Here is a 72089-nt window from a genome sequence, read left to right as displayed (position 1 = left end):
AGAGTTGAGGAATTTTTTCATTGGAGCTAAACCGGCTTCTATGGCTGAAGTCTCCTCCATAAATGGTGATGGTGGTGGAGGAGGTCAGTCTGCTGGTGAAGACCGAAGTGGGAAACTTTTGTCTGCTTTAGGCAATCAGCAAAAGTTCAGGAATTTTGAAAATTTTGGAACTTTTTTGGGGCAGAATGGGATCCCTGGAGTCCCTTTAGAAAATGGTTCTGTTTTAAATGGCAAAGTTTCAGTCATTAATGGTAGACGCACGCGCGCTTTCACTTTTAAGCTGACTCTTGACATTCTAGCTTTGAGAGTGTGTAAGTTGGAGGGCGGGAAACGTATTGTGTCTGTTCTGGGTGCTAAGGATCCTAGGTGGCCCAAGGTTTTTAGTGATAGGCCTGATCTTGTTAAGCATTCTGGTGGGCTTGTCAAAGCCCATCCAATGGACACGGTAACATCACTTAAGGGTATTATGGTCAAACCCAGTTCAGCTTCTTTTGATGGTCAAGCTTCGTGGGCTACTGGGGAGAGCTCGAGAGGTAAGCTGAGGACGGCTTCTGGATCGCCGGTTACAGAAGAGGTGCCAGCGACTGCGACGGTGGGTCCCGAGTCGTCGATGATCACTATGACGCCGGTGAGTGCAACGGAAGGGTCTTTTTTTGGGTTTTCCGGTGCGGTGGGGACCAATCGGAGGATGTGGGATGAGACCCATACTCCGATGGCTGGTGTGTTGAGGGTAGGGGCGACGGCGAGGCCCACTGGACCTGGGTTTGATGTTTCTTCTGCCCAAAACTCTTTTTCTCCTCTGTTGGGTCTGGTTTGCGAGGAAGGTCTTTGTTTCGGTGAGATAGCTGACTCCGTGGTGGTTTCTGGTGAGAAGGGAGTGATATGGAGCAATCCTATTGCTAAGCCAATGTCGTTGAGCCACTTGGATGGGGTTGAGCTGGTACAGGAAGGGCCTGAGCATTCTTTGATTCAGTGGAAGAGTAGAGTAGTTAATCCTAGTGGTTGTTTTCATGGAGAGGATGAGAATGGTCTTTTGGAGTGCTCACCTCTATCTAAATGGGATCCCAATGATCATAAGGGGTTGGAGGTGATCCAGGAAGGTGATGAGGGAGAGGTTCGAGGGTCAGAGGTGGAAAATTCGAAATGAGTTTGTAGCCTTATGAAAATTTTTTGTAGAATTGTGGGTTTTCCTATTGTTAAGCATGAAGCCTTGATCTATTCCGTCTTCTTGAACAAGACTGTGTTGATGTTGGGAGTGTTGAGTCCTCTAAATGTCTTGTGAACTCTAAGCAGAAAGGGCTTAGGGAACTCAAAGGTTTGTTTTCTTCTATTAATTATGATGGGGTAGCTTCTAAGGGGAGGAATAGAGACTTCTTAGTAGGAACGGGGGCGATTACCAGTTTTAAATGAGTTTACGGTTGTTATCTTGGAATGTTAGGGGATTAAATAATCCTTAGAAACGAGAGGTATGTAAAAATCTTCTCAAGGAGTGGAAGTGAGATATAGTTTGCTTTCAAGAAACTAAGATGTCTTCTTTAAACTCTTTTGTTGTTCGTAGCCTTTGGTGTAGTCCGTTCTTAGATTGTGTTGTTCTAGATGCAGTCAATACTACAGGAGGGGTGTTACTGGTTTGGGACAAGAGAGTTTTTGAAAAAGTTGATTGTGCTGTTGGTCTGTTTTCGGTTAATGTTTTACTGAAGGGGGTCGTAGATGATTTTGTTTGGGCTTGTTCTGGAGTGTATGGGCCTAATAAGGATAATCAACAGGGTGCTCTGTGGGAAGAACTTTCAAGTATGCACTCCAGGTGGAATACGGCATGGTGTGTTCTTGGGGATTTTAATACCATTCGATATCTGAGTGAGAGATTTGGTTGTGAGGCTTTTAGTCCGGCTATGTTTGCTTTTTCAGACTTCATTAAGGCTAATTACCTAGTAGACTTACCCCTTGAAGGGGCTTCATTTACTTGGTTTAGAGATTCGGGGACAGATTGTACGTCTAGAATTGATAGAACCCTGGCTTCGGTGGATTGGGTAGATCACTTTGGAAATGTGTCTCAAACGGTACTCCCTCGTGTTATTTCTGATCATTGCCCTCTTTTGGTGGTGGCGGGTAGTGTCAATAAAAGTCGGAGTGCCTTTAAGTTTGAGTATATGTTGTTGAAAGAAGAGGGCTTTGTAGAGATGGCTCGGCAATGGTGGAATAAGTATTACTTTTCGGGTTCTCCTAGCTTTATTCTGGCTCGTAAATTAAAAGCACTTAAAGAGGACTTGAAAAAGTGGAATAAGGAGGAATTTAGGGATCTGGCCTTTAGGAAAAAATGTCTTTTATCCGAATTGTTGGGTTTGGATGCTAGGGAGGACTTGTCAGGTCTTTCTCAAAAGGATCAAACTCGTCATATTCAGATTAAAGGTGAGATTGCTCATCTTGCCTCTTTGGAGGAGATTTCTTGAAGACAAAAATCCCAAATTTTATTTGTGAATGAGGGGGACAATAACACTCGTTTCTTTCATCGGGTTGCAAACTCCCATAGAAGAACTAATCATATTCAGGGTATAGAGGTGGATGGGGTTCTCTATGAGGAGGAGGAAGAGGTGCGGTCTAAGATGGTCCATTTTTATCAGAGTTTGTACACTAAGTCAGATAATTGGTGCCCTTCTATGGATGGTTTAGAGTTTGCTAGTTCTAAGGAGGATGAGCGGTTTGATTTAGAAAGGGATTTTTCTAAGGAGGAAATGGTAAAGGTTCTTCAAGAGATGGAGTGTGACAAAGCTCCAGGTCCTGACGGTTTCACTATGGCTTTTTTTCAAAAATGCTGGAGTGTAGTGGAAATTGATGTCATGGCTTTCTTTGATCACTTCCATAGGAGCTCTAAGTTTGAACGGTCTCTGAATGCTTCTTCCCTATCTCTGATTCCCAAAAATAACAATGCTTTGAATATCAAAGATTTTAGGCCTATTAGCTTAGTGGGCAGTGTGTATAAGCTGTTGTCTAAGGTTTTAGCTAACAGATTGAGGCGGGTGTTGGATAAACTTATTTCGGAGTCACAAAATTCTTTTGTTGGTGGCAGATAGATTTTGGATTCAGTGTTTATTGCTAATGAATGTTTAAATAGTAGATTGAAATGTCGTACTCCGGGGGTGGTGTGTAAGTTAGACATTGAGAAAGCATATGGAGATTTTAATAGCTCTAGAGGTCTTAGACAAGGGGATCCTTTGTCTCCCCTTCTCTTTCTTTTAATTATGGAGATTTTAAGTCGCATCCTGAAGAAAACGGAGGAAGGTGGTTTCATTCAAGGTTTTCAGGTGGGCCCTATTAATTCTACTGGTATCTGTGTTTCTCATCTCTTATTTGCTGATAATACCATCCTTTTCTGTGATGCCTCTAGAGAGCAGATTCTTTCTATTAGGTTGGTTTTGACTTGTTTTCAAGCCTTTACTGGTTTGAAGGTGAATGTGGGGAAAAGTGAAATTGTCTCTATTAGGGAGGTGCATAATATTCAGTCTTTGGCTAATATCCTTCAGTGCAAGGTGCGCAGTCTGCCTATAATTTATTTGGGTATGCTTTTGGGAACTTTGTACAAAACAGCCTCTATTTGGAATCTGATCCTTGAGAGGATGGAAAAGAAGCTTTCAAGCTGGAAGCGGCTTTATTTGTTAAAGGGTGGTAGACTCACCGTGCTGAAGAGTACCCTCTCAAGCCTTCCGACTTATTATCGTTCCTTTTTTACTATCCCTAAAGCTGTGGCAAATAGATTGGAATGCATTCAAAGGAACTTCTTGTGGGGCTCATTAGTTGAGAGTTTCAAATATCCATTGGTGGCTTGGGATAAAGTGTATTTACCGCGTGAGTTGGGTGGTTTAGGTATTCGGAAATTGGCACCTTTTAATCAGGCCTTATTAGGGAAATGGCTTTGGAGGTATGGCCATGAAACCTTGCATCTGTGGTGGAGGGTCATTGCCATGAAATATGGGGAGGGAAAAGGCGGTTGGCGCACTAGAGCTTTTTCTAGGGCTCATGGTTGTGGGTTATAGCGGAGTATTAGTGAAGGGTGAGACACTTTCGCTAAGCATTTCTCTTTTGTGGTGGGGGATGGTTCTCGCATTTTTTTTTTTTTTGGCATGATAAGTGGACTGGGGACGTTCCTCTTAAAACTCTTTATCCTCAGTTATTTTTGTGTTCAACCAATAAGGAGACTAGTATCTCTGATGTGTTAAGCCCTCCAGTGGGTGATAATGATAGAGTGTGAAGTTTAAGATTTCATAGGGAATTCAATAATTGGGAGTTGGCGGCTTCCCTTTCCCTTCTTCATTTCATCCAAACCCGAATTCCTAGGGGTGGAGGGTGTGACAGGCTTTGTTGGAATCCTAATAGCAATGGGAAGTTTGATACTCGGTCTTTTTATCATAAGATTCGAAATACAACTCCTTCCACTTTCCCTTGGAAAGGAATTTGGAAAGTTAAGGTTCCTAAAAGGGTGGCTTTTTTCATGTGGACAGCAGCCCATGGTCAGATTCTTACTTTGGATAATCTTATGCTTCGTGGTCACCCTTTGGTTCCAGGCTATTTAATGTGGACTATTTGGATTGAATGAAATCAGCAGTCTTTTGAGGATGAGGAGAAAACTGTGATTCAGTTATTAGAGTTTTGCCAGCGGACCCTCTTTGATTGGTCTCAATGTTAGGGTTTCACGGATTGTTCTACCCTTTTGGATTTTCTTTCATCTATTAGAATAGATTAGGGGCTACATCTGTCTTTTTGATCCTTTTTCCTTTGTTCACTATCGTGAACTCTTTGTATTTCCCTTGCTATTCTCTTATTTATAATATTCTCTTCTTACTTATCAAAAAAAAAAAGAATATGAGGGTTTACAATCACAAGGGTCACAATTTCCCCACAACATTTATGAGAAGGGAAAAACTTCAATCATACTATCTTAACTCAAGTTGGATTGCTGTTCCTAATATATGTATATGTGATACAAATTTGCTAATAATTAATTTGAGGATGAGATCCATACTCCTGAACTTTTTGGTAGATAGATAAACCCAAAGTTCCAAATAAATAAATAAATATATAAAATATATATATATATATATATATATATATATAAAGATTTGGTGAATTGTTACTCAATTTTTTTTTTTTGTGGCTGAATTACTACTCAAAAGCTACTTATTCACTCGATTAATAAGAACATCCCATCACATTCAATTGTCAATAATGTCAACTGAGGAGGTACTGGAAAAACAATACTACAATACCTGCAGCAAACAATCCAAACTGTGAAGTCATGATCTTCCGAAGAAAATTTAGCACAACTATAGAAATTTAGAAATTTAAAAAAACAGTGAATTTTCTATTGTCCTAATGTAGTTAGAAGTTAGAACTAAGAAAATAGAGCACCATTCTTCAAACCTCAAAATGCCAAGAAGAAATATATCATCAAAATTCAACGTCAATATCAAAAGTACAGGAAATGAGTACAAATGTGGGCCCAAAAATGGGAAAGGTAAAAAAGAATGACAATAAACTAACAGGAACTTTCAAACTCAACAACATTTAAATAAGCCCTAATTTCAATAGGCGACGAAGTTGTTAGCAGTCCCCAATGGGAGAAGGAAATAAACCTCAAACAACTATTTACCTGGGCAGAGAATATCTACTGTCTACATAGTATCAGAGAATATAACTCAAAATTCAAACTTTTCCATCAAACTGCAACAGTACACGCTAAGTGGAAAATCTATGAAAGAATAATGGTAAATCTAATACAAAAGAGATCATAAAGAGAAATTTTAATGAAGAGAGAGACAATTGAAAGAGCCAAAAATCATCTATAACAGGCTTATGCAAGACAAACTGAAATGCATCAAACATAAGATAGCAGTATCAGCAATTCCTAATTCATGTTTCAAAAGAAAAGTAATATGGCACCAAAAAATCTCTCACCTGACATTGTTCCCATCAGTCTGAAAGGAATCTGGCTTTGATCCAAGTTTCATAAACTTCATCTTTGAAAGCAAAAGAAGATCAACTAGCTTCAGCCCCTCTTATACCTTCAAAACTAACCTTCTTCAACACTCAACTGTAGTACTAAATGCCTAAATCAGATACCTCATAGTCACCACCACACGTCCTAATAAGTGAACAAAAATAAAAACAAACCCAATCAAGAAAAAGTCCCAGAAATAGAAAGGAATACTCCCAGGGTGTGGGGACAGGATTTGTGAATGCAACCCAACCCAACCCAAGTAAGTTTCCTGGTCTCCAAAGATGGATCTCAAAGAGGGGTGAGGATATATGCTTGTGGAGGTATGAGTATGACTGAGAGTGTTGAATCTTTGACAACAACCAAGGCAAAAGAAAGAAGTGAGTCTGAGTAAGAAAGAGAAAGAGATAAAGGCAAAGACAAGATGGGGTTTGTAAACAAAAGGTTATCTTCAATGCCAAGAGAGCCAAATAAGTGGCTGTTTCCTTGGTTGGTGGCGAAGCCCAAGGAGCCCGGGCGCACCCAGTTAGCCAAGGAGACATAACCAACAGGCTATTAACACTAAAATATTTTCCAAATCAGTAACACCCACAAGCACAAATCTGACTCCAACTCACTCTTTCTCTATATATTTATATTTTTTTCCCTGCACTTGCTGATCACTTTGTTACATTTGTTTTCCATTTTTTTAAGGATTCATACCACTAGACCCTTTTGTGAGCTTCAAGTTCCAAACACAACAATATACAATTCAACTTTTGTTTATGAATTATTTAACCGTTGAAGTTTGAAAAAAAAAAAAAAAAAAAACCCAACAGAAAACCGCATCTGGGTATCAGTTGAAGAAACCACCAAAATGGTAGACAACAAGCATCTCTCTTTATTTTTGCACAGAATGGGAATAAATATGTAAGGAGAGTGAGAGATCAGAGAAAAAAATTAAAAATAAAAATAAAGTTGATTATTGTAATGAACAACTAAACATTAACTACCAACAACAAAATCACCTACAAAATTTAACTGAAAAATCTGAGGAATCCATCAGAATATATATACACAGAAAATCTATTAAAATATTGAAGCGGAAGATCATGTTTATGTTGTCAATAATGGTAAGACTCTAAAACCCCACAATGAAGAAACATGCCTAATATCAAGATGGAAACACAAAGACAAAGCCCCAAAAGCCACTCTCCGTGTAAAACCCAACAAAACCCAAGACCCACATACATTTGAAAGTATATTCCACACCAATTAGAATAAAAAACCAAGAAAGGCGTTCAAAATTATGCTAAATTTAAAAGTCTAGTTAATAAAAATCAATAAAATTCAAGAACCAGGAAATTGCAAAAAGCAAGAGATCAAAGAAAATCCAAAAAGAATTTTTTTTTTTTTTTTTCATTACAAACAAGAACCAAATCAACAGGTACTTGCAAAAAATCAGAATCCAAAAAAAAAAAAACCCATTAGTCTAAACCATATGAAAGCATAAAAAAAACCCATTAATCTAAACCATATGAAAGCACAAAAAAAACCCCATTAGTCTAAACCATATGAAAGCACAAAAAACACCATTAATCAAAACCATATGAAAACACCAAAAAAAAAAAAAAAAACCCATTAGTCTTCCTCTCTGACATAGGCATCATCGGTCAGCGGCGGCATGGAAAACCCCCTCACCAGAGAAAATATTCAAACCCCTTTTCTTCTTCATCGCCGTCAGTAGTCTGCAAAAACAGGAAAAAAAAAATTTTAATTAAGCATTTCAAAATTAAAAACCCGTTTGAAGAGAGAAAGGATCAGATTTCTGGGGGAAAATCTTTGAACCCGTCCGTTTCTTGAATTTAATCTGTCTGTTTTTGTGGAAAGGAAAACCACTTTCTTGAGGGAAAATTTTCTGGTTTTCAAGACGGGTTGGGTTATCTGGGAAAGTGTGAGAAAAAAGTGAGAATTTTTTCAGAGAAGAAAAGTGAAGAAAGGAAAGTGAGAGAGAAATTGAAACGACTAGCCGTTTTATAATTACTAGCCGTTGCGTCTTGGCACTTTTGCACGTGCGAGTTTATTTGATATAACCAAAATGACGTCTTAAATGAAATTCTGATTTTCAGAAAAAAAAAAAAAAAAAAAAAAAAAAAACTACTGATTTTTCTTTCTTAAAATAAATACTGATTTTCAAATATTTTTTGATAAATAATAAATCAGTGTTCTTTTTTTCACCCCTTTTTCTTTGTGCTTTCAAAATACCAATAGCTGAAAGAACCATTTAAAAGAACCTCTATTTTTATGTTTTAATAAATTAAAAGGGTTGGTTTATTTTTTTGTGTAGTTTTCCTCTCAAAGATATTATCAATTAGTGCAAAAATTTAAAAAAAAAAAATCAATTTATATGATTGTCTCAATATCTCATATTTTGTATTGGTATTTTAAATTTTAATACTATTTGTGGGGGCCAGAGAACTTACGACCTGGCCACTCTCCACTAAGGCTCAGGGCCCGTGCCGAGGAGGGTAGTTGCCGAGGACGAGTAGGGAAATGCCAAATAGCCTAGAGACACAGCCGAGGATGACCCTATCCTCGGCATCCCAAGACTTCAAAGGGAAGAGTGACATCTCGTCGAAAGCTGCCTCCAAAACGCCCCCAGAAGAAGAGGCGAGTAGAATGGGACTCACATGGGGGTACAGAGTGGGGGTGGTTCAAGGTAAATATGTCACCTCCGCATTGAACGCGCCCACAAGCGTCCTAGCCATATTAATGAGAAAAGACGCCTGAACAGTGTGGCTTCGGTTAGTGCAACTAACAAAAAGCAGGGGGAGGCGGCTGATGGGACAGGTATTCGAATAGGAGTCTGCCTGATAAACAGATGGAGGGTCAGGATCAACCGAGAAGGGCTATAAAATGTAAAGACTTGTGCGCCAAAAAAGAGGGGGCTTCCAGACCAAGGAGTCCTAAGAAAGGGAGAAGAATAAAGATATGAAGTTCCTTGAACAAGGTCTTAAGACCGGAGCCATTCATGATGTACCGGAATAGATTATTGTTGGGCACCTCAGGTTTATCCTTGGGCAAATCGCTGTGAATACCACGACTAACCATCGTCCGGTGACCAAGGCCTAGCCTCTAGTGGAACTTTATGTTTGGGCCTTTTAACGTACAAACCTAATATCGTTTTGGGGTCGTTACGAACCGAGTCCTTACAATTGGCGCCGTCTGTGGGAAGGCTTGTGCATTGGCACAGGCGATAGGTCGAGAAAGTCCCCCCATCACTTCCAACAGCCCGTTGTAGTGCCCCAACATAAAGTTCCACTAGAGACTACGTTTTTCCTTTAGGGGCTACGCTTCGAAGCGCCAATAGCGCGGATGGTTCCCACACCCTTGGCCGAGGGGCTAGTCTCCTCAAACCAATGTCTCACACCTTGGCCGAGGGGCTAATCTCCCCAAACTTAATAAAAATATCCAAGTTTTGGACAGAACCAAGGTATTGCATGGTCCTCGAACTCAAACCTATGGGAAACCAACTACTTCAAAAACTAAGTTTTGGACAGAACTAATGTATTGCATGGTCCTCGGACTCAAACCTATGGGGAAACCAACTACTTCAAAAGTTAAGTTTTGGACAGAACCAAGGTATTGCATGGTCCTCGGACTCAAACCTATGGGGAAACCAACTACTTCAAAAACTAAGTTTTGGACAGAACCAAGGTATTGCATGGTCCTCGGACTCAAACCTATGGGGAAACCAACTACTTCAAAAACTAAGTTTTGGACAGAACCAAGGTATTGCATGGTCCTCGGACTCAAACCTATGGGGAAACCAACTACTTCAAAAACTAAGTTTTGGACAGAATCAAGGTATTGCATAGTCCTCGGACTCAAACCTATGGGAAAACCAACTACCTAAAAAGCTAAGTTTTGGACAGAACCAAGGTATTGCATGGTCTTTGGACTCAAACCTATGGAGAAAACAACTACTTCAAAAACTAAGTTGTGGACAGAACCAAGGTATTGCATGGTTCTCGGACTCAAACTTATGGGGAAACCAACTACTTCAAAAGCTAAGTTTTGGACAGAACCAAGGTATTGCATGGACCTCGGACTCAAACCTATGGGGAAACCGACTGCTTAAAGGAAATCTGGATACCAAGTTGAACCTAACAACACACGGGACATCTCGAATGATGCTTATATATATCCACTGAAAGAGGTTCAAACACGAGTTCAATGCCTTATGGGTGCGGGTGAGCTAGTATTCCGAAATATTATTCTAAATATATCGAATGCATAACTATTTATACTTATTAAGATAACTAGTTCGAAAATCATAAGGTCCGTAACAATAGTAAGTATCGACGAGGGCAACTAACATGTAATCAAAAGGAAAGAGGAAGAAAAGAATTTCATGTATGTGTTCAACAAGTTCAACTACAAGCAAACTATAAAGTTTTCAAAATAAAATAGAAACTAGGTAATCATAAAACTAAAAACAAATGCGGAGGCTGGCTGGGACTTCTACTTCTTCAATTCTGTGTCGGCCACATCCTGGGAAGGCAGAACAGGACTAGCTTCGACACCCTGGAGGACAGTCCTTTCTGGGGAAGGCTGAGCAGGATCGGTGTCGGTGCTCTTGGGGACCTCAGCGAGGGGAATTGCCTGCAGGGGCTGGGCAAGGATAGCTGGCTCCTCGGCATCAGGAATCTGAGCACTAACAGTCGGCTTGGCACCTTCCTTGGACATCTTGGGATTCAGACCTCCAGGTACTTTCGTCGCATCAAGAGGCTCTCCTCCATCGGTCGACTCGCCGGAGGGGACGATGATCTGAGTAGCGTCTGACTGAGTAGCATTGGCCTCCTGTGGATCGCGCATAGCCTCGGAGCTGGAGGAGGCAGTCTCGCGGATGGCTGGAGGGTAAAATATGCTCTCCGCCATCCACAAGTCAGATGAAGCATCCACCCCAGCTCGTTTTAAGGCCTCTCCCCAAACCTGGGAGTAGTATAGTCTGCATACTGTAGGAATTTGAGCTTTAAGGGAGGCCTAGGTTTCAACCACCCCTGTCTCGTAACTCTCATCCTCGGCCTTGTCCCTAGTAACTTCGGCCTCGTTTCTGGCAAACTCAGCCTCCTGCTTGGCCCTCACGATTTCGTCCCGGGCATACTCCACCACGCCTTTAGCATTCTCTGCCATGATCAGTTTTTTCTTCAAATCACAGATCTGATCCTTGGCTATCTGCAATTGATCATTGGCTTCGAGTAGACGTTTTGTCTGTTCCTCGGCCTGTTTTTGGGCGCCATTTAAACCCGTTGAGGCACTATCCCTCTCTCGGATGGCCTCCTTAGCCTTTGCGAGGTCGTCCTCGGAAGCTTTGAGGGTCTGCGCGGCGTCTATGCGTTTAGCGCGTTCATTCTCGATGGCCTTACTCTACTTGTTAACTTCCTCCTCCATCCTACAGGTAGTCTGGAGAGCCTGTCAAGTGAGATAAATACATCGTGAGTGAAAGTCCGAGAGCAAAAGTTAATAGAATTTTAGGTTTCCAGAGTCTTACTATGCCCAAGTACCTCTTTGCATTGAGGAAAACCTCTTGCATCCTCATGTTCTTCAATTCTTCCACATCGATGGGCAGCAACATGGTTCTCCCTAATGCGTCGGCCACATAACCGCCTTCGCCCTCTCCAAGGTCCCTCATGGACGCGGTTTCCAGCAATGGCTCCCCGTGGAGCATGGGGGGGGGGAAGCCAGGCACTCGGCGCGGATTGGGCTTCGATCCCTTTCCCTTTGCCTTGGGTAGATTGGGCTTTGATCCCTTTCCCCTTGCCTTGGGTGGATTGGGCCTCGGTTCCTTTCCCCTTACTTTGGTGCCCAATCTTCAGCTATTTTTGGGTTCGCGAGGTCTCATCCCTCTCTTGAGAGGATTGGGACTTTCCCCCTTCCATGGGATCCTTTCCCTTGGGACTCCTCTTTCTCTTTGAGTCGGTGGGTTCCGACCGAGGAGGCAGAGCTGACTAAGGAGGAGAAGGAAGTTGGGGAAGAGGAGATTGTGGTTTTAGCTTAGTAGATGAAGACCTCGTCTGGATGGGTTAAGGCTGAGACGGGGAGGAGGGAACACTGGACTGCGGTTTTCCCTGCGCACCACTCCCCGATTGACCCTTGAGGAGGTCGAGTAAGCTGGTCGGGGGCTTTCTCTTAAGTCCTATCTCAGCCCGGGAGGATGTCCCCACTGACAACAGTTCCGCTTCGGACAAGGCTGGGTCACCTAGATCACCAGAAGGATCCTCGGATTGGTCGGCTAGGTCAAATACCCAAATCCCTCCTTGGACTAACCCAACTCACCTTCGTCCTCCGCTGCTTAGTGAGATGGGGAGAGGTCCACCAGTGGGATGCCCTCTGGGACAGAAGATCCTTCGGAGATTAAAAATCCTGATTCGACTATGGTAATTTTTGGAAGCCGAGGATGGCTAGCGTTGATCACGTGCCTTGGGTCGACAAATGACTTCTGAAGGGGAGCGTACCCTAAGATTTTGTGAGCGGCTCTGACTTGACCATCCTCGTCATTTACGAAAACTGCCGCTTGAAGAACAGTCTCCAAGTCTACCCGGTTAACTAGGTGAAAGTGTCGGTGAAAATCGTTTGGATCTGCAAGAAAAACACATGCACAGGGTTAATAACCGAACCACATCAAATTAAAATGGCGCAAAGGATCGGCACCCTTCCATTCTCTATACCCCACCTGGTTCTCCCTCCACCATGGGCCATGGAACGCCATCATGCCATTCACCGGATACGATAAGGAAGTCCTTGTCTAACCCCTTGTTGGAATCAGGGAGGCATTGGATTAGTCGAACCCTCTCGTCTCTCGTCTTCATGTAATAGGATTTTCCCTTCAAATTTTGGAGATTATAGCACCAATTCACGTCATGGTGGGTCAATCTTAGCCCCATCTTTTCGTTTAAGGCATCCACACAACCCAGAATCCTAAACATGTTACCGGTGCACTGGGTGGGGGCTAATCGGAAGTGCCTAAGGTAACCCTTTGTTACCGACCCCATGGGAATTCTCATACCTCCCTCTACGAAGGCGAAAACAGGAATTACCACCTCGCCCATCCTTCTCAAAATGTGCCACTCCCCCATCTTACAGTGCCTCAGACTCACGTTAGGGGGAATCCTATAATCGGCGATGAACTTTTCCATCGCCTCTTCAGTATCAACCAATTTCCTCAGTCTCAATTTAACCATCTCTAAGATTTACTAAACAAACTCAACCAATGATGGGAGAAGGAAGGGAACAAGAGAAAAATAAACCCAGAAAAGAAAAAGCACAAGTTAATAAAGGCAGAAAACTTATAGAAAAGAGGAAAGGTGCCTCGGATAGGATTTTTGTGCTGGAGATAGACTTGAGTTTGGACGAAAGTTCAGATGAACCCAAGGTATATGCGCTAGAACTCTTAAGTGCAAAACTGAAGAGACAAATCCGTTCCAAAAATCATTTATGCCTCCCATCGAAAGTAATTGCACGAATTTTCCCGCCCATAAAGGCAAGGAAATCTCCACCGTTAGATCTCCATCACGCCGTTAAACGTGGGAAGTACAGAGCCGCCCGCATTTAATGAAGACACATTTCACCTTCCAAAGGCTCCAAGAACGTGTTTCGGGCAGACGAAAAGTCTCAGGAACCGATAGGTGACAAGGATTGACAAGCATTGACGAACGTCTGATGTCATCAAAACCCTCCTATCCGTCCAAGGAGCCGGATAGCAAGATTTTGAAGGGCTATTGTGGGGCCAGGGAACTTATGACCCGGCCACTCTCCATTAAGGCTCAGGGCCCGTGCTGAGGAGGGTAGTTGTCGAGAACGAGTAGGGAAAGGCCAAATAGCCTAGAGACACAACCGAGAATGACCCTGTCCTCGGCATCCCAAGACTTCAAAGGGAAGAGCGATATCTCGTCAAAGGCTGCCTCCAAAACGCCCCCAGAAGAAGAGGCGAGTAGAATGGGACCCACATGGGGGTACAGAGTGAGGGTGGTTCAAGGTAAATACGTCACCTCCGCATTGAACGCGCCCACAAGCGTCCTAGCTATATTAATGAGAAAAGACACTTGAACAGTGTGGTTTCAGTTAGTGCAACTAATAAAAAGCAGGGGGAGGCGGCTGATGGGACAGGTATTTGAATAGGAGCCTGCCTGATAAACAGATGGAGGGTCAGGATCAACCGAGAAGGGCTATATAATGTAAAGACTTGTGCGCCAAAAAAGGGGGGGCTTTCAGACCAAGGAGTCCTAAGAAAGGGAGAAGAATAAGGATATGAAGTTCCTTGAACAAGGTCTTAAGACCGGAGCCACTCATGATGTATCGGAATAGATTATTGTTGGGCACGTCAGGTTTGGGGTCGTTACGAACCGAGTCCTTACACTACTTTTTCCTCTATTTTAAGTTGTGCTGGAATAATTAGTAGCAAAGTCATTCTTGAGATTATAAATTCATATTATGTTATTACATGTATAACATATGAATTACCAATTTACAAATATAAAATCACTTCATTATAATGCTATAGTTACAAATATTGTGTTCAAGCACCTTTAAAAATCATTTTTATCATTTAAGCAAGAGTAAGGCTTCCATACATTCATTTGAATTGTCAATATCAACATGAATATGTTTTATGAGCCAAAATTAGAAAAAAAACATTATTTGAACTTGTTTATAGAAGATCAGACCTAATTTAGTGTTTGTTTATTGTTAGGTTGATTTATCCAAAAAGTGAGCAAATTCACGTCAGTTTTAAGTTACATAATTTATGGTATTGGTAACTCTAAAATCAAATTAAAAAAAAAAATAGAATAATAAAAAAATTGGGGTTTAAAAAGTTTGTATCAACATTAGAAAAAATTATATATATATATATATATATATATATATATTGATTCCCTTATAGTTCATTTTTAATCTCCTTTTAGCATTTAGATTTAGTTTGATTTCTTTAGACTTCAGGCACAGAATTGTTTGTATCTAACACTTGATTTAATGCAAGTAGTTTGCTCATTTACATTCGAACTAGTTTTTATTTTAGCTACTTGTGTTTGAATCATTTATTTTTAATAAGTTCTCTTAATTGAGCCAATACCATACGGTCCATACCCACATGAACTCAAAGATTTGATCTCAAGACAAATTTGATTAGCATGACTTGATTCTGATAAGAATTTCCCAAGTAATATTCAAATTCAACTAGTTTGATTTTAAAAAATTGTTTAAAGAGGTAATGGAGACATAAATTTTCTCAAGTTGTAGTACCATGATTGAAAAAAGACCCCCACTTTAAAATTTTCATGGTGTAGAAAATAATGTAACACAGCAAATTCAATTTTTACTATTTTTACCATAAATAAATTATAAATAGAACACAAGAAAGAATGAAAATAAATAAATCCCTACATATTCCCTCTCTATCCTAAAAAACATTTATACAGAAATAATTACATTATATTAGTGCATCCCTACTTTAAACTTTTCTCGGATGATTTATCATGCCAAATCATGTCCATGTGTATAGATGAAGCTTTAGTAATAGCCACAAGAAGTCAGGTATAGAGTTAAAGAATAAACACTATACTCAATGAGGAACTAATCGGAATGCTCATCACTCTAAACAGTACTAGATTCTGGATTGATTTCATAAAAATCTTGGGTAGATACAGTGGGAGAGGAGAATGTATGGATTGCTGTTGAATTTTGGGTTTGGCTTTTGCTCAAACTATGATTTTCCCTTTGTCGATGAAGGTCTCTCATAGCCTTAAACCTTAGATCATCACTATAGGTACTTGCTTCAGGAATCATGTCTGGAACAGTCATTCGCCCTTCAAGCATACTTACGACTTCAGACATGGTAGGCCTAAGTGATGCGGATGCATTTGTGCACAGAAGAGCTACTTTAACCAAAATTTCTGCTTCTTTTACATTGACCTCTGACCCCAAGCTCTCATCAATTAGCTTCATCAAGTTTCCAGTTTGTTGCAAATGGCAGGCCTGTAATATAAATTATCCAATTACTATCATGGAAATGTTGCTACTTGGTAGTAGCTTCACAATTAGTAAGCAATAATTGATGCATTAATGACGTGTTATGAATAAAATTGGGATATGAAGTTAGAAAGTACCTGATCTAAAAGGCAAACACAATTGTCACTTGGCATAAAATTATTGTTGCTCTTTCCACTGAGAACTTCCAAGGCCACAACTCCAAAACTATAAACATCTGCTTTGTAGGTCAGATAACCCCATAATGCATATTCTGGTGCCATATATCCTCTGCAAATCAAAATCTCAATGTCTTGTGATTCAACTCCAAAATTTATAAAAATTTTCTAAACATCAAATTTAATTATTAAAATCATAACATAAATAACTAGAAGTTATTAATAAGATGGGAACTGACATGGTTCCAGCTACCCTGGTGCTAATGTGGGTCTTCTCCTCTTCATCAAGTTTAGCCAATCCAAAGTCAGATATTTTAGGGTTTAAGTCACCATCCAGCAACACATTAGTAGCTTTGATGTCTCTGTGAACAATCTTGATTCTTGATTCTTCATGGAGAAAAGCTAAGCCTCTTGCTATCCCAATACATATCTTAAGCCTTGTAGGCCAGTCCAGCTTAAGCTGATTGATTTCTGGACCTACAGTAAGAACAAAATATTGATAAGTCATCTCAGATCTTTTCTTTTTCTGTTTCTTTTTCTTTTTCGTATGTAATGAAATTCATTGAAAAGGCATAAATATAAGAAGAAACCAATAACCAGAAAATTCAAATTCAAATCCCATAGAGCTGCCCAACCAGAAAATCATGAAAAAAATAAAATCCAAGGATAATCTGAAAGCCAGATAAGCTCACCTGACTTAATTCTTGCTCAATATAATTAAATTCTAATCATGAAAAAATTTGATAATAGCTCAGTGCTAACCAAGATTACATAATACTCACCAAATAATGCACGGGCAAGGTTATTATTTTCCATGTACTCATAGACCAACAATAATTGCTCCCCTTCAATACAGCATCCATGAAGCTTCACCAGATTTGGGTGTTGCACACAAGAAATCATGCCTATTTCATTTAGAAATTCACGATTTCCTTGCTTTGATTTAGATGAGAGCTGCTTAACTGCTATGACACTACCATCAGGTAATTGACCCTGCACCCAACCTTGTCAGATAAGCAGGAAAATCCGTACTCAAATTGGATTAACCATGTCAGAGTAATACCTTGTATACAGCACCAAAACCACCTTCTCCAATTTTGTTGGCAGAATCGAAGTCATTAGTGGCAGCTTTTATTTGTTTTAAGGTAAAAGTTCCTGTCTGCAAATCTAGTCCTTTAACATCTGTTCAAGGAGGCACATATGAAGCAGTATGATAAGGAATTGTTAGTTTTCTTTGTAATTACTTTCTTGAGTTACACTTAAGGAAAGATGATATGCTCAGATACATTAAAATTAAAAATTTTCATTGTAACTACATAGAAGCTTATCATTAAGGAGCAATAATTTAACCACTTGAACCGGAACTTGTGAATTTGAATTCAGTAAAAATGAAATCCACCCTAACAATTTTGAACAACCAATTTCATAGAAGAAAAAAAAAATCTATTTAACTCATATACTCGTGATAAATTACCAATTTTTGCAAAAGTTTAATCTATTAGGAAATTGTGAATTTAATCACTCAACCATAATTTGAACAATCCCTCTCATGTGTAGTCCCAAACTGCCCCTTACTAAGTGTGGTCCAATACATGGGATTTTTAACATTTTAAATGGGAGGAAGAATGGGAACAGGGATTGAACTCAGGATTTTCTACTCTAATACTATGATAAATTATCAATTGCCCCAAAAACTTAAACTGTTAGGAAATTGTGAATTTAATTACTTGACCATAATTCTAACAACTTCCATTATATTAAACCAATTTTGTGTAATTAAACAGCACAAAACTATACCTTGAGAAAAATGTTGTAGATATTTCATTGCATACTGAAACTATTCTAGAAGCTAAGTATAGTCCAGATGTTGCTATTAAGCAAACAACTTATAATATTATGCATCAAAAATTGATTATGCACACTTGCACAAAATTCTCTAGCAACTGAAACTGCAAAAGTTCAAGAGTCAAGACAGCCTACTCTTTTGGCATAATTACTTGTTAAAGTTGACTAAGTAGAGGCAATTAAATAAATTTTAGAATCAGACATCTACTAAAGCCTGCACCTTCTTTTCTTCCCTTCTTCCTCCACAAACAGCCCTTCCACCAAAGGATTCCCACTATAAAGAGTAACAAGAATAATGCTCCAACTGCAACACCAACACCAGCAATGATATAAACATTTCGCTTGGTTCCACCATTTGAACAAAATTTGGAATCTGCACACAAAAAAATCACCCTCACAAGCAACCAATTAAAATTGAACAAGACTCAAAAACTTGGCCACCCATATGTTCATTGAATAAAGTAGACACAAATATCAAGAAAAAGAAAACATATTATTTGTTAATTAGACAGAAAATGCGCATGGGTGGTTTTTTAAACTGAAGCATTAGTCATAAAATCCAAACTAAAATTCCCACCAAAGACAATCTATAAAATTCTTGATTTATCACAAAATTGAAACTAAAAGGTTCACTCTACCTGAGGTAGAGAAGAGATATACTACAGTACATGGCATATCAAACCACTAACCCCTAGGCAATCATTTCCATGTAAAGCATAACACATCTAACTGAAATCGACCAATAAGGGCCAATAACTAATTATCAGCTACTTCTGCAGTTGAAAGCAAGGGCCTCACATAGAACAATTTTTTTTAAAAAAAAAGGAATTATAGCGCTGCACTGTCTTAATCTCACAAGTAACATATTCTATAATACTTTTGAACTGGAGATAATTATCCTGATTCCAAAAGTGTGTCAGAGCAATAAATGCATTGCAATTTAATTTTTCACCAAAAGATTCCTATGATTACATTTTTTTTGGAAATCATGGGAATTGATTTGAGGACCATCAAGTAGTGGTGTCCTAAGAAGGGCCCTCAGAAACATGGCATCTCTAAAGTGACAAAGGAGAGACATTCACTTAAATAACTCACCAGAAATCACAGAAACAGCTGATATAAGGGGACCATAAACTCCACTATTAGGGATTCTCATCGTTCCTTTACCAGCCCAATAGAATCGGATCTCTAAGACATTGTTTACCACACTAATGTTAGATACATGTTTTATTACTGGCTTCTGAGCAATACTAGCATCATCTTCAATATTGAAATCCTTCCACACTAATTTTTCCTGCAACAAAGTGGTCTGATTAAACCTTAATCTGCAACATCAAGGATACATATTTTCATCATTGTGACCAATTACCTGAATGTAGATATCAAATATACGCTTCCCAAGACTGTTATATGTCTTGTCATTTGTAAACTGTATTTCTGCAAAATGGAGACTTACAGTGTAGTTCCCATTTTCTAAGCAATAATGGAAATAAGTAAGTGATATAGGAGATCTACGTGCTGTTGTATACAATTCAGAGATATTTGATAATGACGGAGACACAGTGTAACGTGTATTTTGGGAATCAAAATCATCCATGAAGTCTCCAGTGCTACTAAATCCCCAATAACTGTTGTCCTTAATAAAGTATTTTGCAGCACCACCTTCAACATCACCATCTCCTTCATAAACAAAATTTGTTTTATTCTCCTTGATGGTTGCATCCTTTCCACCAGAATTAACATGCAAACAATTCGAATCTGCCATGATATGTAGAGAAAAATGAGAAAGCAAGCTTACATGTAAACTATAATGCAACAATATGGAGGTCATCATTTTATACAGCTTCTTTTCTTTTTTTCAGAATGCTAAATTGATTTCACATTGGTATAGTGAGAACTGAGAAATCAATCCAATGGTGCACATCCATGCATAGTACTTCAAAGCAAGCTATCAAAAAAACTATAGATTCACTTTCATTTCAAGGTCTTCTCTCCTCTCTCCAAGAATAAGGTTTTAGAAAATGAATCACACTATTCTAGTCATATTGTCAAGTTTTACAATTTCATTTTTTGGGCATTACAAATCTGATTAAGAGAAATGCTAGATAGAAAGGGTGTAGCCTTATAGAACGAAAGGTATGCAAGAGAAACACCAGAAAAGCAAAGAGTGAAAGGAAAAAATTATACAAATTGACCACTAGTTCGATGTTTCAATTATATCCACAGAAAGTGCCATAATCAGCAAAAGAAGATAGATTGTACTTTTGGAGTTACTGCCTTGAATACCATATTGTTCCTCTCATTCCAAATTCACCACAACAAACAACGAAGAATTACAAACCATGCCATTTGACTTGTACTTCTAAATCCTCATCTCCAAGCTGCCAAAATCTTTATCACTAATGCAGGCATTACCCAATAAACCCAGATAGAGAAAGGAGGACAGAAAAAGAACCATTGTTAGTGACAATACAAAACAAATGATTCTGTCCTCCCTTTCTTTACAAATGACACCAGCTGATATTAAATTGCCTCTTTTTTAACAAATTGTCCCCCATAACAACACAAATAAGAACTGCATTCCCAAAACAAACAATAACTTATAGCCAAATTTGACTCAATCAGATGACTTTTGGCTCAGCTTCTAACATCTATCTTCATCAAAACTGCAGCCTTGAACATCATGAAGCATAAGGACTGAAACCTCAACTGATTCTGATTCCAATTTTACTAACCTCAGATTGGTATGTAAGATCAATCCTATCTAGCCCATATAAGTAGCCATTTTTTCACTTATACAGTTGTACTGAATGACGGAAATAAATCAGAAAACAAGAGCTGAAAAGGCATCTTCCCACACCAAGCATCCTGTGAAATCTTTTCATCCTACAGCTTAAAGTAAAGATGCCATGCACAGACATCCAATCCATTCTGAAAACAGTTCCAAAACCAACACCAAGCTAACTCTGAAAAGTAGAAAATGGTCTAATCTCCCCCATGGTTCAAAACTCACAAAAGGCATCTAGAGTTAAAAGTAATCTAGAAGACCTTGTGGAGTTGAAAGTTTTTAGGCTTTAAAGATTCATTATATTCTCCTGTTGATTTCAAAACTAAAGAAGCAAAAGTTCAAGCTCAATTACTCAAATCATTAATCTCTTTTGTTTTTCTTTGGTTTGAATGAAAGGACTTAATATATGTAGAATTCCTTAAACAATTTTCATTTAATGGGCTGAAATGATTGATACATATATTCTCTTATGAACAAATTCAAAAATTGATTTGGAAAAATTAACATTATTTTCATAGTAATCAATGATTATGGAACTCCAGAAACCTATCCTTACATCGTGGACAGTTGAAATTCTTCGAGCAATGAGGATCTTGCCTTCTACTACTGAATGAGTACAAAAGAATAAATTAGTAGGAAAATGGACACCATTCAGTATACGAAATCTACACCTTACATTAACCTTCTTTCTCATTGGTAAACTTGAAAAATTATAACAAAACTAAAGAAACAAGAAGATAAATCAATGAAAAAGTGTGGGAATGGGCATCTTACACATCATCGTCAATTAAAGAGCTTCGAAACAAGTTAAGGTTTAAATTCCTAACAAAAAAAATATGAGGTGAAAGATCTCAGTCTTAAACCATATCAAACCTAAAAATATATGTAAACAATTATTATACAAGTAGCCTGACATATTTTCGTGACAAGCTGGTTGCTCAGGGCCTTGCCATGTGAAGTTATTGTATGAAAGATCACTGCAGCAATGCATTGAAAAGATAATGTCAATTTTTTAAATAATAAATAAATAAACCAAACCAAACTGAAAAAAAAAAAAAAAAAGGATTATTTGAATTTGAGTAATAGCATTTTGTATCTCATAATTATTTGAACCCAAGAGGCATGTCTTCTCAGGATATAACATTAATATTATTTTATTGATTTCGAAACAGAAAAGGAGAAAATTTTCAGGGCATCAATCCCTCCCCACCCCCACCCAAAAAAAAAAAAAAGGCGAAAAATTGGCTAACAAAAGGAAGTATTTGAAGCAACAATGTTTGATAATTCAAAAGAGATAATGTTGCAGAGAAACCTTCACATCCAAAGTCAAACTTGAAATTAATCTTAGCACTAACCAAATCTACCACTGTGCATTTATAAAGAGCAGGAATTAAAAGGAAAAGAAAAAAAAAATGAAGTGTTAGACAACGGACAAGTAAATAGTTATTATGTCAACAAAATCACCGCTAGAGTACACGTGAATTGCATTTGGGTTGGTTCATAGTATTTGGTACCAAAATTTTCCGTTAATGGCTGCCAAAGATAGTTGATATTACTTGTAAACTATTGAGCACTATATGTGTATTATACGTTCTTATTGCACACACAGAACCCTAGACTCTGCATTCACTAATTCAAAATGTAAATTTGATTTTTCTCAATCTGTGTAAGATGGTGTCATGTACTTGACAATTCCCATCCCTTCAAGACCTTGGCGTTCGGGTGAGGTGAGCGGGTCATATGGAGTGGGATTGTGGAAGTATATTAGAGGCAGTTGGGACAACTTCACACAGTTCATTAGATATGATATTGGAGGCAGCACTAAAGTTTGGTTTTGGCATGACTCCACTCAAGGTGAAGAGATATTATAGACTTTTGAGGAGGGATGGCTTAAATTTTCCAAGGAGAAGCATATGGAAAGCCAGGATCCCACACCAAGGGTGGCTTTCTTTTAGTGGTGTGTGGCTTTGGGGAAGATTTTAGCAGCCAATAACATAAGGAAGAGGGGCATTGTTATAATGGAGTGGCGCTTCATGTGCAAGAAGTATGGGGAGAATGCTAATCACTTATTTTTACATTGTGAAATGGCTAAGGAATTGTGGAGTATGATTTTCTGTATATTTGGAGTCTATTGGGCAATGCCGAATTTAGTTCAAGATATGTTGGCGTGTGGGAAGGGGCAGGGGGTTTGTTGGAGGAATAAGGGGGGAGTTGGCAAGCTGTTCCATTATGCCTAATGCGGTGTCTTCGGAGAGAACAGAATGACCAGTGTTTAGAGGGTCAACAATGAGTTTTTTTTTTTTTTTTTTTTCATAAGTAAGAAAGATGTATATATAATAAGCTACCTTATGCAAAGAGCACAGAGCAATCCAAAAAAAATACAAGAAAAAGAAATAAATTACAAACAGAAAGAGAACTAATGAACAAGGGTAGGGAATCACAAGATGTGGTCCCCAAGATCAGGACCAGTCAAACAAAGACCCACTAAAAAAGCAAGCAGCCAGTCACCCAATCTTTCTATGTCCTCAAAAGTCCGCCAATTACACTCCTTCCATATACACCACTTTAAGCACAACAGAACTAAATTCCAAATACTTGATAAGTGTCTCCCCAATCAATTCCACCAATCAAAAAGAATATCTGATACTGTTTCTGAATGAGTATGGTGAAGCTGAATTACTCGTTTCTGAAGTCCTTATATAATTTGTCCTTTCTGTCTCTTATATAATTTGACATCGTATAAGAAATTGGAAGTGAGATTTTCCTAAATTTTCCTGAAAGCTAAGTTCTGAGTACATGCTGAAAAGCCCCATAACTGTTGACTATGAAGTTGTAACTGTCCTGTCTTAAGGCAGGATGGGCAATTAAGGCCCTGCTGAACTGCTTTAATATTAAATTTGTGCCTTGCCTTGAGACTAAGTTGTGAAAAGTAGCCTAGTGCATGTAGCGATTCTCAAGTCAACATGATTTAATTATTAATATTAACCCTAAAAGAATATTTGGAAATCTTATTGCAACTGAGATTTTTTGTAAAAGGAACATCATTTTATTAAAACTCCTAATGTCTCACAATAGAACAAAGAGAAGATAGAGCAGTATGAGCTTAATAATGTAAAACAAATGCTGTTAGGTTTTAGATTGTTGAGTGTTGCCAAATTCTAGTGCCAAAACATATCAAATTTCACTATATCAATAAAATTGTGCTAGGGTTGAGTCTGGATTAGAAGCTGCTAAGAGAAGATAAAGCTTTGATCTCCTCAAAGATGATGAGTTGATGCTCTTTTGCCTATATAACTTGTATCATAATGAATTTCATAGTGAAACTTGTTTCATTGGAAAGTAAACGCCTGAAGCTTCAAAATGAAGATAAATTTGACCTAATTTGGATTTGAAATGAGTAAAATATGGCCTTTTGAAGTTGACACAAATGAGCTTTCCAAGAGATTTCACTTGACACTCACTCAAGAAAAATTGATGCAAACTGTACAGGCCACATGACTTAACCTAATGATTCCCTATATAAAACCAACCCCTGTTGTACAAATTGAGAGGAGAGAGGCTACCATATCAATATTATACTATGCTGAGAGCAAATGTCTTTTACAGGAATCTAAAGGTTTTGGGGGCATTGTAGTGGGAAGGCAAGATAGGTATTAGTAACTTAGCTTGGGAAAGGAACCCCTCCCATTGAACCCTCCAATTCCCTCCCACTTTTAGTCGGATGTGAGACACGTGGCATTTATTTGAATTTTAAATGTTGTGTGTCTTACATCTAAATGAAAATTGGAGGGAAATGGAAGATTCAATTGGGGGGGGGGGGGGGGGGGATTTCATCCCAAGGTTACAATAAAGAATCTAGTAGTGCAAAGGTTTTGTAAGTAAACAGTTGTAACTATTTCTTATAGTGAGTTTCTATGGGATTGGACCCCTACAGTGGTTTTTCCTTTGACAAGGTTCTTCATTGAATTTCCACTTCTTTACAAAATCTGTGTTCTTTTTGCTGCTTTATATTTTCATTGCTTTTGATTTGGTATCTATAACTATGGTTAAAATACTTGTTTGTGCTATCCATTGAAATTAAATCATAACTTATTCAATCAAGCCACTGCTAAAGTGTTTGGGGTCTAAAACAGATTTTTTTTTAAGTAGTATCAGAGCATTTAGAACACACAAGGTCTACATAGAATATTTCAAATGAATATAAAAAATTAGGGGATTTACAAACTCCATGCTTAGAATGCTTAGTGCATTGGCCTCAAATTGTTAACTCCTTGTATTTCATTGTTAATATTTAACAAGGAGAAAAAAAAAATTACATTACAAGGGGATCACACCAGGTGAAAGGTAGAAAGCAAATATTTCAAAAAGATGAAACTAAATTAAAAGCATCCTAGATAGGAAACATACATATTACTTCCTTCCTTCAAGACTGAGTCTCGCACATTTCCACTTAGCAAGTTGTCAGTTAAAAAGCTAACAAAAACAACATCAGAAGTTTAGTATGATATACCAATACTAGAATGCGAACGCAATTGAACAAATCCAATTAGAAAATCTAAGCCTGCATTTGGTAGCATACTAAGAAATGGTTCTGTAGCAGAAAGCAAGTTTAATCATAAGAAATTGTGAACCACGTGCATGGCATCTGTGTAAGCATGTGTTTTCACTTTTGTGGCTATGTAAATCTGAGTCCTCCAAACTTTGAAAATGAAATGCTTAGTAGTTTTAATATGTAAGCAAATACACCCATATTTCAATATACTTACAGGAATTTCAGGCGCTCTAACTTTATACTAGGTGGAAGTTCCCCAACCAATTTGTTAAAACTGACATCCCTATCATAATCATAAAGTGACAGAATAATCATTATCAATCCTTGAGAAATTTACCAACCAGGTATGTTAAAATGTAGTACATTTTTGTAATTAAAAAAGGTTATATTAATTAACAAGGCATTAGGCATCATTCTCTTGAAAGCAAGCATTGCTTCTATCAATATATTATGCATCTATTAATCTATTGCCACCTTGAAAATAGAAGAAAACTAGACAATAGTAATAAGAAAACAACTGAAAATGATAGCAGCAAAAAATTTGAGAATATATTTAAATTAAAAGGGAAAGAAATGAGTAATTCATCAATTTGTCATAACTTGTTCATATCCTATAGGTGTCTAATGTTTCTAGATTATATTAGTTGATCAATTTTATGTATATCAAATATCTACAGGTGTGTACGTAAGTGCATGTCCATGTGTTAGATAATTATGATAAGTATGTTAATGAGTTGCCTACTTATAAAATGATCCCAATAATATCTGCAGTTTCTGTGATATGGTTTCTTAGGGAGTATGCGATATTCATAGTTTGAAAGGCCTGATTGTTTCTTATCATTCTTAACATTAGAGTTAGAACTTATTTCTACCTTATTATTCAAAATCTTTACAATCTTTCTTTTCATTTGAGGTTTTTTACACCATTTGTAATGTTCACATGTTACTTTTCTTCGTTGTCTAATCTTTTACTGTGTTTTTTTTCTAAGTGCCAATTGAAAGCTTGAAGTGTCAATAAACATTTGCATATCTACAATGACAACCATTAGAATCTATAAATGCTTATAAACATTCAGAACTTTGAAATCCCAATATTGGATATCTACACTGATATCTGCCCATGCTTTATTCATTGATTAAATGCAAAACATCGATAAAATGTCTACATTGTATAAGTGAAATAAATACTTAACAATAATCCACCTTATAGGTGAAAGAAAAGTTATGTATTTCTGTTCACTTAAATGGCCTCCATTTTTCTTGTTCATTGAAACAAAAGCATGTTTACTTTGTATCTTCAAACACCATCCAAATCAAAGGCATATATACTTATACAATAACTCAAACATTGCTAACTAAGGAAACACCATGCTCCAATACTTGAGATGCTTTACTTACAACATCTCCAGTTGTTTCATTGTCCAGATGTATGCAGGGATCTCCCCAGAAATCTTACAGTTTCTCAAAACCCTAAAATACATAACTGAATTATATCAAATTGATGAATTATATCAAATTGACCATCATCAAGTCAAACATTTATACCATTTGAAAATGTAAGTACCAAACATACAATCTTACTATGCCTGTCATGTTTCTCAACATAGGAAAATCCTGATTTGGCCCATCTATATCACTAATCCTCCTGTATAAAGAATGCAAACCACAAGTCAAAACCATTGATTAATATACAAAAACAAACTCACATTATATCTAGCTACTGGATGGATATGAGAAGGCTTTTTACTCACAACTGAAGTAAATTATTCAGAAGAGATATATTTGGTGGAATAGGTCCCTGGAGTCCACTTGCGTGCATTTCTCTTCAAGAATTTAAATTTGAATGAGAATATACGCTAAATTTAGACTTATCTACCATTAAAACTCAAAGAACTTGAGATATTTTCAAAAGAACAAAGATCTCACAATCTTGTCAGTTGTTTCCAATTCTGTATGAAATCAGGTATAATTCCTCTGAATTTGTTATCATTTATCCTACTGCATTGAGCAATAAAATGATTTTTGATCAGGCACAAGTTGATATTTATGCTTTAAAGGCAAATATAAATAGAGGTGGATATTTATGGTTTAAAGAGGGGCAAATATATAAAAAGAGGTGGATATAATAAAGTCTCACAAATCTGTTAGGTTTCTCAGCCCAGCAAAAGTCATTGGCAAGTTCCCTGTCAAATTATTGGAGGAGAGAATCCTGCAATTACAACATTGAAGCAATGAACGAAATCCTTCAGAAAAGTGTTAAAAGTGAAGAGAAAATTTAAGAATTATAGAACACCAAAATGAAGAAATGAGGCGTCTCACAAAGTCTGCAAGTTGGTCACATCCCCAAGCTCAGGAGGAACAATGCCAGAGAAATGGTTTGCTTCAAGGCTCCTGTTTGAAAAGGGGGAAAAACCAAAATTAAAAAATGAAATATTGATATTACTAAGAAAGCTTAATAGAAAGAAAAAAAAAATGATTAAACCCTCCACGAGGTCACTATGGAGTTCAGGGATATCAAAACTATTATGTAACAGATAAAGGATAAAAAGTTCCACAGGTTTTGAGGTCATGACAATACATTTAACAAGAAAACCGAAGCCTTTCTACTTCATTTCACAACTGTATCCCACTCATAAAGACTTCAATCACCATAAATGTCCATTGTCCAAGATAAACATGATTGAGTTAAACCAAAGTTCAAAACATACAGGTATGTGAGAGTAGTAATATTTCCCAACTCCTTTGGAATTTCCCCTGATAAGCGATTCACAAGAACAGAGCTGCACTTCACTTGCTGGTTAATTTAAGATAAAAGCAAATAGATATAAATTTTATCAATATAATTTTACAAAAGCTCACATAAAAGTTAATTGTGTTGCAGCCCATTCCAGTGGTATTGTTCCGTTGAGATAGTTGTACGCAAAATCACTACAATTAGAGGAAGACTGGTGTAAATTGAAAAACACTGTAGAAATTGGTGCTGCAAAATATTACTATCAAACATGTAATTGAAGCACTTCAAAACGATCTTACATTTCTCGGAGGTGAGGAAGTTTGACAAGTTGAGGTGGAAGCATGCCAGCAAGACTATAACCCTTTAGCACTCTATACACATGAGAAATAAAATATTGAGTCTTGGCAACTATTATCACGAAAAGTAAATCAATGATAACATGCTCAGAGATTTAAACAGATTGCTTTTAAAAATAATGTTTACAGGACTAAATTTACAATATATGGTCCACAACAAATTTTTTCACTTTCATGATAAAAAGTATTTACAATAACAATATATAGATGAGTAACTTTTAGACTTTTATCTGTCGTGTGGAGACATAGAATGATGCATAAGATAGAAGAATAGCAGTAAAAGTAATTAGTAATAAGATGAGGGAACTATACATCTTTTCGACATTACAGACAGTTTTGTTGTTCTCGAAATGACAACTACAATTGATGCTGCTCTTAGCATTCCCTGGTGGCTCTGGTGTTACCCCAATCTTTTCAATTTGGCAAGAATTAGCATCAAAACTCCAATACTTCACACCCAGCGTACTAGTTATTTCTTTGAGTGCATCAACTAAACAACACCCACAATCAAATAAACATAACATGTCAAATCAGTGTTGTACATTTGCACTCATGTAAAACAACAGCAATTCAAATTAATTCCCTATTTTGGCTACATGGACTTTAAAATTACAAAAGAAAGCACCAAGGAAGATATTTATCTTCTCACTTGAGTAATACAATTTTTGCTGCCTAATTTTAGATTGGAAACACAGTTAGCTTAACCTTGTCCAGTAGTTCTAAATACCCAAGACTTGAAGAGAAATAAGAGGAACATCAAGGACATTTCTACCATTCTACACTTTAAGTTTAATTTCCCATTTTGTTTATAACTTTCTCTTTCTCTTTTTCCTTGAAGGGACACATCAGCTCATAATCAAATAGAAACTAGAGCATGAAGATTGATTAGAACTCCCAAATGATAACAAATTTAGACTTTTATCAACCAAATTTCATGAATTAATTTCTACAATTCTCCAAATCACTTCTTCCATACAGAACATTGCGGAGGAAAATATGAAAAGTAATAACTCAATATGACTCATAAAAACCACTACAATTGGGTTTTCAAAGTAGTTTACTTCATAAGAGGGAAAAATCAATTTTTTTATAATTATGTGATTTTCAGACCAATAAGGACGTGACAAAACCACAGAGAATGGAACTTAGACACTCTAAACACAGACAACCAGAAAATCAACACTAGTGAATTACTCTATAGCCATATATCTCAATGCAAAAACACCCATTTATCCTTTTGGTCACCAAGAAGATTATTTCGGTTTCTTCAAACGAAAATGACAAGCTAAACCCAACTAGTCCAACCAGTTATGGTGACACCCAGTTGGACCAACTTCCCAAGATTCAAAATTTTCATTTTCCTCAACAGTTAGAATGGATGTATTATAGACCCCACCAAAAAACAAGAGAGATAGAGAATGGAAGAGTTAGCTGGTACCTTCTTGTTGGGGTACCTGTGCCTCTGCGGATCTATTCAACCAGAAGCAACTCAACGCCATAATCATGAGGACAAAGAAGTTTCTTCCCTGCATGATGGTCGGAAACTGTCAAAACTATTGGCTCCTGAAGGGTACTAGTACAACTTAAAAGTATTCTTTGAAAAGTGAGTTTGTTTGTACACTGACTTTTTTGGTTTTGTAAAAGCTTAATAGTATGAGACAGTCCAAAGCTCTGAGCATACAAAAACAAAATTATACAATACATTATCGCATTACATTAGCGTGTCACTGCAACAAATTGTCAAAATATTGTCCCCTTTTCACCGTTCAGTTTTTTCTTTTCATGTCCAAGTGGGATTAAAATTGTCATATAAATCCTGTCTCACCCATTAGACAATAAATTTTGTAATATTTTCACAGCCTGGCGAGTTGTGAATAGTGTGAGTATTTTATTCTCTTCATTTTGGCTTTTGGGTATGTCTGATTTAGCTTTACTTTGATTCAATTTAGGTTTAAAACAAAACCACAAAACCAAGAGAGAAAGAGCTAAAGCATAATTCATTAAGAAAAACATTAATAAAGACAAGTGTTTGACACACTTTTCATTGCCGTATGAGTTACTTCACTTCACTCTCCGCCAAACATACATGCATGTGCAAGTGTTCAACGTCTATTGCTCGCTGGCTCTTTCTAAGAGTTGAAGCACACAGTGGCAATCGGTAAACCCAAATCGAGTTGTGTTGCGAAGTCCATAAACAACGCCAACATGTAGCGGTGAATGAATTCCAATTGGGGGTCGAGGCCCTACAAAAGGCAGTATTTCCTTCTCCGAAAAATGTCACATCCCACTTCAGTTAAGTCCATAAATCCTGATATGATATTTTTGTCCGGGCAATGTATGTTGTACATACCTGTTTGTCCATACACACAGGTCTGCAAACAATTGAAAACGTGCATTGAAGACACGATTTTGTGTTTTCAACTCATATTTTCATTTGTTGTAGAGCACATTGAAGTGCAAGTAACAAGTTTTTTTATTTTAAACAAACAAAATAAATAATAATAAAAAATCATCAAATTTAATGATTTAGAAATATTTGGCTAAAATATTAGTATTATATACCATCATTCAAAATTAGAAGATAAAATATTATGATAGGTTCCAATTGGCTCAATTGATAAATTCATCTTTAGCACCATTGTAAGCAACAATATAACAATTTTGAGATGGATTCTCAAAAAAAATATAACAATTTTGAGATTTTTATGTGGGTTTCAATTTAATCAATGGACTTTTTATTTGAACAGTTAACTCTAGGACTATAGAGAGAGTATAAAAAAATAAAAATAGAAATAAAAAACTCTTGGACTATAGGTTTATGCTCAAAGTTCTAAACTGCTGTAAGCATTTTTCATTTAAGCCGAACAAATCATTTAATTGGCTCATAGTAATAATAACATTTCAAAATTGAGAAATTCTAGTTCTCAAAAAAAAATTTGAGAAATTCTAAGGAAAAAAAAATAAAATCTTGCAATATTCTTATAATACTTTTGTTTTGAGTTGTAATTAGTCTCAATCAATATAATTTTATTATTATTTTGACCTATGGTAATTTGACACCTCACTTTGTAAATATTGTATAATTTTGTTATATCCATAGAAAAACTCTTTAAAATTATTAGAGAAATGATACATCTACAACATTTTTACAACAAATCTTAAGTGGCAAGTTGTTACTGGTTGTTATTGTTAGGGCAAAAAAGTAATCTTAGTGTTAGTTTCAAATTTGAACCAATAACAACTAACTACCTGTGATTTGTTGTAAAAATATTATAGACGTAGCATCTCTAAAATTATCAAGGTTATGCTACAATACAATACATTATCATATTGCATTGAATCATGTGCACACCACTTTCTTAATCTGTTAGTTTTCATCATGGAATACTAATAAGTAATAAAGCGTTTTTTTAATAAAAGAATACTAATAAAATATTTAATTTGTCACAAACCTAATATCACAATCCTATCATTTAAAAAAAAAAATTAAAGACAAAATAAAAACCTTACATTATTTAACTTAATTTTATTTGGATTAATATCTTCCGTAAGCTTATGCTTTTGTTCCCAAAACTGGAAAAAAATGATTGGGAGGTCAGTGAGGGCATTATTAAATATTAATCTTTTTTTCGATAAAAAAATATTAATCTTTTTATTGTAAGGTACCGTACATTAACCGCCGCCATCAGTGCCACGTTGTATGTAAACTCACTACTTCCCCATTTTTCTTTTCTTTTTTTTATTTATTTTTTCTTTGGGTTTGGATATATTTTGCAAAAAAGTCTACCGACGCATGTACATGTTTCCATATTGGTAGATAGGCCGTGTAAAAATGTTTCCACATTTATGTAGTACCGTTTGGTTTCAACTGAAAGTGGCGGCCGCGTTTTGCGTTTTCTTTTTTTTTTTTTTTCCTTACGTGTAAACAGTAAAATCACATGATTTTACTGGGTAGGAGACAAAAAAAAAATACTGTTTATGTACTATTCATGCACTATTTATATACTGTTCATACATTATTCACGGGTCCCACAATACTATTTACACATTTAAAAATTATTTTACTACAATGTTTTCAGTTTTCAGTTTCAGTAACAATAAGTTTAATTCAAACGGACCCGTAGTGTGCGTTTCCCAAATGCATGTTTTGTGTTTCTTTCAATTTTTTTTTTTTTTAAAATCAGTGCTTGGTGCATTATTTATGGTAAAAAATAAGTGAATAGTAAATTTTTTACACATTTAAAAATTATTTTACTACAGTGTTTTTAGTTTTCAATTTTCAATTTCAGCTTAAATAAGTTGTATCCAAACGAACTCATAATATAATATTATTACACATTTCCATCAAATGTGTATGTATATATATATATATATATAAACTCAAAATTGATTAGTGTTTTAATCTGATGAAAAATAGATATTATCAGGAGTAAACTCTATAAGTTGAAATTCTCTCTCTCTATATATATATATTCCCAAAAAAAACTTTTTTTTAGGCAGAAAATATATTTATTTAAAAAAAACTTAAAATAATATATGTACATGTTTTAATTTATTTATTTACAGTAAATCTAAGGAAAAAAAAAAAAAAAAACTTCGAGGGTAAAGACTAAAGAGATACTCCTACTTTATAAATAACGCCAATTAGAAAGATTGAAAAGATAAAAGGTTTGCGTGTCAAATTACTCTCATTATTAGTCAAATAATACAGACCACAGAATAATCAAACAAACAAAATGAGTCAAGTTTTCAAACCTCAATGTTCGCATTTCCTCATCCTCATAAATAAGGGGGCTGCTGCGCGCGGAGAGAGGAACAAGACTTTTTGTACTGCTTTAAAAATGCTTTAGTCTTGAGCATTATCTAATATAAGTTAAAACCTCATTTACCCCATCTCTCACAATTTTCATGTGCCAGATTTCTTGATACAATAAAAAAACATACTAGCTTTACAATTAGGAGTTCAAGTTTTTTTTCTTTTAATTTAAGTTTTGAGTAGGAGGATAGGAGCGGAGGAAGAGAAAGAAATTAACTTGTATAATTTGATGTAACGCTGTATGGGCAGTTCGGCACGACATCCCAAGCCAAGGAAGCTTGAATTTTACCATATAAAATCAAGGCAAAAACACTATTTTAGTCCTTACATTTTGGAGTCACAATCAATTTAGTCCCTACATTTTAGTAGCAATCAATTTAATCCCTACTATTTTCAACTTGTAGTCAACTTAGTTCCTACCGTTAACTCATTAACGGAAAATACTTACATGACTAACGGTGTGAACGGTTAACACATTTAATATTGACGTGACAAATAAAATAATAAAAATAATGTTTAATAAATATTTTAAAATACCACGTTGGCATTTCTTCAATTTTAATACAAATAATTTTAATTTTAATTTTAATTTCGCAATTTTAAAATTGGAAAACAAAATTAGGAATCCCAGATTTTCTTCCATTTTCATAGCTACACAAAATCACCTTCTTGATTTTTCTATCTTAAATCCTTGAATTCATAAATATATTCCACATCATCTCACCTCTATACAATTGAGAAACATCCTAATCAGAAATAACCAAGAAGAAATTGAAATTTTAGAATACAAAAAAACTCAGCAAATTTTCCCTAGCAAACTTTCTTGGAAACCAAACAAAAACCAAAAAAGAAAAAGAACAAGAACAAACCCAGATGGAGACAAATCCAATGGCTTTGATAGAGACAAATCCTATTAAATTTGTTTACACAAAACCCAGATAATTTGGTGGCCAAATTTCCCCTTGAAACCTCAAAAAACCAAATCAAAACACCAAACCCACGAATCTAAAATCAACCTCAAAACCCCATTTTCTAAACCTTAACACATAGAAGAAAATCCATTACAAAGGAAAGCAATGAGATCTCCATTCAACGCTGGGATTTGATGGCTGGTGACGGCTCAAGGCAGGAATGGTGACAGCGACGCAAGGCAGGAGCGATCAAATCGTCCTGGGTTGGAGCACGCGTGGAGCTTCGGTTGGTGTCACGATGTCACAGGATCAATTTTTTCTCTTAAATTTTCTGCCTGTGATGGCACTAAGTCCACTGACTTAGTCTCAGCCAACACTCCACACTCATACACTGCAGGAACACTTAGAACAGATTTTTTAAGAGAATGCACACACACACAGCACACACAGTATTTACAGGTTACCAACCCCAACATTTATTACTCAATATCAAGTATAAAGAAAGCCTGGAGAATACACACAAAATTCTCTAAGCACAATAATACACTCTGCTGTTGATAGCCCCAACAACCTAGGATAAATATACAGAATTAACTGTCATAGCAGTTTAACTGCCCCTTGTCCAGGACTTGCTGTCACATGTGGTCTGACTTAGGACACCTTCAATTAATGCTGCCTTAGCCTACTTTCCACATTTCCAGCCCTTACACAGTAGGTCTGAACATCCACAAAGTCAGAAACTGTTTGGTAATTGTCGATAACTGCTGCTGCACACTCTGCATATGTCAGCCTATTACTCAGCACATTATCATGGGGCTTCTGCCCATGTTCCAGCAGCCCACACATAATAGTTCCACCACGTTTTAGAAGCCTTAGCCCTCTGCCCAAGCCCTTCTCATCAACATCACAACCCACATAACATGTCCATCTGCAGCACACCAAGTAATTGCCATCAGCCCACTCATACAAGTTCATGCGTTTAACTAGCACCAACCAGCCCAATGTCTTGCATAGCATATCATCATCATAGCAGCCCAGCACAGCCTTGTACCCAAGCCACCAAGCCCACATACAAAGCAACCACTAACCAAGTCATCATGTCATGCACTAACACGTAGGGTCAGCACCACCTGGTGCTGCCTATCATCAAAAATCCATCTCTGCCCACCATGGCCCCTCCTTTGCCATGGCCTTGGGGCATCATGTGGAGTAAGGTGCCTTCACATGCTACCCTTCATCATGCTCATCAATCTGAATCCAGCAGGGAGACCGGGCTTGTCCCCCTCAAAGAGCAATTAGGAGCTTCACTAGATAGGCATGAGGAGCCATTGGTGTCTTGAGAAAACATTAAGCCATGTGACTGGCCTGATGTTGTCCAAACACTCCAATTCCTCATGCTATCATCAGTAACTTGTAAAGCTCCTAACACACGGTGTGGTTGGTGGCGGTCCGATGCAAACCTAGATAACGAATTCGTATCCAATGACGAAGCCTTTCTCATCGATTGGGCATGATGATAATCATGGGATTTATCTTAGCCACCATGTTTTTTTAGTTCGGTAATTCCGCAAATGGTGCCGTTGCACACCTGGTTTTTCTTACCGAAAGATACATTTTCTTGAGGAAAACTGCTTACAATGAAAAATATCACCATCCATGCTTTCTCATTAATTATTTGGTAACCTAGAAAACTATTCCTATCATAGTCATTACAGAAAATGGCTCTAACTGGCCTGTGGGCCTTTTTAGTCTCAAAGTTTGTTTGGTGATATCAGAGTGTAGGGGTTTTTTTGAGTTTCAAAATTGGTTTTATGACAACAAAGTGGGTCTATTGGCTGTAGTTTTGGTTGTTTACATTTGTAATTGAATTGTGAGGGATAAACTACGTTAAAAGGTTTATGAATGCTGTGCTGTCTCAAATGAACTGAGTCTTTGGGTTGATTTAGTAATATGATATTTGTATTTTTGTGTTTGGTTGTCAAGAAAGTGCACGAAGATACAGAGAAAATCTAAGATTTTATTTTTCATTTTTTAAATTGAAATTATTTTTATTTTATTAAAATTGGGAAAATGCCAACGTGGCATTTTAAAATATGTATTAAACATTATTTTTAGAAAGATGCTACGTCTACAATATTTTTACAACAAATCACAGATGGTTAGTTGTTATTGGTTCAAATTTGAAACTAACACTAAGATTACTTTTTTGACTTAACAATAACAACCTGTCACTTAAAATTTGTTGTAAAAATGTTGTAGATATATCATTTCTCTTATTTTTATTATTTTATTTGCCATGTCAGTATCAAATGTGCTAACTGTTCACACCGTTAGCCACGTAAACATTTCCCGTTAGTGAGTTAACAGTAGTGACCAAATTGACTAAAAGTTGAAACTAGCAGGGACTAAATTGACTGTTACCAAAATGTAGGGATTAAATTAACTGTGACCTCAAAATGTAGGAACCAAAATGGTGTTTCTGCCTTTTTTTTTTTTTTTTTTTTCTTTTTTTGAAAATGTGGCTTAGAACACTTTTTGATTTGCTTTGGTGGTGAGATGTATGAACGTCTATAATGCTAGTTATTTTGTTTTGTACCATTATATTATAGTTAATAAAGCAATACAATTGTCTTTTCTCAAAATTATAAGGGACACATTTATTCATACTAATCTACCTCTAATTCTAAGGGAAAAATTGTGTAGATCATGTGGAGTGACAATCAAGAGAGTCAATATTTCAACGGAAATTTTTTTGGTTTTGTATGGGAAACGAATGTTTAGGTACCAATTCATCGTGATGTACCATTTCATGGTTGCCGCTAATTTATATTTATACATATACTAATTTGGTGCTGCTAATTAGGATGCTTTGGAGAATCGAGGATGGTAGGAGTATTTGGATTTATGGCGATAATTGGTTGCCTGGTGATACCCCATAAAAAATTTTGTCATGTCAAACTAATATTCTTGTTGATTCTACTGTATCCTACTTGATTGATCCTAAATCAGGATGGTGGAACAACTCTTTGATTGATCCACACTTCCTTCCCTTTGAAGCTCAATGGATAAAAGCTATCCTGATTTGTGCTACTAGTCAGACAGATTGTGTGATTTGGCCATGAAGCAAAAATGACACTTATTCAGTCAAGACTGGGTATTAGCTTCTCTGCGAGGAGGATCATAGGGACAAAAGTCTCAAGTTCAGAAATTCGGAGTGAAAAGCCTTTAATTCTCGTATTTGGAAGCTTAGAGTGCCAAACAAGGTTAAAACCTTCATATGGCGAGCATGTTCTGAGGCTCTACCAATTAAAGAAAATTTTCAAAAGCGTATAGTCCTTGAGAATGTTGTGTGGCTGTGTTTGAGGATACTAATGAAGTATAAATTGGAGTGAGAGTTTGAAATGGGAGTGGCAAAGTGATAGCAGCCTTATTTGAGAAAATTGATTTACCTTCATCAGTGGAGGTGCTAGAGACTTTGGCAGCGTGAAGGGCTACTCAGTTTGTTATTGAACTAGGCATCCATCATTTTTCCTAGTTTTGATGGAGTATGTGCTACCATACATTCTTCATTTTGTCACTTATGATCTTCCAATTATTTGAATAATACTGTTTCTTTTTTTTTTCTTTTTTTTTCTTTTTAGGAAAACAAACAATTTAGTTTAATTGTCCATACAAGTTGGGAGTAATGACTATTGACCAATGAAATCTCCGCCTAAAGTAATAGTGAATTGATATATCCAACTTTCGAGACTTAAGTCAATGCTTGACGCATATACCTTGTTGGAGACTTAAGATTAAATGCTTTGACCAATGCTTGACTATTCCAGTGGTATTGTTCCGTTGAGATAGTTGTATGCAAAATCACTACAATTAGAGGAAGACAGGCATAAATTGAAAAACACTGGAAAAAAAATGTCTATTCAAACCTTGTGAATTTTGCTACAAATTAGTGCAGCAAAATATTACCATTAAACATGTAATTGAAGCATTTGAAAACAATCTTACAAGTACAAGTTTGTGATTTTATTTATTTTCATGTGTTCTCTAGCATTAAGGATATGAAATCTTGAGCTGTATAGTAGCTTAGTCTTTTCAGCATTACATGAATTAGATTCCATGAAAATCCTTCAAAGTGATGTTAGAGGTTTGAGTTCTAGTTAGATTTCTTCTTTGGTGAGAGTGAGAGTGAGAGTGAAGGGAGAGGGAGATTAAGAACCATTATGGGTGGTTCTTGCAGTTTTTTTTATTGAATCCAAACTTTTCCAACTGGTGGTAGAGGAAGGGGGACAGTATTTTTCGTTAAGGATTTTTGAGCGGAGTAGGTACTTTATGAAGTCGATCTTCATGGGAAAGAACGCGGCACAATGGCTGATGAGGAGTTTAGAACAAATTGTTGTAGGAGTTAGTCCGAAGTATTTTTATACGTTCAGGGAAGGTGATGTAGCCTATACCCTCCAACGGTGCTCCAACTCTTTTGGCTTGTTCCTTCTATTGTCTGAATTTAAAGTTGGCGGGTCTAGGAGGTCCGTTATTCTTCCAGAAGGTCGGACAAAGAATGGATGGAGGGTGTTTGGGTTGGAATTAAGGAAGATGTTGGAACCTGTTAATTATGTGAATGGAGGTTCTGGTCATTCGAAATTTGTAGCTCAGCTTCACAAGGATAACTCAGGGGTTCTTCCTCTTAAATCTTTTGCCGATGCAGTGCGTGGACATCAGGTCTCGGTGAACATACCAGGTCCGATGAACTTAGGGGGAAGAGATATGGGCTCTTGGAGCACTGATGTGGAATTTGAATTGGGAGAGACAAATCCGGTAGGATATAGAAGGACCTTTCCTTTGAAATTCAAATCAAAGTTGAATGAAGTTGTTTGTGGCAATGAGTGTGAATTGAGGAATCCTTATTGGAAAGAAGGAGGCTTGATCGTTGAAGTGAATGGGGAAGGAAAAATGAGTGTTGTCTGGTATCCTAATAAAGGTAGACTGAGGAGTTCTAATTAGGTCACAAGAAATCAGAGGGAACAGGTGGCGGGTCCCTCTCGTGGGTCATGGGGTCAAAAATATCCTGTGTTGGGATCTGACCTATTGAGGCGTGGTGCATGGAAGTCTGAGAAAAGGGGATTGAGGAAATCCACTTGGGCCATAAGGAGCCAGATGGAGATAGTGAAGGATCCCTCTAGTGGGTCACAGGTCCACAATAAGGTTGTGGTGGGCTCAAAACAAAACTGCAACACTCAAGTGGGCCTTCAAGTTCTCTCTAATCCAAAGCCCATTGGCCCATTCAGGATGGAAATGAGTGTAAGCTCTTTATTAAGTGACCCAACTAACCTAAGCATTTCAAAACACGAAGCACAAGCTTCGGCGACACCTTACGAAGATTCGATTGATCGAGTTGGGCTGTTGGATCACCGTGATGAGCCTACGAGGGAGATCGACACCACTTGTGCTGGTGGTCTTCACACCGAGGAGCCACCAGCGCCGCTAGAGATGGTCGGCTCAGTGCGATTCCAAGCCTCGGAGATGGCCAGGAGTTCAACTGGCCAAAGCGAGGCGATGGGTCATCCCGCGGAGTCACCAGTGAAGACCCAGTGTACTTTTTCCGGCGGGTTTTGCACAACGAACTCACCGGCGACACTAGATAGGACCGTTACAGCTCTAATTCACACCACGAGGAAGGATACGAGGTCTCTTCCTCTATCCGAGAATTTGGGTTTCCTTGCGATGACCTCGGTGGAGGCTGAGTGTATTATTTTTTATGGGTCTTGCACCGATGAACCCTCAGTCACACTGGGTAAGGCAAAAACAGGGGGTGACAGGGCTTTAATAGGTCATGTGGTTTCTGATTACACTTCGAGTCCTTCGAGAGTTGGGACTAAGGAGGTGGGTGTTCAGGGTGGAGATGAAGGTGGCAAGGTTGATTGTACTAGTGAAATGCAGGGGATAGATGCCCCCCATCAGGTGCCGAGATTGGTTGTACCTTCTCTTCCCGATCTTTTTCTAGACTTTTTACGAGCTGGGTCAATGGGTTTTGGAGTATCGGGTCAGGAGGTTAATTCTTTTTCTAGTAAGGAACTTTTAAGTCTTCTTAGGGAGGTCATGCTTGTGGAGGATGCAGTGGATTTTTCTGTGGGTGGAGAAACAGAAGTGTCTGATTGTTTACCTCTGCATATAATTGATTTGGGTGTGTCAACAAATTTGGCAGAGTTGGAGGAGGCCACTGAGGTATTGAGTATTGAGAATACGTTAGATATTTCTGGTTGGGTGAAGCACAAAATTCCTGGGTTCAGTAAATTGGTTGGGTTGTCAACGACTCGACATGAGAAGTTGTGCATTGCTCTCTTACAGAGGCTAGAAACTGCGATGGCAACAGCCAATGTGTTACACAGAAGAGAAACGGGTAGTAAAAAAGTGGCTAAATCCAAAAACAAGGGACGTAGAGAGTTACAAAACTTGATATGTTCGGTGAATTATGACAAGAGATAAAGGGTGGTCTTGTGTTGGTGTCAGTAGTTGGGGATAGTGTAGTATTTATGAAGATAAAAATGATTTCGTAGAATGTTAGAGGTTTAAATGATCCTCAAAAATGACTTGTGATGAAGAATTTGTTGCGGGAGTGGAAGTGCGATGTTGTTTGTTTACAAGAGACGAAAATTGTTAGCATGAATAGACAGTTGGTTTGTAGTTTGTGGAGCTGTCCATATGTGGATTGGCCTGTTTTGGAGGCTGATCGGACTGCTGGTGGTATCTTGCTTATGTGGGATAAAGGGTCTTGGAGAAGGTGGAGGTTATGATTGGCACTTTCTCAGTTTCGATAAAGTGGCAAGGGGTGGGGGATGGTTTTATATGGGCATGCTCAGGGGTTTATGGCCCAAATGAGAATATTGAGAGGGGTCACATGTGGGATGAGTTGGTGGGTATTCAGCAGTATTGGAGGTTACCATGGTGCTGCTTTGGGGATTTTAATATTGTTCGCTATCCTAGTGAGCGTAGGGGTGAGGTTCGTTTGACCTTGGCTATGGAAAAATTCTCTGAATTTATTGAGGATCTTAACTTGGTTGACTTGCCTTTGGACGGAGGTAGATATACATGGTCAAGTGGTACTGATCAACCAGCAATGTCCAGGATTGATAGAGCTTTGGTCACTCCAGATTAGGAGGACCATTTCCCAGATATTCTTCAAAGGATTTTACCACGTCCTATTTCAAATCACAGTCCAATTCTTTTGGAGGCAGGGGGGATGGCAAGGGGGAAAAGTCCGTTCAGATTTGAAAATATGTGGTTGAAGACGGAGGGATTTGTGGATAGAGTTCAGTTCTGGTGGAATCGGCATTCTTTTGTAGGTACACCTAGTTTCATGCTTGCAAAAAAATTGAAGGTTCTGAAAGAGGATATTGTGCAATGGAATCGCAGAGAGTTTGGTAATGTAGAGCGTCAAAAGAAACAATTATTAGAGGAGTTGAAAAATTTAGACGCCAAGGAAGGGGACTTTGGTCTCACTGATGGTGAGAAAGGTCATAGGGTAGATTTGAGGGCCCAGGTGGAGCATTTTCTTTCCTTGGAAGAAATTTCCTGAAGACAAAAATCTAGGATGTTATGTATCAAGGAAGGGGATAATAACACCAAGTTTTTTCACAAAATGGCTAATTCTCATGGAAGGTTTAATCACCTAAGGACTTTGGAGGTGGATGGGGTGGTTTTTGAGGAGGAATCTGAGATGACTATCAGGTAGTACAATTTTATAAAACTTTGTACAAGGAGACTGAGGGGTGGAGGCCTTCTGTGGAGGGTTTGGAATTTGATCGTATTGGGGATGTGGAGAGGGTTTGGCTTGAAAGGAAGTTTGAGAGGGAGGAGATACTTCAAGTTGTTCATGACTTGGAAGGGGACAAAGCTCCAGGTCCGGATGGGTTTACTATGGCATTTTATCATCATTGTTGGAGAGTAGTGGAGAAATACGTCTTAGCGGTCTTTGAAGAGTTTTTTCAACATTGTAAGTTTGAAAAATCTCTTAATGCTACCTTCATTGCATTAATTCCTAAAAAGAATAATGCCCCTAATATTAGAGATTTCCGACCTATTAGCTTGGTGGGGAGTATGTATAAAATCTTGTCTAAGGTTTTGGCAAATTGTTTGAGAGTGGTTTTAGATCAGTTGATTTCTGAAACTCAAAATAGCTTTGTGGGTGGGAGACAAATTCTTGACTCGATTCTTATTGCGAATGAGTGTGTGAATAGCCGAGGGAAGAGTAGGGTTCCTAGAGTCATTTGTAAACTTGATATTAAGAAAGCTTACGATCATGTGAGTTGGGAGGCTTTGTTGAATTTGTTGCATAGAATGGGTTTTGGAGTGAAGTGGTGTAAGTGGATCTGTACTTGCATAACCACAGTTCAGTTTTCTGTTTTGATTAATGGGTCCCCAGCCGATTTCTTTGGTAGTTCAAGAGGTTTAAGACAAGAGGATCCGCTATCTCCTATGTTGTTTTTTATTATGATGGAGGTGTTTAGTAGAATGTTGAGAAGAGTGGAGGGAGCTGGCTTGATCAGTGGTTTTAAAGTTGAGGGTAGGAGGGGTGGTGGGGAATGTGTTACTCATCTACTGTTTGCAGACGATACTATCCTATTTTGTGATGCGGATGTGGAGCAAATCCTTCATATTTGGTTGTTGTTACTTAGTTTTCAGGCGGCAACAGGTTTGAAGGTTAATGTGCATAAGAGTGAAATGGTTCCAATAGGAGAGGTTGATGATGTGCATGCCCTGGCTGAAATTTTGGGCTACAAAGTTGGAAAGTTGCCTATGTCTTATCTTGGCATGCTGTTGGGGGCTTCTCATAATTCCCCTTCAATTTGGAATCCTATTTTGGAAAAATTTGAGCGGAGATTAGCCGGGTGGAAGAAGCTGTATTTGTCTAAGGGGGGTCGTTTGATGTTGCTCAAGAGTACACTATCTAGTCTTCCTACCTATTTTCTATCACTATTCACAATTCCTACAATTCCTACTCATGTGGCTAATAGAATTGAAAAATTGCAAAGAGATTTTCTATGGGGTGATAGCAAAACTCATCTGGTAAAATGGGATAAAGTTTGTGCACCTATAGTCAATGGTGGTTTGGGGATAAGAAAACTTACTACTTTCAATAAGGCCTTATAGGGGAAATGGTTGTGGCGGTTTGGGAAGGAAGAGGATCGGTTATGGAGGAGGGTAGTAGCTTCAAAATATGGGGAAGAATGGGGGGGTTGGACCTCAATACTGGATAGGGGAGTTCATAGGTGTGATTTGTGGAGAGGTATTTGTATGGGATGGGAGGATTTTAGCAAAAATTGTCAGTTTGTTGTTGGGTTGGGGAATAGAGTGAGGTTTTGGCAGGATGGGTGGTGTAGGGATCAACCTTTTCACTTGGCTTTCCCAAGGTTGTATGGTATTGCCATTGATAAGGAGGTATCTGCTGAAGCTTCTTTGTCAAGACAGGAGGCGGAGGATAGAAGAATTTGGGATATTCATTTTATTCGAGAATTTAATGACTGGGAGATAGATGAAGGGCTGCATTTTCTTCGTATATTGGGAGCTAATACTCCTGCAATGGATGTGGAAGATCGAATGAGATGGAAGTTGAAGCTTAATGGGGATTTTGATATCCGGTCTTATTATAACAAATTAAGGAATTCTCCTTCAACTGTCTTTCCTTGGAAAGTAAAGGCCCCTAGGTGAGTTTTCTTTTTTGTTTGGTGTGTAGCCTAGAATAAGATCCTAACGGGTGATAATCTGAGATTGAGGAGATTGGTTTTTGTGAACTGGTGTATTATGTGTCAACATTGTGGAGAGACAATAGACTTACTTCTACATTGTGAGATGGCTTATCAGTTATGGAGATTTGTCTTTATAACTTTTGGCTTGTCTTGGGTTGTACCTAGATCGATCCCAGATTTGCTTTTTGGCTGGTGGAATTGGTTGGGGAAGCACTCATCTCAAATATGTAATTTAGTTCCGTTGTGCATCTTTTGGTGTATTTGGAAGGAACGGAATCGGCGGACTTTTGAGGATTTGGATAGTTCCGGTGGTCAGTTACTTGCTTCTTTTAGTGGGCTTCTTTTTTATTAGTTTCAGGCTTGGGAACTCACGACTAGTGATTCTCTCCTTTCTTTCATTAGCTCTCTTTCTCTTTGTAATTAATCTGTGGATTGGTTTTCTTTTTTGTTTTTTCTTTGTTTTTCCTTCTTGTATTTTCTGGGTGTGCTCTATGTTCTTCTTGCATAGAGTAGCCTTTCGTATATATAATATTCTTACTTATCAAAAAAAAAAAACAATCTTACATTTCTCAGAGATGAGGAAGTTTGACAAGTTGAGGTGGAAGCATGCCAGGAAGACTATAACCCTTTAGCACTCTATACACATGAGAAATAAAATACTGAGTATTGGCAACTACTATCATGAAAAGCAAATCAATGATAAAATGCTAAGAGATGTAAATAGATTTCTTTTAAAAATAATGTTTACTGGACTACATTTACAATGTCCACAACAAATTTTTTCACTTTCATGATAAAATTATTAGCAATAACAATATATAGATGAGTAAGTTTAAGACTTTTATCCATCATGTGGAGACATAGACTCACGCATCAGATAGAAGAATTGCAGTAATAGTAATTAGTAATAAGATGAGGGAACTATACATCATTACGACATGACAGAAAGTGTTATTATTCTTAAAATCACAAATGATGCTTCTCTCAGCATTCCCTGGTGTCTCTGGTGTTACCCCAACCATTTCAATTTGGCAAGAACTAGTGTTAAACCTCCAATACTTCACACCTATCATACTAGTTATTTCTTTGAGTGTCTCAACTAAGCAACATCCACAATCAAATAAACATAACATGTCAAATCAGTGTTGTACAACTGCACTTAATGTAAAACAATGGAAATTCATATTCAATGCTCCCTATTTTGGCTACATGAACTTAGAAATTTACATCAAAAAGCACCAAGCAAGGAAAATATTTATCTTCTCACTTGAGTAATGCCATTTTTGCTGGCTAACTTTAGATTGGAAAAGCAATGAGCTTAACCTTGTCCATCAGTTCTAAATACCTAAGACTTGAAGTGAAATAGTAGTAACATACCATTCTACACTTAATGTTTAATTACGCATTTGGTTTCTAACTTTCTCTTTTTCTTTGTTCTTGAAGGGACACATCAGCTCATAATCAAATAGAAACTAGAACTCCCAAATTATCACAAATTTAATGCTGCTCCAATCACATCATTAGAAACTATCCTTTTTGCTTTAATAATCATTAGAACACGCTTATAAAGATAATTTCAATTTCACACAAATCCTCAACCCACCAGTCCTCAGGCACCAGACAGTTTCTAACGCCATTCCAGTTTGGATCATTCCCATTTTCCTCTGGAAGCTTCTTTCGGTTACAGGCCTTGGATTATTATGAGTGCAATTGAATTGATTGAACCATGTTTGCCCTAGTCTGCTCAGTTTTATCATTGAATTTGTAAATTAGAGACCAAAGTGGCTAAGTTCTAAAATTATAAGCTAAAGTTAATCCCACCAATGCCTCTTAACAAACCTTTTAATTCCATGCCTTGATAACCATGCCTATAATTCCTTTTTAGCCCAATTTGATTACTATAATTAAATTATCAGGCAATTATCAACTAAGTGGATTCTAATACTATTTTAATAATCTTTATCCAGTAATAGATAAGATATATAGAATTTTCATTAAACAAACCCATTATCACACTTAAAATTTAAGCCTTGCTTCACAAGCATGTGAGAACTCAGAGTTAGCTTAGATCATTGTCACTCTGTATGTTGGAATTAGTTTAGAAGCTTTTATATATAAGTAACTAAGATTGTACTTTTTCCAGAGAAGGAAGGGGAAGTGGATCAAAAATTTAAAAATAGAAACAATCGTAGCAGATTCTTGTATAAGGATCAGCCAGTGCAAGTAGATTACTCATGCTGCATAAGTAGCTACTGTCCCTTCTATGAATTAAAAAATTCCACAATTCAAGGACAGTGATACAGGTGTTAGAGCAAGAACTTAAAATTTAAAAAAATAAAAACAAAAACATTGAAAAGAATTATCTTCATTACATACTAAATTACTCAGCCAAAGAATATCGTACCTTATGAAGATAAAATTTTACATCCCCTACAATAAGAATGATGTCCGTTACCAGCTCACTTGCCACATACCTGCACATGGTTATGCTCCACGTAATGAACTGATAACTATAAAGACACATACAAAAAACTTTAAGCATGAACAAAGGCATTTCTAAATGATGAACAATATCTGAACTCATCAACAGGCCTTCCAACACTATCTTTATATGTTACCTACATGGGAAAGTTCACTAATAAGCAAGGCATAACAATTCATTCAAACTTTTTCGCATTTCCATGTAAATTCTTTGAAGCATTAAACTAATACAAGGAATCCATTTCACCAGAGGAAACATTCCAAAACAGACCCAATACTGAGATGGTGCAAGAAGCAGTGAATTTTCTATTGTCCTAATGTAGTTAGAACTGAGAAAATAGAGCACCATTCTTCAAACCTAAATGCCAAGAAGAAATATATCATCAAAATTCAACGTCAATATCAAAAGTAAAGGAAATGAGTACAAATGTTGGCCATAAAAATGGGAAAGGTCAAAAAGAATGACAATAAACTAACAGGATCTTTCAAACCCAACAACATTTAAATAAGCCCTAATTTCAATAGGCGACGAAGTTGTTAGCAGTCCCCAATGGGAGCAGGAAATAAACCTCAAACAACTATTTACCTGGGCAGAGTATATCTACTGTCTACATAGTATCAGAGAATAGAACTCAAAATTCAAACTTTTCCATCAAACTGCAACAGTACGCGCTAAGCGGAAAATCTACCAAAGAATAATGGTAAATCTAATACAAAAGAGATCATAGAGAGAAATTTTAATGAAGAGAGAGACAACTGAAAGAGCCAAAAATCATCTATAACAGGCTTATGCAAGACAGACTGAAATGCATCAAACATAAGATAGCAGCATCAGCAATTCCTAATTCATGTTTCAAAAGAAAAGTAATATAGCACCAAAAAATCTCTCACCTAACATTGTTCCCATCAGTCTGAAAGGAATCTGGCTTTGATCCAAGTTTCATAAACTTCATCTTTGAAAGCAAAAGAAGATCAACTAGCTTCAGCCCCTCTTATACCTTCAAAACTAACCTTCTTCAACACTGAACTGTAGTACTAAATGCCTAAATCAGATACCTCATTAGTCACCACCACATGTCCTAATAAGTGAACAAAAATAAAAACAACCCCAATTGAGAAAAAGTCCCAGAAATAGAAAGGAATACTCCCAGGGTGTGAGGACCAGATTTGTGAATGCAACCCAACCCAAGCAAGTTTCCTGGTCTCCAAAGATGGATCTCAAAGAGGGGTGAGGATATATGCTTGTGGAGGTATGAGTATGACTATGAGAGTGAAGAATCTTTGACAACAACCGAGGCAAAAGAAAGAAGTGAGTTTGAGTAAGAGAGAGAAAGAGATAAAGGCAAACACAAGATGGGGTTTGTAAACAAAAGGTTATCTTCAATGCCAAGATAGCCAAATAAGTGGCTGTTTCCTTGGTCGGCAGCAAAGCCCAAGGAGCCCAGGCGTACCCACCTCACTCTTTCTCTCTATATTCATATTTTTTTCCCTGCACTTGCTGATCACTTTGTTACATTTGTTTTCCATTTTTTTAAGGATTCATACCACTAGACCCTTTTGTGAGCTTCAAGTTCCAAACACAACAATATACAAATCAACTTTTGTTTATGAATTATTTAACCGTTGAATTAAAATAAATAAATAAATAATAAAAAATAAAACCCTACAACAGAAAACAGCATCTCGGTATCAGTTGAAGAAACCACCAAAACGGTAAACAACAAGCATCTCTCTTTATTTTTGCACAGAATGGGAATAAATATGTAAGAGAGTAAGAGATCAGAGAAAAAATTAAAAATAAAAATAAAGTTGATTATTGTAATGAACAACTAAACATTAACTACCAACAACAAAATCACCTACAAAATTTAACTGAAAAATCTGAGGAATCCATCAGAATATATCACAGAAAATCTAGTAAAATATTGAAGCTGAAGATCATGTTTATGTTGTCAATAATGGTAAGACTCTAAAACCCCACAATGAAGAAACATGCCTAATATCAAGATGGAAACACAAAGACAAAGCCCCAAAAGCCACTCTCCGAGTAAACCCCAACAAAACCCAAGACCCACATACATTTGAAAGTATATTCCACACCAATTAGAATAAAAAACCAAGAAAGGCGTTCAAAATTATGCTAAATTTAAAAGTCTAGTTAAAAAATCAATAAAATTCAAGAACCAGGAAATTGCAAAAAGCAAGAGACCAAAGAAAATCCAAAAATATTTTTTTTTTTCATTACAAACAAGAACCAAATCAACAGGTACTTGCAAACAAATCAGAATCCAAAAAAAAAAAAAAAAACCCATTAGTCTAAACCATATGAAAGCACAAAAAACACCATTAGTCAAAACCATATGAAAGCACAAAAAAAAAAAAACCCATTAGTCTTCCTCTCTGACATAGGCATCATCGGCCAGCGGCGGCATGGAAAACCCCCTCACCAGAGAAAATCTTCAAACCCTTTTCTTCTTCATCACCGTCAGTAGTCTGCAAAAACAGAAATAAAAATAATAATAAATTAAGCATTTCAAAATTAAAAACCCGTTTGAAGAGAGAAAGGATCAATTTTTTGGGGAAAATCTTTGAACCCGTCCGTTTCTTGAATTTAATCTGTCTGTTTTTGTGGAAAGGAAAACCACTTTCTTGAGGGAAAATTTTCTGGTTTTCAAGACGGGTTGGGTTATCTGGGAAAGTGTGAGAAAAAGTGAGAATTTTTTCAGAGAAAAAAAGTGAAGAAAGGAAAGTGAGAGAGAGAAATTGAAACGACTAGCCGTTTTATAATTACTAGCCGTTGCGTCTTGGTACTTTTGCACGTGCGAGTTTTTTTTTTTTTGATGGACGTGCGAGTTTATTTGATATAACCAAAATGACGTCTTAAATGAAATTCTGATTTTCAAAAAAAAAAAAAAAAAAAAACTACTGATTTTTCTTTCTTAAAATAAATACTGATTTTCAAATAGTTTTTGATAAATAAAAAATCAGTGTTCTTTTTTTCACCCCTTTTTCTTTGTGCTTTCAAAATACCAATTGCTGAAAGAACCATTTAAAAGAACCTCTATTTTTATGTTTTAATAAATTAAAAGGGTTGGTTTTTTTTTTTTTTTTTTTGTGTGTGTAGTTTTCCTCTCAAAGATATTATCATTTAGTGCCAAAAAAAAAATCAATTTATATGATTGTCTCAATATCTCATATTTTGTATTGGTATTTTAAATTTTAATACTACTTTTTCTTTTAACATTTTCCTCTATTTTAAGTTGTGCTGGAATAATTAGTAGCAAAGTCATTCTTGAGATTATAAATTCATATTATGTTATTACATGTATAGCATATGAATTATCAATTTACAAATATAAAATCACTTAATTATAATGCTATAGTTACAAACATTGTGTTCAAGCACCTTTAAAAATCATTTTTATCATTTAAGCAAGAGTAATGCTTCCATACATTCATTTGAATTGTCAATATCAACATGAATATGTTTTATGAGCCAAAATTAGAAAAAACATTATTTGAACTTGTTTATAGAAGATCAAACCTAATTTAGTCTTTGTTTATTGTTAGGTTGATTTATCCAAAAAGTGAGCTAGTTCACGTCAGTTTTAAGTTACATAATTTATGGTATTGGTAACTCTAAATATCAAATTAAAAAAAAAAAATAGAATAATAAAAAAATTGGGTTTTAAAAAGTTTGTATCAACATTAGAAAAAATTATATATATATATATATATATTGATTCCCTTATGGTTCATTTTTAATCTCCTTTTAGCATTTAGATTTAGTTTGATTTCTTTAGACTTCAGGCACAGAATTGTTTGTATCTAAGACTTGATTTAATGCAAGTAGTTTGCTCATTTACATTCGAACTAGTTTTTATTTTAGCTACTTGTGTTTGAATCATTTATTTTTAATAAGTTCTCTTAATTGAGACAATACCATACGGTCCATACCCACATGAACTCAAAGATTTGATCTCAAGACAAATTTGATTAGCATGACTTGATTCTGATAAGAATTTTACAAGTAATATTCAAATTCAACTGGTTTGATTTTTAAAAAAATGTTTAAAGAGGTAATGGAGACATAAATTTTCTCAAGTTGTAGTACCATGATTGAAAAAAGACCCCCACTTTAAAATTTTCATGGTGTAGAAAATAATGTAACACAGCAAATTCAATTTTTACTATTTTTACCACAAATAAATTATAAATAGAACACAAGAAAGAATGAAAATAAATAAATCCCTACATATTCCCTCTCTATCCTAAAAAAACATTTATACAGAAATAATTACATTATATTAGTGCATCCCTACTTTAAACTTTTCCCGGATGATTTATCATGCCAAATCATGTCCATGTGTATAGATGAAGCTTTAGTAATAGCCACAAGAAGTCAGGTATAGAGTTAAAGAATAAACACTATGCTCAATGAGGAACTAATCGGAATGCTCATCACTCTAAACAGTACTAGATTCTGGATTGATTTCATAAAAATCTTGGGTAGATACAGTGGGAGAGGAGAATGTATGGATTGTTGTTGAATTTTGGGTTTGGCTTTTGCTCAAACTATGATTTTCCCTTTGTCGATGAAGGTCTCTCATAGCCTTAAACCTTAGATCATCACTATAGGTACTTGCTTCAGGAATCATGTCTGGAACAGTCATTCGCCCTTCAAGCATACTTACGACTTCAGACATGGTAGGCCTAAGTGATGCGGATGCATTTGTGCACAGAAGAGCTACTTTAACCAAAATTTCTGCTTCTTTTGCATTGACCTCTGACCCCAAGCTCTCATCAATTAGCTTCATCAAGTTTCCAGTTTGTTGCAAATGGCAGGCCTGTAATATAAATTATCCAATTACTATCATGCAATTGTTGCCACTTGGTAGTAGTTTCACAATCAGTAAGCAATAATTGATGCATTAATAACATGTTATGAATAAAATAGGGATATGAAGTTAGAAAGTACCTGATCTAAAAGGCAAACACAATTGTCACTTGGTATATAATTATTGTTGCTCTTTCCACTGAGAACTTCTAAGGCCACAACTCCAAAACTATAAACATCTGCTTTGTAGGTCAAATAACCCCATAATGCATATTCTGGTGCCATATATCCTCTGCAAATCAAAATCTCAATGTCTTGTGATTCAACTCCAAAGTTTATAAAAATTTTCTAAACATCAAATTTAATTATTAAAATCTTAACATAAATAACTAGAGGTTATTTAATAAGATGGGAACTGACATGGTTCCAGCTACCCTGGTGCTAATGTGGGTCTTCTCCTCTTCATCAAGTTTAGCCAATCCAAAGTCAGATATTTTAGGGTTTAAGTCACCATCCAGCAACACATTAGTAGCTTTGATGTCTCTGTGAACAATCTTGATTCTTGATTCTTCATGGAGAAAAGCTAAGCCTCTTGCTATCCCAATACATATCTTAAGCCTTGTAGGCCAGTCCAGTTTAAGCTGATTGATTTCTGGACCTACAGTAAGAACAAAATATTGATAAGTCATCTCAAATCTTTTTTTTTTTCTTTTTCTTTTTCGTAAGTAATGAAATTCATTGAAAAGGCATAAATATAAGAAGAAACCAATAACCAGAAAATTCAAATTCAAATCCCATAGAGCTGCCCAACCAGAAAATCATTAAAAAAAATAAAATCCAAGGATAATCTGAAAGCCAGATAAGCTCACCTGACTTAATTCTTGCTCAATATAATTAAATTCTAATCATGAAAAAATTTCATAATAGCTCAGTGCTAACCAAGATTACATAATACTCACCAAATAATGCACGGGCAAGGTTATTATTTTCCATGTACTCATAGACCAACAACAATTGCTCCCCTTCAATACAGCATCCATGAAGCTTCACCAGATTTGGGTGTTGCACACAAGAAATCATGCCTATTTCATTTAGAAATTCACGATTTCCTTGCTTTGATTTAGATGAGAGCTGTTTAACTGCTATGACAGTACCATCAGGTAATTGACCCTGCACCCAACCTTGTCAGATAAGCAGGAAAATCCATACTCAAGTGGGATCAACCATGTCAGAGTAATACCTTGTATACAGGACCAAAACCACCTTCTCCAATTTTGTTGGCAGAATCAAAGTCATTAGTGGCAGCTTTTATTTGTTTTAAGGTAAAAGTTCCTGTCTGCAACTCTAGTCCTTTAATATCTGTTCAAGGAGGCACATATGAAGCAGTATGATAGGAATTGTTAGTTTTCTTTGTAATTACTTTCTTGAGTTACACTTAAGGAAAGATGATATGCTCGGATACATTAAAATTAAAAAATTTCATTGTAACTACGCAGAAGCTTATCATTAAAGAGCAATAATTCAACCGCTTGAACCAGAACTTGTGAATTCGAATTCAGTAAAAATGAAATCCACCCTAACAATTTTGAACAACCAATTTCATTGAAGAAAAAAAAAATCTATTTAACTCATATACTCCTGATAAATTACCAATTTTTCCAAAAGTTTAATCTATTAGGAAATTGTGAATTTAATCACTTAATCATAATTCTAACAATCCCTCTCATGTGTAGTCCCAAACTGCCCCTTACTAAGTGTGATCCAATACATGGAATTTTTAACATTTTAAATGGGAGGAAGAATGGGAACAGGGATTGAACTCAAGATTTTCTACTCAAATATCATGATAAATTATCGATTGCCCCAAAAGCATAAACTGTTAGGAAATGGTAAATTTAATTACTTGACCATAATTCTAACAACTTCCATTATATTAAACCAATTCGGTGTAATTAAACAACATAAAACTATACCTTGAGAAAAATGTTGTAGATATTTCACTGCATACTGAAACTATTCTAGAAGCTAAGTATAGTCCAGATGTTGTTATTAAGCAAACAACTTATAATATTATGTATCAAAAATTGAATATGCACACTTGCACAAAATTCTCTAGCAACTGAAACTGCAAAAGTTCAAGAGTCAAGACAGCCTACTCTTTTTGCATAATTACTTGTTAAAGTTGACTAAGTAGAGGCAATTAAATAAATTTTAGAATCAGACATCTAATAAAGCCTGCACCTTCTTTTCTCCCCTTCTTCCTCCACAAACAGCCTTTCCACCAAAGGATTCCCACTATAAAGAGTAACAAGAATAATGCTCCAACTGAAACACCAGCAATGATATAAACATTTCGCTTGGTTCCACCATTTGAACAAAATTTGGAATCTGCACACAAAAAAATCACCCTCACAAGCAACCAATTAAAAGTGAACAAGACCCAGAAACTTGGCCACCCATATGTTCATTGAATAAAGTAGACAAAAACATCAAGAAAAAGAAAATATATTATTTGTTAATTAGACAGAAAATGCGCATGGGGTGGTTTTTTAAACTGAAGCATTAGTCATAAAATCAAAACTAAAATTCCCACCGAAGACAATCTATAAAATTCTTGATTTATCAAAAAATTGAAACTAAAAGGTTCATTCTACCTGAGGTAGAGAAGAGATATACTACAGTACATGGCATATCAAACCACTAAGCCCTAGGCAATCATTTCCATGCAAAGCATAACATATCTACCTGAAATCGACCAATAAGGGCTAATAACTAATTATCAGCTACTTCTGCAGTTGAAAGCAAGGGCCTCACATAGAACAAATTTTTTTTTAAAAGGAATTATGGTGCTGCACCATCCTAATCTCACAAGTAACCTATTCTATAATACTTTTGAACTGGAGATAATTATCCTGATTCCACAAGTGTGTCAGAGCAATAACTGCATTGCAATTTAATTTTTCACCAAAAGATTCCTATGATTACATTTTTGTTGGAAATCATGGGAATTGATTTGAGGACCATCAAGTAGTGGTGTCCTAAGAAGGGCCCTCAGAAACACGGCATCTCTAAAATGACAAAGGAGAGATATTCACTTAAATAACTCACCGGAAACCACAGAAACAGCTGATATAAGGGGACCATAAACTCCACTACTAGGGATTCTCGTCGTTCCTTTACCAGCCCAATAGAATCGGATCTCTAAGACATTGTTTACCACACTAATGTTAGATACATGTTTTATTACTGGCTTCTGAGCAATACTAGCATCATCTTCAATATTGAAATCCTTCCACACTAATTTTTCCTGCAACAAAGTGGTCTGATTAAACCTTAATCTGCAACATCAAGGATACATATTTTCATCATTGTGACCAATTACCTGAATGTAGATATCAAATATACGCTTCCCAAGACTGTTATATGTCTTGTCATTTGTAAACTGTATTTCTGCAAAATGGAGACTTACAGTGTAGTTCCCATTTTCTAAGCAATAATGGAAATAAGTAAGTGATATAGGAGATCTACGTGCTGTTGTATACAATTCAGAGATATTTGATAATGACGGAGACACAGTGTAACGTGTATTTTGGGAATCAAAATCATCCATGAAGTCTCCAGTGCTACTAAATCCCCAATAACTGTTGTCCTTAATAAAGTATTTTGCAGCACCACCTTCAACATCACCATCTCCTTCATAAACAAAATTTGTTTTATTCTCCTTGATGGTTGCATCCTTTCCACCAGAATTAACATGCAAACAATTCGAATCTGCCATGATATGTAGAGAAAAATGAGAAAGCAAGCTTACATGTAAACCATAATGCAACAATATGGAGGTCATCATTTTATACAGCTTCTTTTCTTTTTTCTTTTTTTCAGAATGCTAAATTGATTTCACATTGGTATAGTGAGAACTGAGATATCAATCCAAGGGTGCACATCCATGCACAGTACTTCAAAGCAAGCTATCATAAAAACTATAGATTCACTTTCATTTCAAGGTCTTCTCTCCTCTCTCCAAGAGTAAGGTTTTAGAAAATGAATCGCGCTATTCTAGTCATATTGTCAAGTTTTACAATTTCATTTTTTGGGCATTACAAATCTGATTAAGAGAAATGCTAGATAGAAAGGGTGTAGCCTTATAGAACGAAAGGTATGCAAGAGAAACACCAGAAAAGCAAAGAGTGAAAGGAAAAAATTATACAAATTGACCACTAGTTTGATGTTTCAATTATATCCACAGAAAGTGCCATAATCAGCAAAAGAAGATAGATTGTACTTTTGGAGTTACTGCCTTGAATACCATATTGTTCCTCTCATTCCAAATTCACCACAACAAACAACAAAGAATTACAAAACATGCCATTTGACTTGTACTTCTAAATCCTCATCTCCAAGCTGCCAAAATCTTTATCACTAATGCAGGCATTACCCAATAAACCCAGATAGAGAAAGGAGGACAGAAAAAGAACCATTGTTAGTGACAATACAAAACAAATGATTTTGTCCTCCCTTTCTTTACAAATGACACCAGCTGATATTAAATTGCCTCTTTTTTAACAAATTGTCCCCCATAACAACGCAAATAAGAACTGCATTCCCAAAACAAACAATAACTTATAGCCAAATTTAACTCAATCAGATGACTTTTGGCTCAGCTTCTAACATCTATCTTCATCAAAACTGCAGCCTTGAACATCATGAAGCATAAGGACTGAAACCTCAACTGATTCTGATTCCAATTTTACTAACCTCAGATTTGTATGTAAGATCAATCCTATCTAGCCCATATAATTAGCCATTTTTTCACTTATACAGTTGTACTGAATGATGGAAATAAATCAGAAAACAAGAGCTGAAAAGGCATCTTCCCACAACAAGCATCCTGTGAAATCTTTTCATCCTACAGCTTAAAGTAAAGATGCCATACACAGACATCCAATCCATTCTGAAAACAGTTCCAAAACCAACACCAAGCTAACTCTGAAAAGTAGAAAATGGTCTAATCTCCCCCATGGTTCAAAACTCACAAAAGGCATCTAGAGTTAAAAGTAATCTAGAAGACCTTGTGGAGTTGAAATTTTTTAGGCTTTAAAGATTCATTATATTCTCCTGTTGATTTCAAAACTAAAGAAGCAAAAGTTCAAGCTCAATTACTCAAATCATTAATCTCTTTTGTTTTTCTTTGGTTTGAATGAAAGGACTTAATATATGTAGAATTCCTTAAACAATTTTCATTTAATGGGCTGAAATGATTGATACATATATTCTCTTATGAACAAATTCAAAAATTGATTTGGAAAAATTAACATAATTTTCATAGTAATCAATGATTATGGAACTCCAGAAACCTATCCTTACATTGTGGACAGTTGAAATTCTTCGAGCAATGAGGATCTTGCCTTCTACTACTGAATGAGTACAAAAGAATAAATTAGTAGGAAAATGGACACCATTCAGTATATGAAATCTACACCTTACATTAACCTTCTTTCTCATTGGTAAACTTGAAAAATTATAACAAAACTAAAGAAACAAGAAGATAAATCAATGAAAAAGTGTGGGAATGGGCATCTTACACATCATCGTCAATTACAGAGCTTCGAAACAAGTTAAGGTTTAAATTCCTAACAAAAAAAATATGAGGTGAAAGATCTCAGTCTTAAACCATATCAAACCTAAAAATATATGTAAACAATTATTATACAAGTAGCCTGACATATTTTCGTGACAAGCTGGTTGCTCAGGGCCTTGCCATGTGAAGTTATTGTATGAAAGATCACTGCAGCAATGCATTGGAAAAGATAATGTCAATTTTTTAAATAATAAATAAATAAACCAAACCAAACTGAAAAAAAAAAAAAAAAAAAAAAAAAAAAAAAAAAAAAAAAAAAAAAAAAAAAATTGGCTAACAAAAGGAAGTATTTGAAGCAACAATGTTTGATAATTCAAAAGAGATAATGTTGCAGAGAAACCTTCACATCCAAAGTCAAACTTGAAATTAATCTTAGCACTAACCAAATCTACCACTGTGCATTTATAAAGAGCAGGAATTAAAAGGAAAAGAAAAAAAAAATGAAGTGTTAGACAACGGACAAGTAAATAGTTATTATGTCAACAAAATCACCGCTAGAGTACACGTGAATTGCATTTGGGTTGGTTGTTAGTATTTGGTACCAAAATTTTCTGTTAATGGCTGCCAGAGATAGTTGATATTACTTGTAAACTATTGAGCACTATATGTGTATTATACGTTCTTATTGCACACACAAAACCCTAGACTCTGCATTCACTAATTCAAAATGTAAATTTGATTTTTCTCAATCTGTGTAAGATGGTGTCATATACTTGACAATTCCCATCCCTTCAAGACCTTGGCGTTCGGGTGAGGTGAGCGGGTCATATGGAGTGGGATTGTGGAAGTATATTAGAGGCAGTTGGGACAACTTCACACAGTTCATTAGATATGATATTGGAGGCAGCACTAAAGTTTGGTTTTGGCATGACTCCACTCAAGGTGAAGAGCTATTATAGACTTTTGAGGAGGGATGGCTTAAATTTTCCAAGGAGAAGCATATGGAAAGCCAGGATCCCACACCAAGGGTGGCTTTCTTTTAGTGGTGTGTGGCTTTGGGGAAGATTTTAGCAGCCAATAACATAAGGAAGAGGGGGGCATTGTTATAATGGAGTGGTGCTTCATGTGCAAGAAGTATGGGGAGAATGCTAATCACTTATTTTTACATTGTGAAATGGCTAAGGAATTGTGGAGTATGAAGATAAATTTGACCTAATTTGGATTTGAAATGAGTAAAATATGGCCTTTTGAAGTTGACACAAATGAGCTTTCCAAGAGATTTCACTTGACACTCACTCAAGAAAAATTGATGCAAACTGTACAGGCCACATGACTTAACCTAATGATTCCCTATATAAAACCAACCCCTGGTGTACAAATTGAGAGGAGAGAGGCTACCATATCAATATTATACTATGCTGAGAGCAAATGTCTTTTACAGGAATCTAAAGGTTTTGGGGGCATTGTAGTGGGAAGGCAAGATAGGTATTTGTAACTTAGCTTGGGAAAGGAACCCCTCCCATTGAACCCTCCAATTCCCTCCCACTTTTAGTCGGATGTGAGACACGTGGCATTTATTTGAATTTTAAATGTTGTGTGTCTTACATCTAAATGAAAATTGGAGGGAAATGGAAGATTCAATGGGAGGGGATTTCATCCCAAGGTTACACTAGAGAATCTAGTAGTGCAAAGGTTTTGTAAGTAAACAGTTGTAACTATTTCTTATAGTGAGTTTCTATGGGATTGGATCCCTACAGTGGTTTTTCCTTTGACAAGGTTCTTCATTGAATTTCCACTTCTTTACAAAATCTGTGTTCTTTTTACTGCTTTATATTTTCATTGCTTTTGATTTGGTATCTATAACTATGGTTGAAATACTTGTTTGTGCTATCCATTGAAATTAAATCATAACTTATTCAATCAAGCCACTGCTAAAGTGTTTGGGGTCTAAAACAGATTTTTTTTAAGTAGTATTAGAGCATTTAGAACACACAAGGTCTACATAGAATATTTCAAATGAATATAAAAAATTAGGGGATTTACAAACTCCATGCTTAGAATGGTTAGTGCATTGGCCTCAAATTGTTAACTCCTTGTATTTCATTGTTAATATTTAACAAGGAGAAAAAAAAAATTACATTACAAGGGGATCACACCAGGTGAAAGGTAGAAAGCAAATATATCAAAAAGATGAAACTAAATTAAAAGCATCCTAGATAGGCAACATACATATTACTTCCTTCCTTCAAGACTGAGTCTCGCACATTTCCACTTAGCAAGTTGTCAGTTAAAAAGCTAACAAAAACAACATCAGAAGTTTAGTATGATATACCAATACTAGAATGCGAACGCAATTGAACAAATCCAATTAGAAAATCTAAGCCTGCTTTTGGTAGCATACTAAGAAATGGTTCTGTAGCAGAAAGCAAGTTTAATCATAAGAAATTGTGAACCACGTGCATGCATTTGTGTAAGCATGTGTTTGCACTTTTGTGGCTATGTAAATCTGAGTCCTCCAAACTTTGAAAATGAAATGCTTAGTAGTTTTAATATGTAAGCAAATACGCCCATATTTCAATATACTTACAGGAATTTCAGGCGCTCTAACTTTATACTAGGTGGAAGTTCCCCAACCAATTTGTTAAAACTGACATCCCTATCATAATCATAAAGTGACAGAATAATCATTATCAATCCTTGAGAAATTTACCAACCAGGTATGTTAAAATGTAGTACATTTTTGTAATTAAAAAAGGTTATATTAATTAACAAGGCATTAGGCATCATTCTCTTGAAAGCAAGCATTGCTTCTATCAATATATTATGCATCTATTAATCTATTGCCACCTTGAAAATAGAAGAAAACTAGACAATAGTAATAAGAAAACAACTGAAAATGATAGCAGCAAGAAATTTGAGAATATATTTAAATTAAAAGGGAAAGAAATGAGTAATTCATCAATTTGTCATAACTTGTTCATATCCTATAGGTTTCTAATGTTTCTAGATTATATTGGTTGATCAATTTTATGTATATCAAATATCTACAGGTGTGTACGTAAGTGCATGTCCATGTGTTAGATAATTATGATAAGTATGTTTATGAGTTGCCTACATATAAAATGATCCCACTAATATCTGCAGTTTCTGTGATGGTTTCTTAGGGAGTATGCGATATTCATAGTTTGAAAGGCCTGATTGTTTCTTATCATTCTTAACATTAGAGTTAGAACTTATTTCTACCTTATTATTCAAAATCTTTACAATCTTTCTTTTCATTTGAGGTTTTTTACACCATTTGTAATGTTCACATGTTACTTTTCTTCGGTTGTCTAATCTTTTACTATGTTTTTTTTCTAAGTGCCAATTGAGAGCTTGAAGTGTCAATAAACATTTGCATATCTACAATGACAACCGTTAAAATCTATAAATGCTTATAAACATTCAGAACTCTGAAATCCCAATATTGGATATCTACAATGATATCTGCCCATGCTTTATTCATTGATTAAATGCAAAACATCGATAAAATGTCTACATTGTATAAGTGAAATAAATACTTAACAATAATCCACCTTATAGGTGAAAGAAAAGTTATGTATTTCTGTTCACTTAAATGGCCTCCATTTTTCTTGTTCATTGAAACAAAAGTATGTTTACTTTGTATCTTCAAACACCATCCAAATCAAAGGCATATATACTTATACAATAACTCAAACATTGCTAACTAAGGAAACACCATGCTCCAATACTTGAGATGCTTTACTTACAACATCTCCAGTTGTTTCATTGTCCAGATGTATGCAGGGATCTCCCCAGAAATCTTACAGTTTCTCAAAACCCTAAAATACATAACTGAATTATATCAAATTGACGAATTATATCAAATTGACCATCATCAAGTCAAACATTTATACCATTTGAAAATGTAAGTACCAAACATACAATCTTACTATGCCTGTCATGTTTCTCAACATAGGAAAATCCTGATTTGGCCCATCTATATCACTAATCCTCCTGTATAAAGAATGCAAACCACAAGTCAAAACCATTGATTAATATACAAAAACAAACTCACATTATATCTAGCTACTGGATGGATATGAGAAGGCTTTTTACTCACAACTGAAGTAAATTATTCAGAAGAGATATATTTGGTGGAATAGGTCCCTTGAGTCCACTTGCGTGCATTTCTCTTCAAAAATTTAAATTTGAATGAGAATATACGCTAAATTTAGACTTATCTACCATTAAAACTCAAAGAACTTGAGATATTTTCAAAAGAACAAAGATCTCACAATCTTGTCAGTTGTTTCCAATTCTGTATGAAATCAGGTATAATTCCTCTGAATTTGTTATCATTTATCCTACTGCATTGAGCAATAAAATGATTTTTGATCAGGCACAAGTTGATATTTATGCTTTAAAGGCAAATATAAATAGAGGTGGATATTTATGGTTTAAAGAGGGGCAAATATATAAAAAGAGGTGGATATAATAAAGTCTCACAAATCTGTTAGGTTTCTCAGCCCAGCAAAAGTCATTGGCAAGTTCCCTGTCAAATTATTGGAGGAGAGAATCCTGCAATTACAACATTAAAGCAATGAACGAAATCCTTCAGAAAAGTGTTATAAGTGAAGAGAAAATTTAAGAATTATAGAACACCAAAATGAAGAAATGAGGCGTCTCACAAAGTCTGCAAGTTGGTCACATCCCCAAGCTCAGGAGGAACAATGCCAGAGAAATGGTTTGCTTCAAGGCTCCTGTTTGAAAAGGGGGAAAAACCAAAATTAAAAAATGAAATATTGATATTACTAAGAAAGCTTAATAGAAATAAAAAAAAAATGATTAAACCCTCCACGAGGTCACTATGGAGTTCAGGGATATCAAAACTATTATGTAACAGATAAAGGATAAAAAGTTCCACAGGTTTTGAGGTCATGACAATACATTTAACAAGAAAACCGAAGCCTTTCTACTTCATTTCACAACTGTATCCCACTCATAAAGACTTCAATCACCATAAATGTCCATTGTCCAAGATAAACATGATTGAGTTAAACCAAAGTTCAAAACATACAGGTATGTGAGAGTAGTAATATTTCCCAACTGCTTTGGAATTTCCCCTGATAAGCGATTCACAAGAACAGAGCTGCACATCACTTGCTGGTTAATTTAAGATAAAAGCAAATAGATATAAATTTTATCAATATAATTTTACAAAAGCTCACATAAAAGTTAATTGTGTTGAAGCCCATTCCAATGGTATTGTTCCGTTGAGATAGTTGTACGCAAAATCACTACAATTAGAGGAAGATTGGTGTAAATTGAAAAACACTGTAGAAATTGGTGCTGCAAAATATTACTATCAAACATGTAATTGAAGCACTTCAAAATGATCTTACATTTCTCGGAGGTGAGGAAGTTTGACAAGTTGAGGTGGAAGCATGCCAGCAAGATTATAACCCTTTAGCACTCTATACACATGAGAAATAAAATATTGAGTCTTGGCAACGATTATCACGAAAAGTAAATCAATGATAACATGCTCAGAGATTTAAACACATTGCTTTTAAAAATAATACTGGACTAAATTTACAATATATGGTCCACAACAAATTTTTTCACTTTCATGATAAAAAGTATTTACAATAACAATATATAGATGAGTAACTTTTAGACTTTTATCTGTCGTGTGGAGACATAGAATGATGCATAAGATAGAAGAATTGCAGTAAAAGTGATTAGTAATAAGATGAGGGAACTAACATCTTTACGACATTACAGACAGTGTTGTTGTTCTCAAAGTGACAATCACAATTGATGCTGCTCTCAGCATACTCTGTTGGCTCTGGTGTTACCCCAATAATTTGGCAAGAATTAGCATCAAACCTCCAGTCCTTCAGACCCATCGTACTAGTTATTTCTTTGAGTGCATCAACTAAACAAAATCCACAATTAAATAAACAAAACATGTCAAATCAGTGTTGTACAACTGCACTAATGTAAAACAATGGCAATTCAAATTAATTCCCTATTTTGGCTACATGAACTTTAAAATTTACATTAAAAAGCACCCAAGGATGATATTTATCTTCTCACTTGAGTAATACAATTTTTGCTGCCTAATTTTAGATTGGAAACACAGTTAGCTTAACCTTGTCCAGTAGTTCTAAATACCCAAGACTTGAAGAGAAATAAGAGGAACATCAAGGACATTTCTACCATTCTACACTTAAGTTCAATTTCCCATTTTGTTTATAACTTTCTCTTTTTCTTTTTCTTTTTCGTTTTCTTTTTCCTTGAAGGGACACATCAGCTCATAATCAAATAGAAACTAGAGCATGGAGATTGATTAGAACTACCAAATGATAACAAATTTAGACTTTTATCAACCAAATTTCATGAATTAATTCCTACAATTCTCCAAATCACTTCTTCCATACAGAACATTTTGGAGGAAAATTTGAAAAGTAATAACTCGATATGACTTATAAAAACCACTACAATTGGGTTTTCAAAGTAGATTACACCATAAGGGGGAAAATCAATTTTTTATAATTATGTGATTTTCAGACCAATAAGGACGTGACAAAACCACAGAGAATGGAACTTAGACACTCTAAACACAGACAACTAGAAAATCAACACTAGTGAATTACTCTATAGTCATATATCTCAATGCAAAACACCCATTTATCCTTTTGGTCACCAAGAAGATTATTTCGGTTTCTTCAAACGAAAATGACAAGCTCAACCCAACTAGTCCAACCAGTTATGGTGACACCCAATTGGACCAACTTCCCAAGATCCAAAATTTTCATTTTCCTCAACAGTTAGAATGGAAGTATTATAGACCCCACCAAAAAACAAGAGAGATAAAGAATGGAAGAGTTAGCTGGTACCTTCTTGTTGGGGTACCTGTGCCTCTGCGGATCTCTTCAACCAGAAGCAACTAAACGCCATAATCATGAAGACAAAGAAGAAGTTTCTTCCCTGCATGATGGTCGGAAACTGTCAAAACTATTGGCTCCTGAAGGGTACTACTGTACTAGTACAACTTAAAAGTATGCTCTGAAAAGTGAGTTTGCTTGTACACTGACTTTTTTGGTTTTGTAAAAGCTTAATAGTATGAGACAGTCCAAAGCTCTGAGCATACAAAAACAAAATTATACAATACATTATGGCATTAAATTAGCGTGTCACTGCAACAAATTGTCAAAATATTGTCTCCTTTTCACCGTTCAGTTTTTTGTTTTCATGTCCAAGTGGGATCAAAATTGTCATATAAATCCTGTCTCACCCATTAGACAATAAATTTTGTAATATTTTCACAGCCTGGCGAGTTGTGAATAGTGTGAGTATTTTATTATCTTCATTTTGGCTTTTGGGTATGTCTGATTTACCTTTACTTTGATTCAATTTAGCTTTAAAACAAAACCACAAAACCAAGAGAGAAAGAGCTAAAGCATAATTCATTAAGAAAAACATTAATAAAGACAAGTGTTTGACACACTTTTCATTGCCGTATGAGTTACTTCACTTCACTCTCCGCCAAACATACATGCATGTGCAAGTGTTCAACGTCAATTGCTCGCTGGCTCTTTCTAAGAGTTGAAGCACACAGTGGCAATCGGTAAACCCAAATCGAGTTGTGTTGCAAAGTCCATAAACAACGCCAACATGTAGCGGTGAATTCCAATTGGGCGTCGAGGCCCTACATAAGGCAGTATTTCCTTCTCCGAAAAATGTCACGTCCCACTTCAGTTAAGTCCATAAATCCTGATTTGATATTTTTGTCCGGGCAATGTATGTTGTACATACCTGTTTGTCCATAGACATACGTCTGCAAACAATTGAAAACGTGCATTGAAGACACGATTTTGTGTTTTCAACTCATATTTTCATTTGTTGTAAAGCACATTGAAGTGCAAGTAACAAGTTTTTATATTTTTTTATTTTAAACAAACAAAATAAATAATAATAAAAAATCATCAAATTTAATGATTTAGAAATATTTGGCTAAAATATTAGTATTATATACCATCATCCAAAATTAGAAGATAAAATATTATGATAGGTTCCAATTGGCTCAATTGATAAATTCATTTTTAGCACCATTGTTAGCAACAATATAACAATTTTGAGATGGATTCTAAAAAGAAATATAACAATTTTGAGATTTTTATGTGGGTTTCAATTTAATCAATGGACTTTTTATTTGAACAGTTAACTCTAGGACTATAGAGAGAGTATAAAAAAAATAAAAATAAAAATAAAAACTCTTGGACTATAGGTTTATGCTCAAAGTTCTAAACTGCTGTAAGCATTTTTCATTTAAGCTGAACAAATAATGTAATTGGCTCATAGTAATAATAACATTTCAAAATTGAGAAATTCTAGTTCTCAAAAAAAAATTTTGAGAAATTCTAAGGGGAAAAAAAAAATCTTACAATATTCTTATAATACTTTTGTTTTGAGTTGTAATGAGTCCCAATCAATATAATTTTATTATTATTTTGGCCTATGGTAATTTGACACTTCACTTTGTAAATATTGTTAATTTTATTATATCCATAGAAAAACTCTTTAAAATTATTAAAGAAATGATATGTCTACAACATTTTTACAACAAATCTTAAGTTGCAGGTTGTTACTGGTTGTTATTGTTAGGTCAAAAAAGTAATTTTAGTGTTAGTTTCAAATTTGAACCAATAACAACTAACCACCTGTAATTTGTTGTAAAAATATTGTAGACATAACATCTCTCACATTATTAAAGTTATGCTACAATACAATACATTATCATATTGCATTAAATCATGTGCACACCACTCTCTTAATCTGTTAGTTTTCATCATGGAATACTAATAAAGCGTTTTTTTAATAAAAGAATACTAATAAAATATTTAATTTGTCACAAACCTAATATCACAATCCTATCATTTAAAAAAAAAAAATTAAATACAAAATAAAAACCTTTCATTATTTAACTTAATTTTATTTGGATTAATATCTTCCGTAAGCTTATGCTTTTGTTTCCAAAACTGGAAAAAAAAATGATTGGGAGGTCAGTGAGGGCATTATTAAATATTAATCTTTTTTACGATAAAAAATATTAATCTTTTATTGTAAGGTACCGTACATTAACCGCCGCCATCAGTGCCAGGTTGTATGTAAATTCACTACTTCCCCATTTTTCTTTTCTTTTTTTTATTTATTTTTTCTTTGGGTTTGGATATATTTTGCAAAAAAGTCTACCGACGCATGTACATGTTTCCATATTGGTAGATAGGCCGTGTAAAAATGTTTCCACATTTATGTAGTACCCGTTTGGTTTCAGTTAAAAGTGGCGTCCGTATTTTGCGTTTTTTTTTTTTTTTTTTTTTTTTTTTCTCTACGTGTGAACAGTAAAATCACATTATTTTACTGTATAGAAAAAAAACACTGTCCATGTACTATTTACGCACTGTTTATATACTGTTTATGTACTATTCACGGGTCCCATAATACTATTCACATATTTAAAAATTATTTTGCTATAGTATTTTCAGATTTCAGTTTTCAGTTTTCAATTTCAGCAACAATAAGTTCAATTCAAACGGACCCGTAGTGTGCATTTCCCAAACGCACGTTTTGTGTTTCTTTCAAATTTTTTTTTTTAAATCAACGCTTGGTGCATTATTTATGGTAAAAAATAAGTGAATAGTAAATTTTTCACATATTTAAAAATTATTTTACTACAATGTTTTCAATTTTTAGTTTCAGTTAAAATAAGTTGTATCCAAATGGACCCGTAATATAATATTATTACACTTTTCCATCAAATGTGTGTGTATGTATATATATATATATATACCAAAATTGATTAGTGTTTTAATCTGATGAAAATTAGCTATTATCAGGAGTGAACTTTATAAATTGAAATTCTCTCTCTCTCTCTCTCTCTCTCTCTCTCTCTCTCTCTCTCTCTCTCTCTCTCTCTCTCTATATATATATATATATATATTCCCCAAAAAAAAACTTTTTTTAGGAAGAAAATATATTTATTTAAAACAAAACTTAAAATAATATATGTATATGTTTTAATATATTTATTTACAGTAAATCTAAGGGGGAAAAAAATACTTCGAGGATAAAGACTAAAGAGATACTCCTACTTTATAAATAACGCCAATTAAAAAGATTGAAAAGAATCAAAAGATAAGGTTTGCGTGTCAAATTACTCTCATTATTAGTCAAATAATACAGACCAATTATCAGGAGTGAACTTTATAAATTGAAATTCTCTCTCTCTCTCTCTCTCTCTCTCTCTCTCTCTCTCTCTCTCTCTCTCTCTCTCTCTCTCTCTCTCTCTCTCTCTCTCTCTATATATATATATATATATTCCCCAAAAAAAACTTTTTTTAGGAAGAAAATATTTAAAAAAAAACTTAAAATAATATATGTACATGTTTTAATTTATTTATTTACAGTAAATCTAAGGGGAAAAAAAATACTTCGAGGATAAAGACTAAAAAGATACTCCTACTTTATAAATAACGCCAATTAGAGAGATTGAAAAGAATCAAAAGATAAGGTTTGCGTGTCAAATTACTCTCATTATTAGTCAAATAATACAGACCATAATACAGACCATAGAATAATCAAACAAACAAAATGATTAGTCAAGTTTTCAAACCTCAATATTCACTTTTCCTCTAGCACCTTCCTCATCCTCATAAATAAGGGGGCTGCTGCGCGCGGAGAGAGGAACAAGACTTTTTGTACTGCTTTAAATATGCTTTAGTCTTGATCATTATCTAATATAAGTTAAAACCCCATTTACCCCATCTCTCACAATTTTCATGTGCCAGATTTCTTGATGCAATAAAAAAACATACTAGCTTTACAATTAGGAGTTCAAGTTTTTTTTCTTTTAATTTATGTTTTGAGTAGGAGGATAGGAGCGGAGGAAGAGAAAGAAATTAACTTGTATAATTTGATGTAACGCTATATGGGCAGTTTGGCACGACATCCCAAGCCAAGGATGCTTGAATTTTACCATATAAAATCAAGGCGAAAACACAATTTTAGTCCTTACATTTTGGAGTCACAGTCAATTTAATCCCTACATTTTAATAGCAATCAATTTAATCCCTACTATTTTCAACTTGTAGTCGACTTAGTCCCTACCGTTAACTCATTAATGAAAAATACTTACATGACTAACGATATGAACAGCTAACACATTTAATATTGACGTGGCAAATAAAATAATAAAAATAATGCTTAATAAATATTTTTAAAAACCACATTGGCATTTCTCCAATTTTAATACAAATAATTTTAATTTCACAATTTTAAAATTGGAAAATAAAATTAGAAATCCCAGATTTTCTTCCATTTTCATGGCTACACAAAATCACCTTCTTGATTTTTCTATCTTAAGTCCTTGAATTCATAAATATATTCCACATCATCTCACCTCTATACAATTGAGAAACATCCTAATCAGAAATAACCAATAAGAAATTGAAATTTTAGACTACAAAAAACTCAACAAATTTTCCCAGCAAACTTTCTTGGTAACTGTGAGGGTGCTTTTTCTCTAGCACTCAGGCCCAAGGATTCTGGGCCGAATAGTTGCAGTTTGCTAGACTAAACTTTGATTCACTGTAGCTAAATGGCTGTTTAAGAATCAAGTGGTGCACATGGCATACTTCCTACAATACATACAAACTAACAAACAAAGATATTTGTATTGAACAACAATCAAAATAGTAAAGTAATGCAGAAAACAAAACAGTAAGAAACGCAAAATAATGGTTAGGGATCCTCAAATCAGTAAAGAATATTTCATTGGATTTTTCTTTATTATGATTACAGTGTGCTCACTAAGACGTGATACAAGGTTCAAGCAAGCTCAAAAATTACAATCTTAGATGGTTATTCAAACCTCTAAGACTTGCAAAGTTTGATTCTTTTTTAATCTGAGTATGTGCTATAGTGGCTTTTTCTAGGATACCGGGAAGTAATTTTACTAGTTTTTTCTCTAAGTTTTCTTCTCGGTAGAACTTTCTCAATGATTCTCTCCTCCCAAAAATTCCTCCTCCCACTTCGTAATCCTTCCCCCCTTTTTATAGTGTTATTCTAGAGTCTCAGAGGAATTATTGATTCCTTTATTTTGCCCCCTGGGTACCAGAGTATGTGTTGTGCCCATTGCCCAAAAGGTTCAGTTTCCCTGTTCTTCATTCTTTCCTTCATTTTAGTTTTGTTTTTTTGAAAGTCCATGGCTGACTACCTATTTTGGAGTATGCTGAGGTCACGTTCTTCACGGTCCAGCTTTTGGCCGTCCTTCTTCTTTATCTTTTTTCTCAAATGAGCAGAATCTCACTCTGCCGGTTTGAAAGTCTTTCGTTGCTACTCCCTTTTTTGTACTTCTTCATTCTAGTTCCCCGAGATGCTACCCACTTGCGTTATGAGAAGTCGCTGAGTTTTTTCTCTTCTTTTTCTTAATGGGTCACTTGACACTTGAGAGGGACAGACCCTTCTCCTCTGTTTCTTGTGTTCCTTTTTGTCTTTTTCTTTTGAACTGTCTTAATCTTTTCTTGACTGTACTTACATGCCTGGGGGATCCCGAACCTTTTGGCAGTCTCTAAGGATCCCGGCTCAGCTTTCTTCTTCAATCCTTTAACATGGGCTTCTTTTCTTCTTTTCTTTCTTCTTTTCTCATAAGTTTTTGGGCTTGCCCTTTTTCTTCTTGATGTTTTTTGGGCTTCAAGCCTCTTGAGCTTACCATTTCTTCTCTTTTCCGTGGCTCCCTGCGCTTATTTCTTTGGGCCTAGGTACTGTGACTTTTTTAGACCTCAACAGTAACCAAACAAAAACCAAAAAAGAAAAATAACAAGAACAAACCCAGATGGAGACAAATCCAGTGGCTTTGATAGGGACAAATCCTACTAAATTTGTTTACACAAAACCAAGATAATCTGATGGCCAAATTTCCCCTTGAAACCTCAAAAAACCAAATCAAAAGACCAAACCCACAAATCTAAAATCAACCTCAAAACCCCATTTTCCAAACCTTAACACATAGAAGAAAATCCATTACAAAGGAAAGCAATGAGATCTCCATTCGACGCTGGGATTTGATGGCTGGTGACGGCTCAAGGCAGGAATGGTGACAGCAACGCAAGGCAGGAACGATTGAATCATCCTGGGTTGGAGCACGCGTGGAGCTTCGATTGGTGTCACGGTGTCACAGGGTCAATTTTTTCTCTTAAATTTTCTGCCTGTGATGGCATTGAGCCCACTGACTTAGTTTCAGCCAACATTCCACACTCACACACTGCAGGAACACTTAGAACAGATTTTTCAATGGAATGAACACACACACAGCACACACAGTATTTATAGGGCACTTATCCCAACCTTTATTACTCAATATCAAGTACAAAGGAAGCCTGGAGAATACACACGAAATTCTCTAAGCACAATAATACACTCTGCTGTTGACAGCCCCAATAGCCTAGGATAAATATACAGAATTAACTGTCACAACAGTTACTGCCAAATAATTGTCCCTTGTCCAGAACTTGCTGCCACATGTGGTCTGACTTAGGACACCTTCAACTAATGCTGCCTTGGCCTGCTTTCCACATTTCCAGCCCCTACACAGTAGGTCTAAACATCCACAAAGCCAAGAACTATTTGGTAACTACCGATAACTGCTGCTGCACACTCTGCACATACCAGCCCATTACTCAGCACATCATCATGGGGCTTCTGCCTATGTTCCAACAGCCCACACATAATAGTTCCACCACATTTTAGAAGCCTTAGCCCTCTGTCTAAGCCCTTCTCATCAGCATCACAGCCCACATAACATGTCCATCTGCAGCACACCAAGTAACTGCCATCAGCCTACTCATACAAGTCCATGCATTTAGCCAGCACCAACCAGCCCAATATCTTACACAGCATATCATCATCACAACAACCCAGCATAACTTTGCACCCAAGCCACCAAGCCCACATACAAAGCAACCACTAACCAAGCCATCATGCCATGCACTAACACGTAGGATCAACACTACTGGCTGCTGCTCATCATCAAAAATCCATCTCTGCCCACTATGGCCCTCCTCTGCCATGGCCTTGGGGCATCATGTGGAGCAATGTGCCTCCACATACTGCCCCTCATCATGCTCATCAATCTAAATCCAGCAGGGAGACTGGGCTTGTCCCCCTTAAAAAGCAATTAGGAACTTCACTAGATAGGCATAAGGAGCCATTGGTGTCTTAAGAAAACATTGAGCCATGTGACTGGCCTGATGTTGTCCAAGCACTCCAATTCCTCGTGTCATCATCAGTAACTTGTAAAGCTCCTAACACACGGCGTGGTTGGTGGCGGTCCGATGCAAACCTAGATAACAAATTCGTATCCAATGACGAAGCCTTTCTCATCGATTGGGCATGGTGATAATCATGGGATTTATCTTAGCCACCATGTTTTTTCAGTTCGGTAATTCCGCAAATGGTGCTGTTGCACACCTGGGTTTTCTTACCAAAAGATACATTTTCTTGAGGAAAACCACTTACAATGAAAAATATCACCGTCCATGCTTTCTCATTGATTATCTGGTAACCTAGAAAACTATTCCTATCATAGTCATTACAGAAAATGGCTCTAACTGGCGTGTGGGCCTTTTTAGTCTCAAAGTTTGTTTGGTGATATCAAAGTGTGGGGGGTTTTTTGAGTTTCAAAATTGGTTTGATGACAACAGAGTGGGTCTACTAGCTGTAGTTTTGGTTGTTTACATTTGTAATTGAATTGTGAGGGATAAACTACATTAAAAGGTTTATGAATGCTGTGTTGTCTTGAATGAACTGAGTCTTTGGGTTGATTTAGTAATATGATATTTGTATTTTTGTGTTTGGTTGTCAAGAAAGTGCACAAAGATACAAAGAAAATCTGAGATTTTATTTTTCATTTTTTAAATTGAAATTATTTTTATTTTATTAAAATTGGGAAAATGCCAACATGGCATTTTAAAATATGTATTAAACATTATTTTTAGAAAGATGCTATGTCTACAACATTTTTACAACAAATTACAAGTAGTTAGTTGTTATTGGTTCAAATTTGAAACTAACACTAAAATTACTTTTTTGCCCTAACAATAACAACCTGTCACTTAGGATTTGTTGTAAAAATGTTGTAGACATATCATTTCTCTTATTTTTATTATTTTATTTGCCACGTCAGTATCAAATGTGCCAACTGTTCACACCGT

The 72089-nt window shown here is 35.8% G+C and overlaps 2 protein-coding genes across 6 annotated transcripts; both read right to left on the bottom strand.

The window, feature by feature from the left end:
• Positions 1-15391: 15391 nt before the first annotated feature.
• On the bottom strand, positions 15392-30094 carry LOC115992462 (probable LRR receptor-like serine/threonine-protein kinase RFK1). 4 transcript variants are annotated; one of them, XM_031116659.1, is made up of 24 exons: positions 29887-30094; positions 28761-28938; positions 28392-28463; positions 28218-28286; positions 28067-28138; positions 27678-27749; positions 27496-27567; positions 27285-27356; positions 27110-27181; positions 26932-27003; positions 26757-26828; positions 25573-25641; positions 25214-25279; positions 21721-21783; positions 21581-21628; positions 21363-21412; positions 19388-19776; positions 19114-19312; positions 18239-18391; positions 17237-17355; positions 16956-17166; positions 16413-16650; positions 16135-16285; positions 15392-16003 (listed from the first exon to the last, which is right to left on the bottom strand). In XM_031116659.1, exons 1-24 carry the CDS (start codon positions 29978-29980, stop codon positions 15623-15625), a joined length of 3054 nt encoding a protein of 1017 aa, XP_030972519.1. In that variant the 5' UTR covers positions 29981-30094; the 3' UTR covers positions 15392-15622. The 4 variants fall into 4 exon arrangements, with proteins under 4 accessions (XP_030972519.1, XP_030972520.1, XP_030972521.1 ...); XM_031116660.1 differs by having other exon boundaries at positions 21363-21409; XM_031116661.1 differs by lacking the exon at positions 28067-28138.
• Positions 30095-50682: 20588 nt separating this feature from the next.
• On the bottom strand, positions 50683-63970 carry LOC115992460 (probable LRR receptor-like serine/threonine-protein kinase RFK1). Of its 2 annotated transcripts, XM_031116657.1 has the most exons (25): positions 63915-63970; positions 63717-63807; positions 62581-62752; positions 62217-62288; positions 62043-62111; positions 61892-61963; positions 61503-61574; positions 61321-61392; positions 61110-61181; positions 60935-61006; positions 60757-60828; positions 60582-60653; positions 59399-59467; positions 59041-59106; positions 56956-57018; positions 56816-56863; positions 56598-56647; positions 54616-55004; positions 54342-54540; positions 53475-53621; positions 52474-52592; positions 52193-52403; positions 51654-51891; positions 51375-51525; positions 50683-51243 (listed from the first exon to the last, which is right to left on the bottom strand). In XM_031116657.1, exons 1-25 carry the CDS (start codon positions 63966-63968, stop codon positions 50863-50865), a joined length of 3093 nt encoding a protein of 1030 aa, XP_030972517.1. In that variant the 5' UTR covers positions 63969-63970; the 3' UTR covers positions 50683-50862. The 2 variants fall into 2 exon arrangements, with proteins under 2 accessions (XP_030972517.1, XP_030972518.1); XM_031116658.1 differs by lacking the exons at positions 61892-61963; positions 62043-62111; positions 62217-62288; ... (1 more) ...; positions 63717-63807; positions 63915-63970 and adding an exon at positions 61762-61853.
• Positions 63971-72089: the final 8119 nt, after the last annotated feature.

The sequence above is a fragment of the Quercus lobata genome, chromosome 5 (genome assembly GCF_001633185.2).
Source record: "Quercus lobata isolate SW786 chromosome 5, ValleyOak3.0 Primary Assembly, whole genome shotgun sequence".
Taxonomy (NCBI): domain Eukaryota; kingdom Viridiplantae; phylum Streptophyta; class Magnoliopsida; order Fagales; family Fagaceae; genus Quercus; species Quercus lobata.
This window is presented reverse-complemented; position numbering and strand designations above follow the sequence as displayed.

Coding starts and splice junctions, on each gene's coding strand:
- LOC115992462 (XM_031116659.1), bottom strand. CDS start 29,980: ATGCAGGGAAGAAACTTCTTTGTCCTCATGATTATGGCGTTGAGTTGC. Junction 27,004..27,109: donor CTGAATAATTTACTTCAGTT/GTGAGTAAAAAG, acceptor TTCTTTATACAG/GAGGATTAGTGATATAGATG. Junction 17,167..17,236: donor GTTTTGGTGCTGTATACAAG/GTATTACTCTGA, acceptor GGTTGGGTGCAG/GGTCAATTACCTGATGGTAG.
- LOC115992460 (XM_031116657.1), bottom strand. CDS start 63,968: ATGCTCAGAGCTTTGGACTGTCTCATACTATTAAGCTTTTACAAAACC. Junction 63,808..63,914: donor GCTTTTACAAAACCAAAAAA/GTCAGTGTACAA, acceptor ACCATCATGCAG/GGAAGAAACTTCTTCTTTGT. Junction 62,753..63,716: donor ACAGGTACCCCAACAAGAAG/GTACCAGCTAAC, acceptor GATTTTGTTTAG/TTGATGCACTCAAAGAAATA.